The sequence below is a fragment of the Lactuca saligna genome, chromosome 7, assembly GCF_052625555.1.
Source record: "Lactuca saligna cultivar CGN05327 chromosome 7, ASM5262555v1, whole genome shotgun sequence".
Lineage (NCBI taxonomy): Eukaryota > Viridiplantae > Streptophyta > Magnoliopsida > Asterales > Asteraceae > Lactuca > Lactuca saligna.
The window spans coordinates 9,109,748-9,181,836 of NC_136423.1; the positions used below are offsets into that span (position 1 = coordinate 9,109,748).

The 72,089-nt window shown below is 34.3% G+C and overlaps 6 protein-coding genes across 9 annotated transcripts; 3 read left to right on the forward strand and 3 right to left on the reverse strand.

Annotated features, from left to right (window-relative positions):
* Positions 1-8,177: 8,177 nt before the first annotated feature.
* On the forward strand, positions 8,178-10,776 carry LOC145006366 (uncharacterized). 2 transcript variants are annotated; one of them, XM_078965454.1, is made up of 10 exons: positions 8,275-8,292; positions 8,426-8,641; positions 8,975-9,105; positions 9,212-9,297; positions 9,378-9,472; positions 9,552-9,648; positions 9,735-9,852; positions 9,918-10,072; positions 10,145-10,270; positions 10,350-10,776. In XM_078965454.1, exons 2-10 carry the CDS (start codon positions 8,460-8,462, stop codon positions 10,545-10,547), a joined length of 1,188 nt encoding a protein of 395 aa, XP_078821580.1. In that variant the 5' UTR covers positions 8,275-8,292; positions 8,426-8,459; the 3' UTR covers positions 10,548-10,776. The 2 variants fall into 2 exon arrangements, with proteins under 2 accessions (XP_078821579.1, XP_078821580.1); XM_078965453.1 differs by having other exon boundaries at positions 8,178-8,641.
* Positions 10,777-12,990: 2,214 nt separating this feature from the next.
* EMB2766 (structural constituent of nuclear pore) lies at positions 12,991-17,055 on the reverse strand. Its single transcript, XM_078964161.1, has 10 exons — positions 16,916-17,055; positions 15,253-16,690; positions 14,607-14,694; positions 14,385-14,463; positions 14,085-14,207; positions 13,907-13,984; positions 13,705-13,808; positions 13,532-13,619; positions 13,337-13,441; positions 12,991-13,233 (listed from the first exon to the last, which is right to left on the reverse strand). Exons 2-10 carry the CDS (start codon positions 16,505-16,507, stop codon positions 13,138-13,140), a joined length of 2,016 nt encoding a protein of 671 aa, XP_078820287.1. The 5' UTR covers positions 16,508-16,690; positions 16,916-17,055; the 3' UTR covers positions 12,991-13,137.
* An 8,237-nt stretch (positions 17,056-25,292) lies between these two features.
* Positions 25,293-31,078, forward strand: ASG3 (SNF2 domain-containing protein / helicase domain-containing protein). 3 transcript variants are annotated; one of them, XM_078964649.1, is made up of 16 exons: positions 25,293-25,610; positions 26,602-26,609; positions 27,060-27,138; positions 27,222-27,382; positions 27,455-27,586; positions 27,669-27,973; positions 28,108-28,225; positions 28,513-28,602; positions 28,689-28,796; positions 28,908-29,111; positions 29,200-29,325; positions 29,418-30,064; positions 30,139-30,284; positions 30,370-30,537; positions 30,621-30,735; positions 30,854-31,078. In XM_078964649.1, exons 1-16 carry the CDS (start codon positions 25,424-25,426, stop codon positions 30,879-30,881), a joined length of 2,622 nt encoding a protein of 873 aa, XP_078820775.1. In that variant the 5' UTR covers positions 25,293-25,423; the 3' UTR covers positions 30,882-31,078. The 3 variants fall into 3 exon arrangements, with proteins under 3 accessions (XP_078820775.1, XP_078820774.1, XP_078820773.1); XM_078964648.1 differs by lacking the exon at positions 26,602-26,609 and having other exon boundaries at positions 25,507-25,610; positions 29,418-29,926; XM_078964647.1 differs by lacking the exon at positions 26,602-26,609 and having other exon boundaries at positions 25,507-25,610; positions 30,854-31,077.
* Positions 31,079-42,689: 11,611 nt separating this feature from the next.
* On the reverse strand, positions 42,690-43,313 carry LOC145006644 (germin-like protein 9-3). Its single transcript, XM_078965725.1, has one exon. It carries the CDS (start codon positions 43,308-43,310, stop codon positions 42,690-42,692), a length of 621 nt encoding a protein of 206 aa, XP_078821851.1. The 5' UTR covers positions 43,311-43,313.
* A 681-nt stretch (positions 43,314-43,994) lies between these two features.
* On the forward strand, positions 43,995-44,618 carry LOC145005848 (putative germin-like protein 9-2). The gene has a single exon (XM_078964965.1). It carries the CDS (start codon positions 43,995-43,997, stop codon positions 44,616-44,618), a length of 624 nt encoding a protein of 207 aa, XP_078821091.1.
* Positions 44,619-70,101: 25,483 nt separating this feature from the next.
* LOC145006497 (putative 2-oxoglutarate-dependent dioxygenase AOP1) lies at positions 70,102-71,299 on the reverse strand. The gene is made up of 3 exons (XM_078965588.1): positions 70,923-71,299; positions 70,429-70,750; positions 70,102-70,347 (listed from the first exon to the last, which is right to left on the reverse strand). The coding sequence occupies exons 1-3, from the start codon at positions 71,297-71,299 to the stop codon at positions 70,102-70,104; spliced, it is 945 nt and encodes a 314-aa protein (XP_078821714.1).
* Positions 71,300-72,089: the final 790 nt, after the last annotated feature.

Genomic DNA, 72,089 nt, shown 5'->3' on the forward strand with positions numbered 1-72,089 from the left:
ACGAACTTTTCTAAAAAGAACCTACAACTTACTTTTCATCACTTAAATACTTATGAACTCATCAGCTTAAATGCTTATCTTTTCTTTCAAAATAATTTGTATTCTCAGTAAACTAGTAGACAAGTATGCCCACTGGGATTCAAAAGATGGAGTATAGTAGGTTCATGTCTTGTTTTGTGATTTACTTTTGGAGTCTATCTTTTGTGAATCACATATATTTTAAACACTTTAATAATAATGAAATGGATGTTTGTTACTTTGATTACTATGATGCACATGTTGTGATACTACATATAACGTCATCCGCCCCCGAACGTTTCCGCCGTTATGGTCTGGTGGTGTGATAGATTGGTACCAGAGCATTGTTTATAGTATATCAACCTATAAAAGATATACAACTATAAATGCAATGGGGCCAAAGTGATCTAACTAAAAGTATATTTTAAAATATAACAATATTTTATAAAAGTATGCATACCTGAATACATATATACATATTAGAAAGAGTATCACAAGAACATAACATAAGTATTTAAAGGTTGGACACTACGGTCAAACCTGGACAATTATGTAATCATATACAGGATCAATATAGCCCAATCAACTATATTCATTTGAGATGTGACCAACATGTGTTTGGGAGTGATGTGGTGTTGCAACAGTCTTAAAACTTACCTAACTCTATTCAAGGGAATTCTAAATCAGAAGAATAAGTTAAAATACTACAGGAGTATTTTATGATACTATAAGACAACAATAAGTTTAAAACATGCCAAGTTCATTACATTAAAATACTATAGGAGTATTTTAGGCACTATAAATAACTTATGTGAAAATTTAAAAGACCCTTCTGGTAGGTCTATAATTCCGGAATGTATACTCCCAAGGTTTTATATAATTGAGATTTTATAGACTTAGAAATTGTAATTTACGCTCTACTTCTTGTTCCTTGTTTGGTTGTGGTTTTAGAGTGGGATCACTTATTCGAAGTTCTATTTAATCTTAAATTATACACAACTTGTATACATTACGCAATCATAGGAGGACCTGGTAAGGATCACCCCATAATGTTTCACTTAATCTCATAGATTCTTTAGACACTTTTGTTCTCGCACAACAAATCCAGATAGATGCAACCACTCCATCATAGCAGTCAGCAGAGGAGTCGAGGAGGAACAAAAAGAGATTCAAGAGGAGTTTTCAAATGAGGGATCAACCGAAGAAACAAACGTCCTATGTGTGACACTAATAAATAATAACCTTAATTGACTTAGTGAGCTTGTGAATACACTACTCACACTATGTGTTAGGATCATTTCTTTTTGATGCAACTAGTAACGAATATTCAATTCATAGAGATTCATTCGAGGATAGCCACTTCTGATTCATAAAGTTTATTTTATATAGACTCCCTTTATGAATTGTTTCCAGAACCCTATGAAAGTCAGAACTAGATACACTCAGAACTAGGATAACTTAGTCGTTCAACTTTCGACTTATAACCACTGTTATAGACTTATTTTTGTCTCATCTTTGTATTCGTTTTAGCAAAAGATGCCTTGCGGTAGACCTTTAAGGCACGTGGCCAATAGCACAATAGAGAATCCACCACCACAATTCGATCTTGCTGCTCTCCAAGCAGCGATAACAGCCGCAGTAACAACTGCTATAACTCACATTCGCGCAAGTAGTACCGGTGCATCTGGTAGCGGTACCCACTTAACTAACCCCGGAGTTACCCACAGGAGTGTTCGTATAAGGACTTTATGAACTGCAAACACAAATCCTTTAATGTAAATGGGGGATTCATTACTCTGATGTGAAGGTTCGAGAAAAGAGATTCGGTCTTCGAAATCTGTTTGTGCCCAGAAGGGAGCAAAGTGAAGTTTGTTGCCTGCACCTTCTCCGACAGATCCCTAACATGGTGGAATAGCCATGTTACATCACTAACCCTATAAGTGGCTAACTCGATAAGTTGTGAGAACCTAAAAGAGATGATGTTGGAAGAATATTGCCCAAGGAGCGAATTTCAAAAGATGGAACAAGAGATATGGGAGCATACCATGTTCAGCTCAGACATAACGACATACACTAACAAGTATAACGACCTGGCAACACTATGCCCCAGGATGGTTTGCCCGGATAATACGAAGATAGAAAAGTACATCTAGGGGTTATCTACCCCGATTAAGGGGGATGCACTGTATTCTAACCCAACAACCTCTGATAGCGCGAAACGTTTGGCCCAGCGAATCATTGACCATGGAGTCCACCATGGTGTGGTGGTCCCCATTCTCGAGCCATCAAAGGGAGGAGACTATAAACGAAAGTTGGGGAAAAAGAGGAAGGAGCGAACAACACATGAACCCCCGCAGGAGCAACAAATGGTTATTGTATACGCCGCCATAACACCTGCCACTCCAGCATATGTCAGTCGATATGTTGGAACTCTGGTGAGTGTAACTACCACCATACCAGAGTATGTCGGGAAATGCAGTGCTTGAATTGCTCCAGGAAAGGGCACACTGCCCGTTTCTGCAGGGCGCCGACACAACCGATCTCCCAAGTCCCTAGAGTATAAATAAACCAGGCCTGTTATGATTGTGGTGAGATAGGGCACTACAAGAGGGGGTGCTCAATAACAAATAAATTAGGTGCAGATGGACGAATTATGATGATCACCGCAGGAGAAACTACCTCGGAGCCAACAGCTAGGAGATATTATCCCCGACCATGCTCAAGGAGATACGGGCCTCGCCCACACCTGGCTAATAGGCCCCACCCTATACAATCCAGGCCCCGCCTACGCTTAGTGAGATACAGGCCTCGCCTACACTCAGCTATCTAGGAGATACGGACCTCGCCCATACTCGACTAACTAGGAGATTCGAGCCCCGCCCATACTCAGCTAACTAAGAAACACATACAAGTATCACACATACAACAAGTATAACCAAATTTACCAATCCATTCACATCCATACTCAAATAATGCTAAGATACGGGCCTTGCCCACACTTAGCTACTAATCAACACACATAGCATACACGAGCCGAAATTGGTGCCTTCGACCCGTTCAATCCAGGAGGAAACTCACCTCACAAAGTTGAATGTAAAATCTCACAGTAAGAGATCTCTAGTGGCTGCTCTGACGACTCCCCGGGCTATTAGTACAAAATAACACTTAGTCAAAACCCAATAATCCTTCTTAGGGTAAAATAACCATTTTACCCATGATCTAATCTAGTCCATGACCTAGGCCCAAATCCTTAACATGAAAGGCCCAGTTCCATGATTATGTCTCGGATCCTTAAGCTCAAGCTACACAGATTCTTCTTTACCAACTTCCACTTTCTCCTTCCAAGCTCCAAGCTACTAAAATGGACTTTACAAGATCAAGATCACACAAAGATGATGAAAGTTAGGTTTCCAGGGTTTCTGAGTTAAGGAAGCTAGTAAGGAGGTTGGGGGTTGGGACATACTAATGCATATATATGGCTTAAACCCTAAAAATTAGGGTTTTGAGTCAGCTCGCGTACGTTGCGTACGTGCTTAATCCCACGTATACAATGCTCCCACTACGTCCTGCGTACGCTAAGCTTACGCTCAGTGTACGGCTTCAGTCAGCCCAACATAATAAAGGCCCAACTCAATGATCCAACATTAATCTCATAGTCCAATAATTAATTACAAGATTAAATAATTTAGCATTACCTCAAGTCACGGATGTTACAAGGTCAATTTTGAGTTGCCCTCAAAACTAAAAATTAACATAATGACTTTTGGAAATAAAGGTTGGTTTATTGGTTTATTATATGATTAATAAATATAAATAAATAATTTATTAATATATTATGAAATTAATATAGTAATTAGAAATAGTATTATTTAATTAGTAATTAGCCAAAAATTAATTAGAATTAATTAAAATTGCAATGACTGAAGTTGTAATTGTTTAATAGTTGAACAAGAGAGGAATTCTAGAAGATTCTTAGGGTTGAACGAATTTTGGAGCCTCTTAGGGTTTCTAGATTATTTCATATGAATAACTAGTTTATAAATCGTGAGAACCACGATTATAAAATTAATTAAACTTTTATAGTAAAAATTAAAATTATTAATAATTATTTCAAATAAATTATTTTATATAAATTATTAATTAAAATATTTTTTTTAGTTATATAAATTTATAATCGTTGATTTAAATAAATACATGAAATTATATTACCTTATAATATATATTTATTTATTTTATTTTTTAATTCTAATGGTATTAATTTAATGTAATTAGAGTGTGATATTTAAAATTTAAAATTTGAAATGAATAATCAATTATTAATTTAATGTAATTAGAGTGAGAAACTTAAAAATTTAAAATTTAAAATGAAAAATTAATAGGTTGACATATGATATATAATATTAATGATGATTTCTAATATTGTGACACTTATCAATAGGAGAATAAATTTTTTTATTTATTAGACTAGGAAGATATGGATAATTAGGAAACTAGATAATTCTATATTTGAAATAATATTGTTTTATTTTAAATTAGGATTTCTAGGTTTTCTATTAGTTATAAATAGAGTCTTTTGGCATCATATATTTTTGGCCATTCATACTCCTTCAAGGACAACTAAATTTCCCATCCTCTCTCATCTCAAGTGTTCTATTGATAGGGTTTGGGTACAAACCATCATATGCATGAGATTTTTGGTGCTAGCTTTCCAAGAAGAATTAAAAGGAAGGAATTATGTGATTATTTACTACAATAATTAAAAGGTATGTAAACCCTAATCCCTTGTAATTTTGATTATAGTAGGGTCTCCTTAGGATTCTTGATGTTCAATTGTTTGTTGTTGTCAACATATAAAACTTAGAACCAAATAGGTCACATCTTAACTTAAGGGTTAAGTTTTTCTTCCACATGATTCAATTATAACCTATAAAATTCATCACTTTATGCATCTAGGTCTTTTCAAAGTACGAAGCGAAGCGTTGCCAAAATCGTCAGTCACTTTTATCTAGTGAGTGCATAGTTACCACCAACTTACACATAGATATCAAATATTTAATTTGCCTGAATGCTATATGTGCTAATTATCTGAGATCCTAATCTTTGTGTTACATGAGATAATGATTTTTCCTAAAATATTATATATATATATATATATATATATATATATATATATATATATATATATACATGTGTATTTTACCGTACTCATAATATATGGGGTAGGATGGGTAGAAAGTTATAAGAGAAATGAGATGATAGTTAGAGACTATAGGAAAAGATGTAATGGTAAGAAACCATACAAGAGATAAAATAACGATGAGAAACCATACCAAGAGATAGAATAATGGTGAGAAATCATACCAAAGATAGAATAAAGTGAGAAGCCATACCGAGATAAAATAATTGTGAGAAACCATGAGATAGAATAATGGTGAGAAACATGCCAGAGATAGGGCAAGAGACTAGGCCCAACAGAGACCAATCATCAAGCAGAGTATTGATGATGACCACGAACTATTCTAGACAGTCCAGTGGAATACTAGCAGACTTGCAATTTGTAGGTGTTAATGAATCACACAAACTGAGAATATGGATTATAGGTTCATTTGAGTACTCTATTTTCCCATGGTCACCTTACCGACACGTAATGCTAAGAAATTCCTTAAGCAATACTTTTATACTCGTTGCTTACAACAATCCTTAGTATATAACCCTTGAGATATATTCTATCGGATTTGATATATATATATATATATATATATATATATATATATATATATATATATATAGAGAGAGAGAGAGAGAGAGAGAGAAAGAGAGAGAGAGAGAGTAACGAGAATGTGTAGTCGGGTTAATTGTTTGGAGTGAATTATATATTTTGAAATTATTATCATGGGTTGAAAACCCTATGTACTCACCAGGTTTCCTAACCTGACTCACTCAGTTTCTTTGTATCACAGGTAACGATATAAAGATAAAAGATACATGTACAATGAGAGATTCAAGATGTATACTGTTAGTATATTGAGACATTGTAAGTCTTCATTCATGCTTATGTTATATATATATATATATATATATATATATATATATATATATATATATATATATATATATATATATATATATCAGTTATGACATCCCGAGTTTTAAAATATAAACAAAACATATTTCTTTGAAAACTCGTCGCCTTCTTCTCTTTTTTTGCAACCATCAACAAGCACTCGCCTACAACTTCTCCATTGCATCTCGTCAAACTTCGCAAGACAACCGGCACTGGCCGTCACACACCGCCATCGTCACACACCACTACATCATGCTCTCCAGCTTCGCATCTCCGGACGTCGCCCCATCTTCAGGTATGTTCTTTAGTTTTTCCACTTTACTAGGTTTTTTCTTAAATTGATGATGAAGTCGTAATGTCCTCCCTCAAATATGATGAAATCGATGATTTCTTGTTGATATCGATAATGAAGTCGAAATATTATTTACTATCTAATGAAATTGGTGATTTGTTGTTAACAAATTTACTTGTGTAACATAATCCAAATCAATTATAGAAAAACTGTAATATGTCTTTTCTAGAATTGGTATTTTAGGAAGAAAAAACCCTTGACTGAACTAGATAATGTCAAATATCATTTGGTAAAAGAATACATTATATTAGATTATTAAATATATAGTAAATATAATGAAATAATATAAATAATAAAATTTATTATGGGCCAATAACAAATCTTTAGTTTACGAGGGCCTGAAGCAACAATTGAAAAAGGTTTTGGATGGTTGTTTTTGTGCAAAATAGGACCCAAGAGTTTCTAGGAAAATAGAGTCTAAAACTTTACGAACAAATGTTAAGTGTTTGTAAAATGTTATCGATAAGATCTCTTTTATCCCTAATAAATAAAGATTTTTTTTTGTGATATGTCATATTCTTATTCATTTTGCTACATGTAATTTTTTAGTTATTTTAAATTAATTTTTATTTCATATTTCATTTTATGGTTTTTTCTATTTTATTAAATTCCACATATTATTTAAATCTAATCATAAATACATATCAATTTCATTAATGAACTTTTCTTCTAATTTTAAAATTATCAAATTAAAGTTTCATTAATTTCGTTTATTTATTTATCTAAATTATTTGTGTGAATTGAAAAGAGAAAAATAAAAACTTTAATTTTTATAATTCAACATTTTTCTTATTTTTCTTATAAATTCAAACTTCTCAAATATTTTGAATTTTATATTTAAATTTTATTTTAAATAATATATGAATCTCACATCTAATATTTTTAATATTTTAATAAGTGAATAAGTTTATTCTCCTTTTGACAAGTGTTACAATATTAGAAATCCTCATTAATATTAAATGTCACATGTCAACCTATTAATTCTCCATTTTAAATTTCTCATGCTAATTATAATAAATTAATAATTGATAATTGATTCATTATTTCAAATTTCACACTCTAATTAAATAAAATTAATAACATTAACATAAAATTAATATATATTATAAGGTGATATAATTTCTTATATCTATTTAAATTAACGATTATAAATTTATATAATTAAAAAATATCTTTTAATTAGTAATTTACCAGTTTATAACCCGTGGGCACCACAGATTATAAAGGTAAAAATAATTTTAATTAACTTATAAGGTAAATATAGAGCAATGATAAAAAAAATTAATAATTTAATAAATTAGGCAATAGATATTACAAATAAATTTTTTATTGATGTGTTTGATATGTGTAAAATAAAGAAGTGAATTAGTGGAAATTTAATTAATGGGGAAAAACCTTAAAATGATAAGTGACAAATAATTAATGTGAAGCTCTAATTGATTGACATGTGGTAAATGTACTACTCTTTTATTAGGTAGAGAGAAGAGAAGAGATTTAAAATAATTTATTTGAAATAGTTGATTAACGGTTTTAAGTTTTACTTAATTTTATAACCTTGTAATTGTAATGGTTATAAACTAGTTTGTCAAATAAAGCTTGGATTTTACTGTAACGGTGTCATTTACCTCTCCACGTAAATTCTTTCCAAATCTTCTATTTAGTTCTTATTCACATTAATTTCATACAAGGTTTGGGTTTTTGAGTTTGTGATTTGTGGTGCCAAATCTTCTATTCGTCATCAACTTTGTCGGAATCTGAATCTGTTCATGTAATTGTATCCGCGTCTGTAACTGCTCATCCGCACTAGCTTCTCCAAGTGGAAAACAGAGTAGGGATCATGAAGATGTGGTTTATGAAAGTAATTATTTATTTTGAAAGATTTTTTTACGTGGTTGTCAGCGTTGAGGAAAGTCAAGTAGTCAAAGTTACCAATTGATACTGATATACTGTAGTTGTTCTCTGCACGACCCCCTTTTTCTACTGATATACAGTACATGGTGAGTTGTTTAGCGATGAGATAATGCCATGGAAGCAAAGCTGTCGTCGGTAGCTAAGACTCTAAAACCTTCCCCAATCCAACAACTATCTTATCTAGCTGAACGTAGCAACGCCATTAACCTCGCCGAAGGCTTCCCTGATTTCCCGGCACCTCCCAATATCAAGGCCGCCGCCGTCTCCGCTATCACCTCCGATTTTAACCAATACAGGTCTGTTAGCTTCCACTTGTTCCAGAATTGGATCCCTAATTTTATGCGTTTTTTGGCCGAATTCATCATTTTCTTAATCGGGAGTTTGTTTCAGTTTGATATCACAACGTTCAAAATAGTCCTAAAATTAGCGGATAGTGAAATAAACTATCTCATTAACTCGTTTTCTTCTGTCTTAAAATCACAACCACTTTTTACCCAACATTCCAAACAAGTTATTGCAACTCTTGTTTAAACGCAAATCCCAACACTTGTTTATACTGTAATTTCAGCTTTCATATATCTACACAGACTTATGAAGTGACATTTTGTTTTTGCAAACTGTAATTGAAGGCATGTTCAGGGAATATGTGATCTGGTTGCGGATAAAATGAAGCAAATGCATGGCTTAGATGTTGATCCCGTAACAGATATTGCCATTTGCTGTGGTCAGACCGAGGCTTTCGCTGCCACAATGTTTGCAAGCATGTCTACTCACAACTTTCCCAATAATCCCCTTATACTCATTCAGAAACACAAATAAAAAAAAAAGTTATATTTTTTTTTTGTATGTTATGTTTTGTTTTGCAGTACTTAACCCTGGGGATGAAGTAATACTTTTTGATCCCTGTTTTGAAACGTATGAAACATGTATTTTAATGGCTGGAGGAGTCCCTGTAAGTTCCCAGGTGCTATAATTTATTTGTGAATATGAAATATGATGAATGAATGAATCTTGAATCTTGAATCTTAACAGGTGTATGTAGCCCTGGAGCCACCTTATTGGAGAGTTGACGAGGTCAAACTTTCAGATGCTTTTACTGCAAAGACAAAAGCTCTGGTACTGAATAGGTACGTGTATTATATGTTTCTGAATTTGGAATTTTATATATATATTTTTATAGTTTTGAATTTGGAATTTTACACACAGTCCTCACAACCCAACTGGAAAAGTTTTTAACATGGAAGAGCTACAGATGATTGCTGGATATTGCATAACAAAGGATTGCATAGCCGTTACAGATGAAGTATGATATGATAACTTCATTAATTATATACATGAATGTGAATCCGTTTTATTTTTGCATTCAGAGTCTGAAAATGTTTTGTGCAGGTGTATGAACATATAACATATGAGAATGAAAAACCTCATATAAGCCTGGCCTCACTACCAGAAATGCAAACCAGAAGCATCATCACGTCTTCCTTGTCCAAAACATATAGTGTCACTGGTGGGTGGGTTTATCTTTTAATCATTTTGGGTGTTTGACTGAGTTTGACCAACTAACTACTACAGGGTGGAGGGTGGGGTGGGCCATAGGTCCATCCTGCATTGCGTTTGCAATCAGAAACATTCATGCGAAAATTACAGATTCAGCCCCTGCGCCATTTCAGGAAGCTGCGTTGACTGCATTAAAAAGTCCACCAGAGTACTATAAATCACTGAGAAAAGTAAGGATTCTTTTATATTTATTTTTATTTTCTAGTTTTTGACAATAATGTAGTTGGTGTGTTGGGAGTTAGGATTATGAAGGAAAAAGAGATTTTGTGTTGAAGTTGCTTGGAGATGTGGGGTTTCAGGTTGAATTTATGCCAATGGGTTCGTTTTTCATATTTGCAGCGCTTCCGGATACTTGCAAACTTATGGACGTATGTGAAATAATTAATTCTATTCTATTATATTGTTATTTTTATGTTTTGATTAATTATGATGGATGGACTTTTTCAGGTTGAATTTGTGGAGGAATTAATAAAAGAAGCTGGAGTTGTGGCTGTTCCTGGATGCGGGTTTTTCCATACAGGTTCAGAGAAGCATAATAATAGATATATCAGATTTGCTTTCTGTAAAGGTCATGCTACTTTGACTTCTGCTGCTCATAACATCCAACAGCTGGTTGATGCTTCAGGGCGCCTCAACCTTCTTTGAATTCATTATGGGGAATTTACTAATATAATACTCACTGTTTTTTTTTTTTTTTTTTTTTTGTCAGATTAATAGCTTGAATACAGAAAAATGCCTAAAAATGTGCTAGAGTTATTGAGTCTAGGTTACTATCATTGTTATAACACCACCTATATATCAGTGAAATGCCACTCTGCATCTTAATTGTCTAACTTTATGAATTAAGCTGGTCGATATCATTGATTTTGTATAATTTTGTAAATTCGATTACATAATTGATGTTGGTAGATATCATCATAAATTTATAATATTAACAAATAAACTGAAATACATTTAGTAAGTTGTACACATTCAAATAGATTTCAATCCTTTTAACTTACTTGCCTCACGCTACTGGAAAATTGGTAATATAGTACATCCACATCTAATATGGTTGTAATGAAAATTGTATTATAAAAGGGCTAAGTTAATATAATATGGTTAATACACACATCAGATGTGGTTAACTAGGCCTACTAGAAACTAAATCAAATACCTAAATAAAATACGCCAATTGTGTATCGAGTATGCCTCATTTTAAATCCATTTGCTCGTGTTTTGATCAAAAGTCTACAAAATACTAGAGACATTTTGTAAATGAAATGACATATACAGTGGGTGAAAATGTGTCACACCTCCCCCGGCTGTCGGCGGAAATGCCGAGGGTGACGATGATATTTAGATTATCCAAATCACAGACCACAAACTTTAAATACCTTTTATTAATAAAAGAAACTTATCTATTTTCAAACTATTTGTCATTCCTTACGTTAATCTCTACTCCATCCTAGGAATAGATATGGTTTTGAAAACATCAATTTGATGTTGATGAATTTTTGAAGTTTAAATTAACATTCAATAAACTCATTTGAAAACTTTTTAGGAATTTTTACAATGATTATGATCATTTTATTTATATTCCCTATTTTTTAAATTTTACTTTGTTGTATCTTCTAAAGTTCCTTGTATCTTGAATCTTTAGAGGTTTTTTGAATAGTGTCCTTCAAGGTTCTGTATCATTTTTCCTAATTTATAATACATTTTTAGGTTATTTTATTAATCTTATCTTACTATTTTTATAAGACATTTTATCAATCATATCTTAGTATCTTTATGAAATATTTTATCAATCATATCTTAATATCTTTATAAGATATTTTATCGATCCTGATCTATTATATTAACTACTCGAAGGTGTCCCTCTAGGTAGCTAAATCTCTAAGGCTTTCAGGATGTATTACCATTAGTCCCCGTAATCAACGTTGTAGAATATAATTTCCCCCGTACGATGCTTCATCGGACGTTATCATGTTGGGATTGTAGCTAGCAATCGCGTTGGGGGTGTCAAACTCCGTATAAATCTATACATATCTTTCTGACATTTGTAAGATTAACGATTGTAGGTTCGGAGTAGCCGAATTCAATCAAAACTAGTGGATGAATAATAACAACTCACTAACACAACATTGCCACGTGTCACGCTTCTGATGGTCCACGTCTCTCCAATCTCGACGAGTTCGGGTGTTAGACGTGTGCATCGAGCATGGCGTGCAACACTAAATTTTCTATAAAAGTTCATATATTCTTGATAGGCTGATATACATACTATTAGTTATTTGATAATATATTTTTAATAAATGTTATATGTTTTATTAAAACAATAAATATAGAAAAGTTAAAAACCCTAGTGTTTCATTACTAATGCTGCTCTTATCTCATTCTCTAAGCCTCTCACAGGCACGGTCACAAGTACATCATGAAAACATGAATCATATCCCAAAGTCAATAAATCGTCTAGTTGATCCGTAAATTAGACATAAGCAAGACAAAGGCTCATGAGTCTACACGCAAAGAAGATAACAACACACTGAATTTGTTCCATTTTATTTAGAATTGTTGTAAAATCAGTTTAAATCAAAACACATCAGCCCATGTGTTGAACCCAAAAACTAAAGAGACCAACCCATGAACCGAAAAATTGGACATGTTCAAAAACCAAACCCGATGGGTTTCAAAATAAAAAACCGAAAAAATTAACGGTTTGGGTTTGGTTTCACTCCAAAACCGACCACGCCTACGTATTGGTGTCATGATTTGAGATTGTTCCTTGAAATATTCCAATAATCTAGATATTGATGTCAATTCACCATATTTGAAAATGTTCACACAATCTTTCAGATTTTGAAAATGTTAGCAAAAGTTTTGAAAACACAAGGAGAGGTTTTTAAACCACGGGTACTAAACTTCAGATTTTAGGTAACCACAAGGATCATTTATGATATTTTTTCCCTAACATATAATTGACACATGACCTATTTTCTAAACAAAAAACGGATCACCATTTAACATGTTAAAGATGAACAAACTATGACTCAAATCCATTCGAGATAAAACATTAAGGAATGAATGAATATAAAAACTAGTGAAGTTGATGATGTAAAAAGTAATATTAGCAATAGCATGTTCACAATAATCGGGTTATTGTTTTCACACATCCAAATTTCTTAATAGGAGTAATAAATTTTTTTTACTGTTAAGCAAGGAGCAGAGAGAAAGAACAAGAACAGTAAGAGATTCAGCGAGACAGCCAAAATTTTGGGGCCATGAGTTCCCGGTCAGCAGCAGATCCTTGCTTGGCCAGCTTTTGAATACGCGAAGAGAATTCTTCAGCCTGTTTATATTATTTATAAAATAATTTTAGTTATGTTATTTTTCTGATTTTCAAAATAAGTTGTTATTTTTGTAAATTACAAAATGAAAAATATAAATACAACCTTTTCGTCGATCCACATTAATGAACTTAGTTGATTGTTAAGGATCCGAACCACCACATCCAGCGGGGCCATACCCATACCATCACTTGCTTCAACTTCTCCCGCCTATTAAACATATTCAAATTAATCTTTTTTTTTTTTTTTTTACTTTTCAAAGCTGCTTTTTGCATTGCCAAATAAAAAAATAAAAATAACCTGATTGGCATTAAGAGTCTGAATAACCGACTTTATTTGTTCAGTCATCTGTTCCATTTCTCTCTCTATGAATTCAGCCTGCTCATACCTGAAATTTACCAGATGAGACTATTAACAAGCGCCTTGTTTGTAATGTGCAAAAGACGTAAATGCCCTCGACTCCAGAAACTTACATTGCATCTCTGGTTGAAGCTGCTTCATCATCAAGAAGTAGGCCGTGTTCATCTTTGTATATTCGCTCAGCTTCTTCTTCCACACTTTGTAATGACTTGTCAACCTAACAACAACAATTTATTTAATTAGTATTATTATTATTAAAATACCAACTTACAACTACTACCCCTCCCTCACTCGGTATCATAATATTCAAAATACCTCTTGCTGATGAGTCTCGATAAGTTCCAGCTGGCGCTCAAGGTTTGATTGGGTCTCAACAACTTTAGCGACTTCTGCCTGTTTGTTTTGTTTATAAACAAAATCAAAAAATAAATAAAATAAGTGCTATTTTTTTCATTTCCACTCTTGAGTTTAAGTTTAAGAATAAAAAAGTGACCTCAAGTTTAAGAAGAACATCCCGGTTGTGCAAGATTCTCCTGTCCCAGTCAGCAATTGCATTAGCTTGCTTCCGGAACTTTCCGGTTCTTTCCTGGAGCTCCACATTCCACTCCTTGATGATCTTCAAACAAAACAAGAAACCCAACCCAAAATAAATGTCATGATACAGCAACCTATTACTTACATCTTTCTAACATTAATATTATAGGCTGTTTATCTACCATTATATTTATAATTATAGAAGTTTGTTTTTTAGCCAGAATAGCAATCAAGGAAATTAAGATAAAGAAATTTGTACCTCCTCAACAGTCTTTCCAGTAATTTCAGATGGTAACTTTGGTGCAGGGACAACAGCTGTGCTCACACTCGAACTTGTCCTGCAGACAATCACATTTATTTATTTATTTATTTATTTTTAAAATCTTATTTTTCTAGGATAGTATGATAAAGATGAACTTTATGGTCTTGAATAAAAAAAATTATATATTTTGAGATACTGTGGTGATGAGTGACGACTGACCCGCTACTGGAAGCTACAACAAGTGAGGATGATGTTTGAGCAGTAGTGGTTGTAATGGTTGAAGTGGTTGTTGTGGCTGCAGGAATACCTTCAGACACAAACAACAAAAGAGTTAATACAATACAGAATATATATATATATATATATATATATATATATATATATATATATATATATATATATATATATTATGGCCTAAAAATAAAATCATTCAATTTTTTTAAGGAGAGACACACCTATCAAATGTGGAAATAAACAAGTTAGATTCAATTTGTTCATCAATGCTACTATGAGCTCGACACTATCTAAAGGGATGTCTATAGAGTAACAATAACCAGTTTTGAAGGTTTCTTATAACTTAGAATCAAAATGATCAGACTTGGTTAAGCACATAAAATGGGTAACAAGTTGACAAATACTAAATACCTAAATTATCCTTAAGCAAGCACCTGATTATCTCAGTGGCTACTTCTGATTGTTCAAATCACAATAACCACTATGGAAAAAAAAAAAAAAAAAACAACAACAAAACAATGGCTAAAGATATAACGTACAAATCGTTATTATATGAACTCACATGCAACGATTCAATACTGTCCATTAACTTCAAACCAGAAACTAAAGATAATTATACTAACAAACTCACTAAACAAAGATGAAGCAGCTGTAGATTGCGGTTGGGAAGATGGGGTAGTAGCAGCTGTAGTCTTGGAGGAAGTTTGAAATCCCAAAAAAGAGCTTGAAGTTCCGGAAGAAGAAGCACCAATGGCAGGGCTTGCGAAACTGGGAACAGATCCAGTAGCTGGTGTAGCACTAGATGAAGATGTAACAAATGAAGGGAACGACAGAGCGCTACTGGCAGATGTGGAAGCACTAGAAGTAGTCGTTGTAGCTACTGTCGTAGAAGCAGTTTTTGTATTTAAAGCCAGCCCCGAAGATGATTGAGCCGCAGAAGAGGCTGTTACATTCGCAAAAGAGAAGCTAGAGGTGGGGCTTGACGATGAACCAGCAGAAGAAGTGGTATTAGATGGCGCGGCTGAACTGGAGGCAAACGAAAACGAGGGTGCAGAGGTGGTTGCACTTGGGAATGAGAAACCTGGAGCAGAAGCAGCGGAAGAAGTGACTGAGCTGGAGCTCGAAGCGTTGAGGAACGAAAACCCTGGTGCTGCAGATGAAGCCGGTGGTGTTGTAATTGAACTTGACATTGAGCTGCTAGATGGTGATGCACCAAAATTAGAAAAAGAAGGGGCTGCTGATGAAGAAGCTGAGCCAAATAAATTAGGTAAAGATGGGGCTGATGATGATGATGCAGCCCCAGATGACGCTGAAGAAAACGTTGGAGTTGATGTTCCAGAGGTAGATGATGATCCAAATAAGCCTGTAGAAAAAGGCGAACTAACCGCAGTAGGTGTAGTTGTGCTCGAAGCTGAAGCTGAAGAAGCCCCAAATATGCTACCGGATCCAAAAGTAGAAGTAGAACCGAACAAACTTGTAGCGGTGGTGGTAGTGCCACTAGAACTAGAGCTTAATCCAAACAAACCAGATCCACCAAACGGTGATGCCCCGGCAGGAGACGATGTACCGAACAGTGTAGAGCCGGTAGCAGCAGCAGAGGAAGCCCCGAAACCAAAAGTTGGTGATGGGGCGGAGGCGGAGGGTGCAGCGGAAGACGGCGTAGAAGATGACGAAGATGCAAACGAAAACCCAAACGAAGGAGTTGACGATGAAGGCGCTCCGAATGTCGGATTAGAGGATGTAGATGAACCAAATAGCGAAGGGGATGAGGCAGGGTTTGAGAATGAGAACGGAGATGGAGATGAAGACGATGCAAATGAAAACGGTGATGGGGATGAAGATGATGAGGAGGTTGATAAACTGGTAGAGAAGGAGAAGCCCGACATTGTTGATCCTTCTCTCTTCCTATAAATCAAATTGAAATTTCGAATGAAAAATGGGAGGGACGATGAGGGTTTATGGCTTTATAGCGCGTGCCTGATCAAAGGTTTTCGTTTTGGGTTGGATATTAGATCCGGATTCTACAGTGGGCCGGGCCGAGATCAATTATCCCTTCAATGACTCCCAAGCTGAACAAAGAAACACAACATATACATCAGTATACTACAAAGAGGGAAAAAAAACGCAAACAATGACTTTGCCTCCAATCTTTTAATTATAGATCGGTAGACAGACAGGAACTCTAACTGCACAGATTCTATCATTCTAAGTTGCAATGGTATAAAGGGAGTTACTCCACAAACATTCAATGAATCCATCTAATACAAACAATATCATTTGAAATCGGAACTTACATTTAACAGAGTAACAGGTTGAGAAGTGAATGTTCAGAATCAGAGATGTGATAGCCGGAGTCGGGGTTTGTGACAGCCGAAGACGGAGACGTCTGCGTTGTAGCCGGAGAGGTGTCGCAAACTCGTAGCCGGAAATGCTGTCGCAGACTCGCTGCCGGAAATGGTGTGGTGGTCGTCGTCTCGCCGGTCGGAGTTGGATGCTGGATGCTTTCAGGTGAGCGTTTAGCAGAGGCAGAGCGTGAGGGAGGCTAGGGCAAAAGGGCAAAAGGGCAAAAACGATAGAAAACACTCAATTGAGAAGTCCCGCTCACTTCTAAGACTCACTTTTTAGTTCTTTTTTATTTTATTTTTTAATATTTAATATGTTAATAATTAATTAAAAAATTATATATCCTATGTCTTAATGATAAGCGGGATTAGATACTAATCCAATTATTCCAAATACAATTTTATGTGAACTCAGTTTTAGTCATAACAATCCTAATCATAAGTTATTAAGATTAGAAAATATTGACAAATTTGATATGTATCGTTTTCTTTTTAATGTTGTATTTTATTAATATTTTAATATATAATAAATTATTTGATAAAATAATGAGTTTGTATGATGAAATAGACATTTAAATATAATGAAAACATAAAAAACATTAAAACTCTAAAAAGTGTATAGTGAAAAAGGCAAAACAACATTAAAGTTTTTAAAAATATATATAATATTAAGCATATATTTGTTGTTAGTTATTTTCATAAGATAATTCAAAATAACATTATAAGTACATTATAAGTACATTGTAGCCGAAAAATCAAGATTATACTATTTATTTAATAGTATGATACTTAAGTTTAGTCTTCAAATGTAATTGATAATATTTGTCATTTTTCAAGTAACCACTATCATTTTTGTTAGGAAAAATATAACCTTAGACCTGCCAAAAGCACAAACAATAATTTGTTATTAGGCCATGTGTTTGACACGGTTTCTTTAAAACAAATTAGTTTGATATGTGTGTATTTGTTTCCCATGATACAACGGTGGAAAGTAATTCTTCTAGACTATAGCAAATGATGGAAAAAGGAGGAGAAGCGTAAGAGAGAAAGCGAGAAAGCGGATATTGTTTTTTATTAATTCGATGTAATCTAAACTGTGAATGATATGCTCTATTTATACTGTAAATCATATTTGATGCCATTAAATACCAAATTGTAACAGTAAATTAAATGACATAATTACAGAGTATGTAGATGCAGACTCCGAATTGGACGGAATTCGCACAATGTACGTAAATGCTAAAACTATATATTATTTTTTGATCATTTGCAATGTTATTTCAGCCATTCGAGATTTGTAGGGGGTAAACATCGTATTTTTCAATTTAGGGTGGCGTGTGAACTTTTCGAGTAGATTGATGCAGTCTCCAAATTGGACGAAATTCGCACCGTGTATGTAAATGCTAAAGCTATATATCACTTCAAGTTCACCTGCTAAACTTTGAAAAATCGTAATTTCTTTATATGAAGTCATATTTAAGTGTTATTTATAAACACATGCTCGTCGTTATGGTTTCTACTACTTTCGTTTAGAGTATTTATCCTAAATAATATTTTATTTTTAATATAATTTTATCGCTTAACGGTAATTTTTATATTAAAATTTTCTAAAAATATTATATACTCCTAATATTTGTCTACATTATTGAATTAATTGTCTAAGCTCATAACTATAATTTTTATATTAAGATTATTGACCGTGTTGATGGTAGGATTGGAGTGTGTCATCGGGACATTTAGCCTCAAAATTTATTGCATCATATATACCAAAGTGATCTATACAGTAATAGTAACTAACAATCTTAATAACCATTTTACAATGAAATACCATCCAACCCCGTAAAAATAGGTGATTCCCTAGTTATCATATAATGTCATCTGCTTGGTACGTGTAAGGCCACACGGAGTCGTTTCAAAATTTAGAAATGGGTTAGGGCGGTACTGCCAGTACCGCCGACAAACAACTTCCTTTTAATTAGGTTTAGCGGGTTGGATGAGTTGTTTGTTTCTATAGGGTTCACCAACATGTGAGTTAATGCATTCAATTTTCCTTGACCATTCAACTATTCTTTGACTATTCATGCATGCATGCAATCACTGTATGGAAAGATTCTTGTCAAAACTTTAATTTATTTTTATTGCATGTGAGTATTTTTGAACAATATTCACCAACCACCCGTGAGTATTTATTTTATTTATTTATCTATTTTTTTGCTTTCTTTTTATAAGTTTACGATGAATGCAAAATTTACTTGTTTGTAGTGTTATTTGTAGTGTGATTTGTTTGGAAATATTTTACAAGTTTGTTCAATTCATGTAGTAACCTTCAATGGATTCCCGAGGCAAAGGTAAACAAACCGGTTTTAACCAAAGACGCAAATCCACGCAAGACGGTTCAAGTCAAAATATTCAATTTTCTTCTCCAACCTTTCATAACCCAAATCCAAACTATCAACAATACCAAATTTACCAACAAAACCAAAACTACCAACAAAACCAAAGCTATCCACAACAATATTACCCGGTGCAACAATCTTACAACACATTTACGCTTTCAGAGGAAAACCTGAGTTATTATCCATGTAATCAGTTTTCTCAAAGGGTTTCAGAAACTCAATTCCAATCTTCCCAACCCGAGCATTTCTAGTTCCAGGATTCTCAGAACGTAGAATTTGAGAGTTCTAGTGACGATCCGGTTCCCGAAAGAAATGAAGAAGAAACTAGTGAGGAGTTGCGACTTGTTGTTGAGAAAAAACGCACCTTTGCAAACCGTCAGAAGTCAAAGAAATGGGTGGAATGCGAAGAGTTGGCTTTGGCTAGGGCATATGTCGATTGTTCTCAAAATAAACAACGTGGAAACCAACAACAGTTCAATGCATTTTGGGATCGGGTTCTAGAGCATTTTAATGTTTAGATTGGAGGTTCGGATCGGACACGACACCAAGTAAACTCAAAATGGAAAGACCTGCAAAAGAAATGTAACGCTTTCAACTGCATCTATGAGCGTAGGATGAACAGTGTGGCTAGCGGGAGATTTGAGGATGATGTTTTAAAAACCTCACTAAGCGAGTATCGGAGTATTATTATTCAAAAATCCTTTCCGCATCAAAAAGCTTGGGAGTGGTTGAAAGACCATGCGAAATGGGCGTTGGTTACAAAAGCTGGTGAAGACTCCCCGCCTCCTTCTTCAAAACGAACTAAAACATCTTCATCTAACGCCCATACAACATCTTCCGATGCACGGTATCCTCCCAAATTCCCCTAACAACAACAACCTTTTAATGTTGAAGGCTCACCGCCTCAGAGAAAAAGAAAAGGAAAAAAGCGGCATTAGTATCGTCAACACAAATGAAATGTTTGATCTTGTCAACCATATTGCCTGCATCAACACTACAACCAACACAGAGGCGGGACAAAGACAACGGTACCGGGAACAAAAATTACGCATTTTCGAAGCTAATGAAGCACTGAAAGCTCAATTGTTGGAGCGAGAGATAAAGAACCAAAATATGGAGTATTTTATACGACCGTATGATCATTTGATTGGAGCTATTTTGAGCACGGTTCTTGAAAGGAGATGAGAAATTGCAACTAGATATGGTTGGGAGTTGTAGAACCCGTGAAGTTCGGAATGTCGACATCATTTGACTGAGAATCTTTTTCTTTTTTATGATTATTTTTCTTTTTCTTTTCCTGTTTTCTTTTTATTAAGATTCTCTTGTTTCACTATATATATATATATATATATATATATATATATATATATATATATATATATATATATATATATATATATATATATATATATATATATATATATATATATATATATATATATATATGATTGTTTCATTATCTCTCTATACATGTTTGTTTCATTTTCTCTCTATCATTTCTCTCTCTTTCAAAATGAATCCAAACATTCGCAAAATAGTAATGGATGGTAACAACGATAGTTCATCTTATGAGGATGAACTTATCAACAATAATTTGTTACCTGCATTATCTCGTACGGCACAACTTCTTCTCTAGAATAATGTTAGCTCAAGTAACAATCAAAGGAGAAACACAATCCAAATAGATCGTTTAGAGGCTGAACAACTACTGATCCGACATTAATTTGCGGATGATTCAACATATGGTCATGATCTATTCCGCAGAAGGTTTCGTATGAGCAAAGGTTTGTTTATGCAACTTGTTGGTGACCTAGATATGAATTATCCATATTTTCAAACAACATGGGATGTAACAAACCAGAGAAGTTCCAGTGGGCTAAAAAAATGCACCTCAACAATACATCAATTAGCGAAGGGTTATAACCCAGACTCATTAGATGAGTATTTAAATATATAAGAAAGAACTTCTCGTGAAGCTCTATAAAACTTTTGTTATGGTATTGTCCAAATGTATAAGGCTGAATGTTTACGCTGTCCAACATCCACTGACATTCAAAAATTGTATGAAGGACATGAAGCTAGACATGGATTCCCTGAAATGTTTGGTAGCATTTACTGCACACATTGGAATTGGAGGAATTGTCCAACTAAACTAAGAGGCCAATACATGAGGGGTGACCATCAGTATCCAACAATGATACTAGAAACAGTGACATCACAAGATTTATGGTTTTGACATGCATTCTATGGTGTAGCTGGTTCGAACAATGATTTGAACGTCCTCTATCAATCACCATTGTTCGATGAGAAATATCATGGAACAGGACCCGATTGCTCATTTGATATGAATGGTGAACACTACAAGCATGTTTACTATCTTGCCGATGGAATATATCCAACATGGGATGTATTCGTGAAGGCATATCCACATCCAATAACGTACAAAAAGAAACGGTTCAAGGCGGCACAAGAATCAGCAAGAAAGGACGTAGAACGTGCGTTTGGGGTCCTTAAAGGACGTTAGGACATATTAAAGATGCCGGCACGAGCTATGACGGTGAAGAAAACACAAAACATAATGTATGCTTGTATTATACTGCACAATATGATACTGAAAACCGAGGGTGCTGCGATATCTCCTGTTCATCAGCTCGACTCCCCAATGACGAAGTCGAAGACCCAGAAATTATACATGAATTGCACAATGATGAAACCCACCACCGATTTCGATCTAATTTTATCGATCACATTGAACATGTCTACATTTCAAATTTGGATAACTAGTTAATTTTAATTATCGTTTTAGGATCTTAATTATTTTGTTTTTTTGAAGTATTTTTTAATTATCGTGTATTTTTTTTCTATTTGTAGTGTGGTTTTTTAATTAATATTGTTTTTAATATTATTTTAGATTTTTTTGTTTCTAAATTAGCAAATATTTATTTTTAAATAAAAAAATGCTATATTTTATTTATTTATTTATTTATTTTTTTAATTTAATTAAATGATGTGGAAAGTGGGTTGAATGGATCACAAACAATATATTAATAAAGGTAATCCAATACCAGTTGATTCAAATAAATAATATATTAATAAAGGTAATCTTATTCAATTGTATGCGAGTAGGGCTGTAAACGAACTGAACGTTCGACGGGAAGTTTGTTTATTTAATAAATGAACGAACATGAACAAAAATTATCGTTCGTTTAGTTAAATAAACGAACATGAACAATGGTCTCGTTCGTTCGTTTATGTTCGTGAACGTTCGTTTATGATGTTTATTTACGTTCGTTTATGTTCGTTTGTTTAAGTTTATTTATATTCATCTATATTCAATTATTTTTTATTATATTGCTATATTATATGTTCGTTTGTGTTCATATGTGTTTAATTGTGTTTTTTTGGTCTTTGTTCGTTTATGTTTGTTCATTTATGTTCGTTTAGCATGTTCACGAACATAAATGAACGAACATGAACAAAGTAATTTGTTAAACGAACGAACATGAACAAGAAAATCTCGTTCGTTTATCCGTTCGTGTTCGTTTGTTGTTCGGCTAACTTAAACGAACGAACATGAACAAGACCTTGTTCGTGTTCGTTTGGTTCGTTTACAGCCCTATATGCGAGGATCAAATTTGATTCAATGGTTTGTTATAACATATATAATCAAGATATTTGGTCTCAAATTCGGTCAAATTTATACGAGTTATTAGCGTATAAATATATCAAATGATTTTTGAGAATGATTTCACCAGCTTAAATTGCTAGTTGAATTTATGAAAAAGTAAAAGATATACTTTGTAATTAACTAGATTATACCCCGCGTTAAACGCGAGAAACGCATAAAAAACATATAATCGTTTATAAATATTGTATAATGATTATAAAAAATATATATGGTTATTGGTATTATTGAAATATGTAGAAAATACATTGAAAACGATAAATATATATAATCATTGAAAGATCTATTTATAGACATCATTTTTTGTTTTATTAGTTGAACGATTTTCCTCGTCTTATATAGTTATGATATTTATATAATTATAAACATTTTAATTAGACGTTCATTGCATAATAATGTTACCTAAATTAAACATATATTGACAATCAATATACCGTTTTTCTATTACATTAAATATTAAAAACTATTTCATTTATTCAAATAAAGTTATGTAATATAATTTATAAAATGTTAAATGTTATATAGATTTAATTTTAGTATATCATCAATGGAGATTCTTTTCTAAATCATGATTGGTATATTTTAAATTGATTATAAATATAAATGCTAGCTTTTATGTTTGTTCTTATTTATTTAGTGTTCGCAAAAATTTTGCATTAGTTTTGGCACAACTTTGAATAATTTTAGTATATCAATTTAATTTGATATATCTGTCAATTATATGAAATATCAAATAATGACATTTCATTACTATTGTGATAATTTAGTTTATATATTGTATTTTCACTAATCTTAACGGTCTTATTTTTTCTAATAACCGTAACGCTTTTACTAAATGTACTTTTTACAAATCCCTTAATATCTTATAATTTTAATCTTACTTTATAATTTTTCATAAATATGTTATTTTCAAGATTGATTGCTTTAATAGTGTTTTTTTTTTTTTTTTTTTTTTTTTTTTTTTTTTTCCAGTCTATTCAATTTTATATTTCATTGTACAACATTATCGTTTGTATGTATTCTGAAATTTCACTTTAAAAATGTTTAATGTTTACACCTTGATATTAATTTTTTTAATAAACTCATGTAATAATTATAAAATATATATCTCATTTTAATTAACATTCACTTCCTTTATTATATCAAATTCCTCATTAAACGGATATACTTTTGGAAAATAATAATTATAATAGCGCAGTATTATCCAAAACGTAAATGTTTGATATACTTTTGGAGAAAAAAAATCAGGATCATTAAAAAAAATTTATATAAAGAAAATACAAATTTAAATTTGTTGAAATTATGGATGAAATTACCGACGAAAATTTATTTTGGAAGAAGTTGTATTTTGTAAGGTATAATAATATTACAAAATTTGAAATATCTATATTTGTTGTGTAAATTAATAAATTTTATTGTTACTATACGAAGATAAAAAAGTAGGTTGATATGATATATAAAAACATAATAATTTCAATGATATTTTAAAATCATACCAAAATTAACCGGATTCTTATGACATAAAAATTAAAAAAAAATCATAATCATTTCTAATATATAAATATAACATTTTCGTAATTAATGTCAGTTTCCAGGATAGTTAATTTTTGTTTTGTTAAAGGTACATAATACATTTTCATGTTTATTTGAAAAGTTTCAGAAAAGTAGTTAACTGATTTCATGTAATTTGTGACAAAGAAAATCGAAATATATGAATACATACATTTGATATAGGAACAAAAAATGATCGAAAAAATATAAAAAGCGAAAGAAGGTACTGACCTTCTAGCACAAGAAAAGCTTAGCCAAACACTCCATTAATATGATATGATAATGCTCTTGAAAAATAGATATCATTTAATTTTCATTTCTCGAAGTGAACGCAAAATGATTTTAATTCTAAAGAGATCAAATTATTCGCCGTCCGCCGTTTTGCGCGGGTAGACGACTAGTATATATATATATATATATATATATATATATATATATATATATATATATAAAAGGGACTATAAATGTAAAAAGTCTTTTATATCATGGTTTGGTTATATTTAAAATATAAAAAAGTAAAATTGAAAAGAATATATAATATAGGGGACTATAAATGTAAAAGTTTTTTTATATTATAGTTTGGTCCTAATGAAATAATGACGAGGCGCACGACAAATAAAGGTGGTTTTGACTTGGTGAAAATGGTTTTGACAACACCCCCCACACATACGCCACGTTTCCAAGTACTGCCACGATACAAGTGCAAATTTACCGAAACAACCTTCTCAATTCCTCCATTCTTGTTATGTAAGTTTGACGATTTGGTATTTTTGGAATATATTTTCACCAAAATTCAAACTCATTAGCATTTGCGCCAAACCAAAGAAAATGAACTACGAACAGAGATTAATCGCCGCCGCCAAGTGCGTATTCGAAGGAGATGCCCGCGCCGCTACCGCGGAGGCGCAAGTCAACTGTTCCGACTATGGTGTAACGGCGACTCTTAAGCCTCACCAAATTGAAGGACTCTCATGGCTCATACGGCGATACCTTATCGGTGTCAACGTTATTCTCGGTACGCAATTCGTTTCAGTTTTGTAATCTAAGATTCTGTTGCAAGTTTTGAATTTGTCCTCATTTTTTGGGAAATAATCTGTTCGTTGACATTTACTCAAATGTCTTAGTTTGGGCAAATTTTGAGTTCATCAATCCCTGCCACTTATGCTTGCGAACCGTCTCTCAGTATGTTTTCTTGTCATGTTGTATGCGTACATTTAGAGAATCGCAAAACGTTAAGATGATTAGCCTATGGCACTTTATTTAGAAATTAGAATAACGACCTAATCCCAAATTGGAACCCTTTACTTTTGTGTGGTTTCACCCATAACGAGCCTTTTTTGCGCATTTTCACAATCCAACTTTCATCAAAGCAAGTGAGTGTCTCCTCAGTTATCTAATTATCTTCCTAATTGAGAATGATGGAAATGCTGTTTTTGCTTATATGAACTGTTAAATGTAGACATGAGGAGACGACATTGATAAAAGTAACACCTCAGTTTCATCAAGGTTAGCTTCATCCCGTGATTTCAATTTAACAAAAATACCTTTTCTTGTATCGGTTGGGATCTCATAAAGAGCCAAATTTGAGATTAGGGGATGCAAGATGCTTTGTTGGAGTGACAGAGTTTATGATCTCACTACTTGAATCAAGCTGATGATCACTATTCGATTGAGAGTAATAAACTTGAAACTCAACTTGCAGATGAAACTAAAATTGAAAAACTTAAACTTGAACGGTTGAACCATGATTAAACTTGAATCAGCCCTTGACCATGAACTCTACCCTTGAACTACCCTTGAGTAATCATTTCTTCACTGAAAATGTAAAAAGCTCACAACTGGTTCAGTTTATCTGTGAAGTAGCCTTGGTTAATTGAATTTGAATTCATGCTATTATGATGGTCACTTAATATCTTTTTGCTAGCATTTTGTTTCATTGTAGTAAGACTATCTACTCAAGAATATGAATTGTGGTGACTGGGTGGTTTTGTTTCGTGTGTTTGCAGGAGATGAGGTATACTTGCATTTCTACATCGAAACTGGAAGCTTGCAAAGTTTATTGAAATCTCTTACTTACATTCTAATTGTTGAATTGGCAACTAAAACATTAATGAAAATAATGCAAAAGTTAAACCTTTTCATCCACTTTATTTAAGAAAACAATGTGCACAGTAAAGAAGCCAAGATAAGTCCCTAAAAAACTGAAACCAAAAACTACAACTGGAAAATCCCATATCAATTTTTGGAGAAATCATGTAATAAAATCATGAAATTATGCCACTTTAATTCTAGAATTCCATGGTTAACATAAAGGGTATTCAATATGAGTATGGTTGTTGGGATTTAGTTCCACATAGATAGAAAATAATTAAATTATTCACTTCTTTTCCATCTATATGGGACTAAATCCCCACATTTTTTTAATTCAAATTCTTGTACTCATCCTTTAATTGGTTACTAACAGATGGGGCTTGGAAAGACATTACAAGCCATCTCATTCCTAAGTTATTTAAAGTTTTCTCGTGGATTACACAGACCCTTTTGTAAGTAATCAAAAACTAGTTTGCTATTTGTAACATAACATGTTTTGATTATTTATTAATTCTTTAATACATGTTTTGTACAGTGATACTCTGTCCTCTCAGTGTAACTGATGGATGGGTATCAGAAGTCAACCAATTCGCCCCAAAGTTGACCATTCTTCGTTATGTTGGAGACAAACAACACAGACGTACTTTGAGAAGAGAAATGTTTGAACATGTGCAAAAACAATCATCACCACCCAATGTAAGTAATAAGTAGTCCAACAAGTTCTTGCTGACGTGGATATGCATGCTGATGTGGCGTTGAGTTTTTCAGGTGCAGGCGTTACCTTTTGATGTGCTCCTTACAACATATGATATAGCTTTAATCGATCAAGACTTTCTTTCTCAAATTCCATGGAATTATGTTGTTATTGATGAGGCTCAAAGACTTAAAAATCCTTCCAGTGTAGGTTTTAACTTTTTAAGACTAGTTTATTAGTTTCTTTAAAGTGTGTTTCAGGTTTACTGATTGTTTGATTGTTTTTCAGGTTTTGTATAATGTTCTCAGAGAGAGTTATATGATGCCTAGGTGTCTACTCATGACTGGAACACCTATTCAGAATAGTCTTACTGAACTTTGGGCACTTTTGCATTTCTGTATGCCTTCAATCTTTGGGACATTGGAGCAATTCTGCTCAAAATTTAAAGAAGGTAAAGGTAAAGGTGCATCAGTAGATAAGGAGAAGTTCAAAAGCTTAAGATATATTTTGGGGGCATTCATGCTTCGAAGAACAAAGTCAAGGCTTATTCAAAGTGGGACCCTTTCTTTGCCACCTCTTACTGAAATCACAGTGTAAGTTTCTTATTATGGGGCGTGTTTGTTTCGTTGTCAATTCCATTCTTCCTTTTTATTAAAAGACCAAAATACCCTTATCATTACTTTAGATACCAATTTCGTTAACAGATTCCATTTTAAAAAAAAATCAGGATGGCTCCATTGGTGACCTTGCAGAAGAAGGTGTATATGTCAATACTAAGAAGAGAGCTTCCTAAGCTTCTAGCTTTGTCTTCTGGAACTACTAGTCATCAATCCTTGCAGAATATTGTAAGCCAACATGTCTCCTTCTAGGCTTACTATCATGAACATTTAAAACAAAAATAAGACGAGGGCAAGTCAGTCATTTTTCATAAATTTAATGATTGGGCTGTTACCTACTTAACTTAGATGACTTGAGGACAGAAAGTGTTGAAAATCATTGCATTAGGGAAGGAAGATGCAAAAAAGGATTCCTTTTGGACCGTATTCAAAGAACACAATATAGTACAGGGACAGAAAATGTAAATTACTTTTGAGAACTAATGTTTGATGGCTTGTGTTGATACTTTAATCAGGTAATACAACTACGTAAAGCATGTAGTCATCCTTACCTCTTTGCTGGTATAGAGCCAGAACCATATGAAGAGGGTGAGCACTTGGTTCAGGTATAAAAACATATCATATCTCTATTTATTTATAAAATCATACAAAATGTTAGTAATAAATTAAAAATCTTTATGATTTCTTTCAGGCAAGTGGCAAACTGGTAGTCCTAGACCAGCTACTTCAGAAGCTACATGCTTCTGGACACCGTGTTCTTCTGTTTGCACAGATGACACACACACTTGATGTATTACAGGTTTACTTCCTTATCTTTTCATAAAAAAAACTGCCACCTGTCAGCTGTGCTTATGTATATCCATCTGTGATTATTTAAACTTAAACATTTTTGGAAAATCTTGAAATACAGGATTATATGGAATTGAGAAAATACCCTTATGAGCGGCTTGATGGATCCATTAGGGCTGAAGAGCGTTTTGCTGCAATAAGAAGTTTTAGCCGAAAGTCCGGAATTGGAAATTCCAATTCCGAAGCTGATTCCGACTCTGCATTTGTCTTCATGATTTCCACCAGAGCAGGGGGAGTTGGGTTGAATCTTGTAGCTGCTGACACTGTGAGCTTTGCAATACTACCATCCCTTTTTCTCTCTTCTTTGACTTGGTCCCATTGTTTGACTGAGTATTGTACAAAAATAAATGCAGGTTATATTTTATGAGCAAGATTGGAATCCACAGGTGGATAAGCAGGCGTTACAGAGGGCCCACAGGATTGGTCAAATGAACCATGTCATGTCCATCAATTTAGTCACTGAACGCACAGTGGAGGAGGTGAGTTAAAATTTAATTATGTTGTTAAAAGCAGTAAGTAGGCTGGTTGGTATTTTAAACCTTTGAATTGAATGAATACCCCTCTCTTGTAGGTTATCATGCAGAGAGCAGAGAGGAAGTTGCAACTGAGTCATGATGTGATAGGTGAAGATGATAATATAGACAAGGAAAAGGAATGCAAAGACATGGTAGGAGTTGCTCCAACTGATCTTCGATCTGTTATACTGAGTCTACGTATTCTCGATCCCAAACAGAATTCAGATCATCAATTAGACATGTCAAAATTGAATGATATAATCGATAAGGTGATCGCCTTCCGACATGGCGGAAATGATCCAACGGTTAAGATCGATTCAAATGATGTATTGCAATTAGGTGGACATGGAAGACATGATGTTGACTTTGACCCTGGTGTTGATGAAGTTTCGTATCTTTCGTGGGTTGAGAAGATCAAGGAGACATCGGAGAAATGTGATGAGTCAGCATTGGAGGAGGAGAGAAATAAGAGAAGTTTACTGGTAATGGAGGAGAAGAGAGTGAAAGCAGAGTCTGTTAGGAAGAAGGCCGAAGAGAAGAAATTGGCGAAATGGGAAGCTCAAGGGTATGAGTCGTTGAATGTGAAGGATGTTGTGGGCCCTACCAATAACATGCTTTTGGATTCTGGTTTGGTGAATTTTGTCTATGGAGATTGTACACAGCCTTCTAAAGTTTCTCCTTCTGACTCCTCTATAATATTCAGGCGATTACTCTTCTTGTTTCTACGTATAGCGTCTTACTTCCGTTTTTTATTTTAATTTATTTTATTTTTTACAGCTGTGTTGATGATTCGGGGAAGTGGGGACATGGTGGTATGTTTGATGCATTAGCTAAGCTTTCCCCTCAAATCCCATCTGCGTATGAACGAGCTTCTGAATTTGGGGACCTTCATCTTGGTGACCTCCATCTTATACAAGTGACAGGTCAGCATCTTAATATCTTAACTAATACAATTCATTTTTTTAGTTGTTGTAGAAAGTTCTAGAAAGTGTTAGGAACATTGTGCAGGTGGTGACGTGGACAGTAACAATAACAATAATAAAGGACGTGAGTGGGTGGGCCTAGCTGTTGTCCAATCATATAATCCCAGACGGAAAGTGCCACGGAGCAGTATCTCTATTTCTGATCTGGAACAGTGCCTCTCTAGAGCTTCATTTTCAGCTGCTAAAAATTCTGGTATTTTTTTAAATTATTATTAATATTTGTATAATTATTGTTAATTATTATTATTAATTTATTATTGTGAATAAAATAAATAGCTTCCATCCACATGCCACGAATCGGGTACCAAGATGGGGCAGACCGGTCAGAGTGGTACTCAGTTGAACGTCTGCTTCGAAAGTATGCTGCTTTATATGGCATAAAGATATACGTGTAAGTCCACCTCCATTATTTTAGTAAAAAACTTATGCAAAAAAAAAAAAAAAAAGAAATTGTAAAAAATAATCAAAAGTTGGTGTAATTTAGAAGAATTGTATTTATGATTTTTCAGGTACTATTTTCGGCGAGGTTCGTCTTGAGAGTGGAGGCAAGTGAGTTCTTCATATCTACTTTAACTTCATATAGCTTTATACTATTGTATCTTATTCAGTGTAGTAACTTTTTATGTTATGTTGTATAATTGTTTAATGTTATAATTTACGTAGTTATTGTAATATAAAATGTATAAATTGAATTACTAACAAAACAAACTAGCAAACAAAAAAGACACTATTGGGAATTTATATATGAAAAGAAAGTGTATATTCATAAGAGAGAATAGATGTAACGTATTGAAGATAAATACTCTTTAGAAATGAATGATTGTGAAAGAGAAGTAAGCCAACTAGCCAAGTATATATGAAAAGAAAGTGTATATTCACTTAAGAGCATTTTCAATGGAAGGTTTATTATTATGTATTTAAAAAAAATGACCGCTTAACAAACTTAACAATATTGAAGAGGATAGCTTTTTTTTTTTTTTTTTTTTTTTTTTGTTTTTTTGTTTTTTGTTTTTTTTTTTTTTTTTAAATTTTAGTTTTTGCAACTTGTACATGTATCACCTTTTATTTTAACCATATATCAATTTACATCTTCAATTATAACTTAGTTTTAGATAATTTTATTTATGTATTTATTAATTACTCTATATAAGTATTTAATAACATTTTCGTTCTAAAATACAATTGTTAAGACAGTAATATAATATTTGTAATGATTTCATTTTATTTTTATAACTATATCATAATATTTTTTTTGTATTTTAAATGAACTGATATATTTGTATTAAATAATTATTTTTGTTTAAAAGTAAACTATTTAAACGAGAAAGTTTTATAAAACATTTTTAAAAAGATGAGATAAATTAATTAAATTTAGAAAAAAAACTATTCAAATAAGCTTAACCATTAGAGCAATTATTTATTTATGTAGATGTTAAAATTAATGAAATGATAATGTGAAACTTATTTTAAGTCTTAACAAGATGATCTAAGTATATAATGATATTACCATTGAAGATGCTCTAAATATATCATGCTAGGGAATAATTGAGTTTTGCTATTATATTTGACAGAAAAAAAACTAATATAAAAAGCTCTCTCTCTCTCCCTCTCCCTCTCCCTCTCCCTCTCCCTCTCCCTCCCTCCCTTAGTGCATTAGGCGGCCATGTTGGCGTGTGCTAACAAGTTTGGCGAGTGGGCTTGGTGCATCCACTTTCTCTAGCCTCATGTAGATTAGGTAGTTTTATCAAAATAGTATAGTTATAATTGTCAATATTTTAATTTTTAAAAATATTGTAAAAATTATACTCCATTAAACCATAATTCTTTTAATAAAGAGAATGACAAGAAACAAAATGTTTACATATTTGTGTTTTTAGTTGGTAAAAAAAATCATTACCGACAATGATAGACTTAAAAGGTCTAAGGTTTTAAAAATGACTTTATATAATTTATTATCTTATAATATTCTTATTATATTTTCTTTATTTTAGCAAAATAATCTCATTGTAGTATTACTATTGTATTTTTTTAACTCATCCAAATATGTTCGATCACATAAAGTATTATCTTCCTGTAATATTAGTATATATTAATATCTTTTTTCGTTGCATTAGATGGTGCATTATCTTATTATAATATAAATTTTGTTTGATTGTCAAGGCAACATATAAAAAATATATAAACTTTGCTATGTGCACAAAAGAGCCGTATAGTGAAAGTAGGGTTCATGTCCTCATGGATACATTAGTATAAAACTATATGAAGTTGATGTAGATAAGAATTGAATAGTCAACGGTAAAAATATCCAATTTCAAGTCTATTTCATCTATTGTTGTGTGTTAAACTTCGACTAAAGGAGTAATGTTGGTTTAGTGGTAGGGGATACATCATCCCTTCATCAGATTGATGATTCAAGTTTATGAGACATATGCAGAAGTCAAGAGTAGTATAATAATAGATTAAGAACCATCTGATTGTAAATATTTTTAATTCCTAAAACAATTAAACATTTAAAAATAAAATAAGGTTGTAAGAATTGGTCTAATCTAAAACGAACTACATAAATCAAACAAAAAATTACGAATTTAATTCAAAACCAAACATGCGTCGCTAAACTCAAACCCTTTCCAAAATCAATTCAATGACTATGATGAACTAAGACATGAAATCGGAAATCAAGATTTTTAGTTTATCGTGGCTAAAATGAATTAATAGATCGAACATAAATCAATATTTTGCAAACATGGGAATAATCGTTTCCAAATGCTTTTAAAACTCTTCGGAAAAGCATCCACATAACCCTTTTTTGCCAAGTAGAAAGGCCAATCAAATAGTCCGTGTGAAATGAACTATAAACTCACGAGTCACGACCCATGTGAACATAAAAGTACAATGCCTTTCCTGACTTCTTGCATTTCTATCTCCATATGTCCACGTAAATAACAATGAAAAACACACACCGATATCAATCCAAAAGTTCATTGAAATTCTAGAGCAATTTCAAATGATGTGTGAACTTCTTTCAAATCGGCAAATTTTTTTCCAATTCCACAAAAAAAAAAAAAAAAAAAAAAAAAAAACTGCCCCAAGATGATAAAATGATGCAAAGATGTAAATAAACATGCTAAAATATGCATAAAATGCATCTAAATTTCTATTTGCGTGACAATGTATTACTTTAATATAATCTTATTGTATTCTCTCTGTCTGACAAAATATATTATATCTGATTGTAATCTTTCTATCTAACATAATATCTAATAGAGGGTACATTCCTATAGCTAATACCCACTATTAACAGATAATTTCTTACTTAAAGATAATACACTCTATCATACAAATATCATGCTAAGATAATACCTTTTTTGAGATAGAGTGAATATATTAAATAATATCATCAATGAGATAGAGAAAAATACAATAAAGTTATAGTAATACGATACATTTTGTTATAATAAGATTACAATAAAATAATACATTTTGTTATAATCGACAAAAAAAAAAATGATATTACAACATTATTTTTCCTAAACAAAAAATATAATAAAATAAAATCATAATGATATATAAAAATGCACCTTTTTTTTTGAAAAAACTATAATTTTGTTATTTTTTTGAAAACCCTATAATTTTGTTTTTTTTAAAGCCATGGTTCTTGTATTTTTCTTTTTTGTTTAAAAGAATTAAGCCATAACTTAGCTATAAATGAGCTTAAAATGTAACGGCTTTTTTTAACAATAACCGAAACTATAAATATAAAAAATTATTGAATATATATATATATATATATATATATATATATATATATATATATATATATATATATGGAAAAATAAATATACGTCGTTTTGTTTAATATATTTATTATAATGTGTGTAAACTTCAACTCTTAACTTGATAAACTTTCAAGATTTTCGAAATTTCACTAATATTTTTCTCTTATATCACATTTTTTTGCCGAACACTTATTAGGCTATATATATTGTAGTTGAAAATGAAAATTACGTAAAAGGAAGATTTATGTGAAATTTATAATAATGTTGGAATTAATCAAGTTTGAAGTTAAATTATAAGAACATTAAACAATTAGAATGTATTATATGATACAAAACGACGTAGTATGATGAATTTGGGTACCTAAGCTTATATACCCTTAAGGGTATATTCACTTTTCCCTATATATATATATATATATATATATATATATATATATATATATATATATATATATATATATATATATATATATATATATATATATATATATATATATACTAGTTTATAACCGTGAGAATCACGGTTATAAAACTAATTAAACTAATTGAAGCTAAAGCTGAAGCTGAAGAAGCTCTAAAAAGGCTACCGGTTCGAGATGAAGGTGACGTAGCAAAAAACGAATCTAAACGAAGAAGTTGATGTTGCAAATGATGCAGGTGCTCCGAATTTAAGCTTAGAGGTTGTAGATGAATTACCATATGGTAAAGTGGATAATGCGGAGTTTGAGGGTGAAATGGAGATCGAGATGAATGTGACGTAGCAAAACACGATGATGAGTATGAAGAATTAGAAAATGAGGAGAAGCTTGACATTGTTTGATGTTTTTATTTTCAGTCTTCACTCTTTCATTCCGCTGAGTAAATATAATATCAAATAATAATTAATTGGCATTGTTAATCATATCCTTATAATTAGGGTGTTAGTTTAGAAACTTATAAAATTTTCTTATCATATTTTAATAAAGTGATAGTTATCCAACCATTTTGAAATAGGTGGTACTCTATGTACTCATATCTCATATAAATTGTCAAACCATAGGGTACAAACTCATTCACTCATACAAAAAAGGTACACACAAAGTAATGAATGTACGAATAAAATAAGATTTTTCAAAATTCCCACGGTATTTTGAAATAGTGTCAAATCACAGGGTACACACCCGCCCATATAAATTGTCAAATCATAAGGTCCACACTTACCCACCCATACAAAGAAATATACAACCAAAACATTGAATGTACCTTTTGAAAATTCCCACAATATTTTGAAACAATGTCAATTTTCCCACCTTAATACACTTGTCACTACGCCTGTTCAACTTTTTCCCTCCTCGACTCCTCTTTCCAATTTCTTTATTGATGGAAATTTAGGAAAAAACAAATCCGGAAGCATAGATGTCAACATGTCATGTTTGATGGCCATGGCGTGGATTGTAGTGATTGTGCAGGTGGTCCACTTAAAGGAAATACATGGATCAATGACCAGAAAAATAAGATGTAAAAGACTCTAAAACAATTCAATTAAATTAGCCCATTCCAAGAAACAACTGAAAATCTAAGACTACATCACCACAACCCCAATTTGAGAAATTATTTGGTGTTGATTTTTAAATATTGGGTATTTGACTTAAGTTGGAGGATGGAATTAGGCCGATTATCCGATTTAGAGCAAGACCTACCGGTAATGGTTAAAAATATGTGGTTATGTAAGGCCCGGTTTTGGTCCAAGAAAGCATGACCGGTTATCCAAACTTGAAGCATATCCACTTAAAAAAACCCAAGCCCAAAAATTTCATGAAAAACCCACCCTAGAGAATGTGAGAATTAGGGATTAGAGAAAAAGATTTGATACCATTTTAGATTATGATTTTTAGGCTTGTACAAGATTGCAAAGGAATTATAGGCTTATACGAAATGGTCCAAAGTAGGCCTAACAATCACCAATCTATACAATGATGGGCTCGTTACCAAAATAAGTTATGTACTTAACTCAGTTAATAACAAATTGTTCTAAAGAATTTCCTAATATCTATCAATGAATAAACAAACCATCGACTTTGATCAATAAGAGTGGTTTTTCCAATATGATTATGCAATGCCACAAACAAAACACTATTTGAAATAAGAGTATCTTCAATGCATATACATTCAAACTTACATATACATCCAAGCTTGAATAAGAGCATCTCCGATGCATATACATCTAAACTTACATGTACTTCCAAATTTTAATTGTGACGTCAAAATTTCATTTTTATACAACCTTCTTTTTAAACCTTTCAAATTCATATACCACAAAGTTCAATAGATTTCACATCAGCATCTTAGTTATATGATGATAGATGTAAAATATTTATGTATTTTACGATTTGATCTCGTGATATGTTGAACAGATCAAAATGGGCTAAAGTGAAGAAATTAGTCCCTATCTTTGAGTTTTTCTATTAAAAAAATGGGTTTAGTAGTTAATTTTCTAAGAATACTGAGATTTTTTTTAGAGATTTTTGTGTTTAATAAGGTAATTTTTCCCAATTTTTGTTGGGTAGATTACTGTTTACATTTTTTCTTTAGAATATGAAAGATATTTAACTCGGGAGCAAGGCACATATTTCGAATTTATAATTAGACACTTGTTAGTTTTATTTTGTGATATTTAATCGAAAGATAGTCATTTTGTGACAAGATCACCCATGGCTCATATGTTGTTTAGGGATGAGCATTAGAATCGCCGGAACCGGAACCGGAACCGGAATTGTAATTAGGTCCGGTTACCGGTTCTTCATTTTTATGAAAACCGGTCCCGATCTAAAAACCGGAACCTGTTTAACATTTTTTCCGTTTTTTAAAATGCGTATAACTCACTCATATGAAATCGGAATTAGTTGATTTTTTTCCAACATGTAATTTGGAGTTTGTAATTCATTTTTGACTATACACACATATGTTTTGGTTAGATATTGAATCGGATACAAACCCCGAAAGAAAGAATACTGATGCTGCGTTTTTTCTATTTCAACATTTTTTTTTGTTTTTTTTAATCTGTCCCATTTTATTAAATGAGCATAACTCATTCATATGACATCGAAATTACTTATTTTTTTTTCTAGCATGTACTTTGATGTTTGTAGTTCATTTTAGACTATAAAAACACTTAATTTGGTTAGATATTGAATCAGTTATAGACCCCGGAAGACAACATATCAATGCTGCGTATTTTCTGTTGAAACATTTTTTTGGAATCTGTGCGGCTTTTAAAATGCGTATAACTCACTCATATGAAGTCGGAATTACTTGATTCTTTTTTCATCGTGTAATTTAGTGTTTGTACTTCAATTTAGAATATAAAAAGTCTTAATTTTGTTAAGTATTGAATCATTTACAAGCTCTGGAAGATAGCATATCATCTATACTATTTCAACCGGTTCTAATTTGAAAAATAACCGAAAAACCGGGACCGACGGTCCGGTTCCCGGTTCTTATAATATGGGAAAACCGGTTCCGGTTCCGAACCGGTCCGATTCTAAATCTCATCCCTAATATTGTTCATTTTGGTCTTTATTACCCTTATCTAATCAACCATAACTCATTTGGAATGTTCTTTTTTTCTTGCATTACAATCGTTGGCTTTACATATTTATATGTATTTTTCTTTTTAAGTTTTTTTTTTTTTTTTTTTTTTTTTTTTTGCAATTAATCATATGTAATCCAATACTAATCTTGTTGCCAACTATATATATATATATATATATATATATATATATATATATATATATATATATATATATATATATATATATATATATATATATATATATATATATAAGTTATATTGAAGACTAGACGACAGGTTTATGTAAAAATCATCATTGAACAAAATCATATAAAATGTGAAATAGAACAAACTTCTATGGGATTTATTAATTATGATTAAAGATTTTATTCCAAAAGTTCTTTAACAAAAAAAAATTAATAAAGATATTCGTAAATTTTGTTCATCTACAAACTAAATTCAAAAATAAAAAAGAAGAAATAACGTTGATTGTTAAGGATGGTCTTCGAAAAAAACATTTTAAAAAACTCTAGTGTTTGTTTTCTTCGTTTACAAGATCTAATAGTTAGCTTACAATGAAAATTAAAATAAAAAATACATAAATACGTAAAAAAACCAAAATACATAAAGATATATAAAAAATACGTTTATATACTTTAAATACATAAAAGTAAGTAAAAACTATATAAAAAACTTAAAAAGTACATAAATATGTGAAATATACCAAAATACATAAAAATACATAAACATACTTACATAAAAAAATATGTTTATATATTGAAAATACATAAAAAATGTAAAAAAAACTATATAAATAATCTTAAAAAATACATAAATACATAAAAGATATATAAACATGCTTAAGAATACTTAAAAATATGCTTATACATTATATATAAATTTTGATAAATCTACTAGTATGTCCCATTATTTTTGTAAAATTATCCATTAGGTCCATTATTTTTCTAAAATTATTATTTTGTCCCATGACATGTTGCACATGACAAAGGGGATTAGAATGAAGAAATTAGAATTTTTATATTTAATTCTTATTTTTGGGACTTGCGATCATTAATTCTTCCAACATAAAATGTTTGTTTTGAAAATTTCCATGTTTTTTTGAAAATTTTCCATATTATATATGTTTTTTTGAACGGCAAGCAAAATTTCCGTATTAAATATTATTAAATATGTATTGAAGAATCAAAATAAGTGGCATTCTAGAACTAAATCATGAAAAAAAAAGACTTCCCCAGAATAGAAAATCATAAATTACGAATAAGGGTCAAAATCCAAAACACCATAATTATCATTTCATTATATATTTATAAATGAATCATTTTTCCTTTCACCACATTATTTGAAACTTATATTCATTTTTCCTTTTATCATATTCATTTGAAACACGTATGATTTTTCAATTTTTTTCTAATAATGATTATAAGTTGTTAATATGGTTAAATAAATATAAAACCTAAAGTGTAATTATATATAAACTAAATTTCAATATTAAAAGGATATATTTTCTTCTACTTATAAAATTATATTTTTAACTTTTAACATATTATACTTAATTTATTAGGTCTAATATATTGTTTTATGCAAACCATTATCATTTTAAAGCTAGAACTTTTGAACAATTTGTTTAAAATACTTAAATTGTTAATTTAAATATAACTTTATAGGTCAACTAAAATATAAATTTTAGTTCAATTTAAAAACCAAAGAATATTTTGTAAATAGTTAAAAATGATAAATTATAGTGTCTTTCTAATAATGATTATAAGTTGATATATATATATATATATATATATATATATATATATATATATATATATTACCAAAAATTATTATTTATGATATCTAACTTTTATGATAAAAATATACTCTATAATAATAATAATAAAAATAGTGGTCTTAGGATGTAAAGTTTTGAAAACATTAGTTTTTTATTCTTAAAAAAAATAAAACCGACATTTACAGGTCATAGTGGTCGATAAATTATTTTAACAAGAAGTAAATTTAGATGTTTAAATAAAAATAATAAAAAGGTATAATACTTTATATAAAATTAGCATAGTATGTACTCATAAAGGTTATAAGTTAAGCCTACTCCTAAGTACAAAATAGGGATGAATTATAAAACTGGAAAATCAGATCGAAACTAGAATTAGATTGGAATTGGAACCAGTATAACCGGAAAATGCATAAACGGTCTGAATATTGGGTCTAAAAATAGTTTTATCCGGGTTCCCGGTATTCTTGGTATTGGTTATTTCGGTTTTATAATCGAATTTGTAAAAAAATCAGAACCAAGTTTAACTGATTGAAACCGGTTTAACAGGTCAATAAACTAGAAATTGTAGGGTTATGAAAAAATACGCTTACTGATTCAGTCTAAATAATTTCTTATTCTATTACATAATTGTTTTTTTTTGTTTTCTATTTTGTTGCTGAGTTTTTAGTTAGTTTTAAACTGACATATCTGTTTCATTATAAGTTTTGTTCGGACTGATTTTTTTTATTTAAATAGACAATAGTTATAGACTCCAAAAATACCTTATTTACATGTGTATTGAATCACTTACAAACCCTAAAAAACGAGATATCAGTTTTGTTTTGTTTCTGTTACAACATTGTTGTTGAATTTTTACTTTAAACTGTCATATATGTTTCGTTATAAGTCCATTCGGGCCGATTTAAAAAAAATTATAGTTCACTGTTTGGTAATAGTTATAGTCTTTTGAAACACTCTATATACATACATATTGAATCACTTACAACTTTAAAAAAATGATATATATCAATTCTTTTATGACATTCTTTTGATAGATCGTTCATTTGCACGAGATGTGGTAACCCTCCTGAGTGAAAATTTTGTAACTTGTCGAACAATGATCTCCTTTCTTGTTATTAACAAGTATTATTCCAGGTTACATCATATTTTTTTTTTCTTTTGTTCCATAATTCTAGGTTTTCAGTTCTATTTTCGGGTTTTTAGTTATTTCTGGGTCTAATACACGAATCTAATTCCAGTTATCCATTTTTAGTTCCAATCGGTTCCATACTCACTATACCTGGTTTGATACCCGGAACCGGTTATTGTATATCGATCCGATTCTCGGTTCTTATAATCCATCAATTCCGGGTTTCAGGTTCGAGTAAACCGATCCGAATTTAGACCTACTTTCATCCCTAGTACAAAATATCAGTTTGCAATGTCCATTGTAGCTTGCTTTGTTATTTTCAACCGATTATATATATATCTTTAATTTTAATTTTATTTTTACTTTTGTATTTTCCTTTGCTATTTTTAGCCCTTTGTTTTCTTTTTTTCTTTTCATTTTTTACCTTTGTTATTTCCAGCCCTTTAATTTTTTTTTTTTTTTTTTACCATTGTACTTTATTTTGCTATTTTCATTTTTATCCTAAAAAAACAATATTTTTATAAATACACGCTGTATAATAGGGATGTTATTCGGGCCAGAACCGAACCGAACCGACCCGAACTCGAATAACCCGAGAACCGAATAAGGGTATTTGTATGAACCGAAAACCGAACCAAATAAGCAATGCGAGTTCGGTTCGGTTCGGTTCCGGCTCGAATAACCCAAATAACATGTAAAATAACCTATTATTATTATATAACCCGAATAACCCAAATAACATTTACAATGTGATTATAACTATTGTATTTTGTATGACTTTTGTATTTTATGATTTCATAACAAATCTTTTAAAGAAACAAATTTGTTAATAAAAAATAATACAAAGTATATATAATTGTTCCAAAGGTGCAAAAAGAGTTAGAATTTGTGAACTAAGAATATAAAAACGGATAACATGGATTAACTATTCTTGATTAAAATGTAAAATACAAACACCAAAATCAAGATATAGTTATGAAACAACATATTAAACACTAAACATTAAACACCAAAACATCCAAAAATCTATATATAAGTATATAAGTACAAGACCAAATAAGCTATCGATCAAGGGAAAAAATGTGAGTTATGTGACTTCTCTAATTCGGTTCGGTCCATTTGGCCCGAATAAACCCTTATTCGGGTAACCTGAACCGAATAACCCGAAACCCGAATAAGCCAGATACAGATACTCGAAAACCGAATCGAATTGCGTATTCGGACCTAATTCGGTTCGGTTCGGTTCGGGTTTTCGGGCCAAAAATTCTCATCCCTACTATATAATACTATGAATACAATTATTAAAATTCAATTTATAAAACAAAATAGGTCACCACAACAAACGATGCACAAACAAAATAGTTAGATGTACAACCCATCACCACAATTTCGGTTTGAGAAACTATCTCTCTTGTTGGGCTTAATTTTTAAATATTAGGTATTTGACTTAAGTTAGAGGTTGGATGCGGGCCAATTAAGCTATTTAGGACGAGACCTACCCTCTCCCTAAAGCTGCACGTTAACGGTCATGGACCGATCTCAGGTCGGTCCTGAAATGGTCCGGTCTTTTTTTAGATCGGTCCTGAGCGGTCTCGGACCTGTCTTTTTCATATCTAGTTTTTTTTTTTGGACCGGTCTTTTTCGGTCTGGTCTCGCAATCTTGCCCTCTACCCATACATAATGGTTAAAACTTAAAAAGGGTATGGTTATGCAAGGCCCGATGGATTTCTCCATAATTTTTGATGAAATTATGTATGAATTCTTACATAATTTGAATTTTGAAAGATGACTAGGGGATATACTGTTGGACTCTAATTTCTGATAATCATCTATAAACAATAACAATTACAAATCAATAAAAATAAAACTAAAAATGAACAAATTAGTTAAGATAACTTTATTATTACAATATAACAAACAATTTTAAATGGTCATCCATGTGCAATTAATGATACTCATAACTCATGCAGCTTTCTTGATACACATCGCCATTCTTTTATTAAGGAAAATCCCATCCTTCATGTCTTACAGTAAACACCATGATCATCAACATTCAACAAGCAAACACATACGGAAAACGATGATCAATCTTCTACTTTTTAAGTCCTAGCTCGATTTTCTGAACAGTAGGAACGTCTGTTTTGAACGACATAGCAAGCACATTATCATCAATACCGGTAGTGAAAACAGACTTTGGCACCGAAAGCAGGCCACCATTCGCACTTCCAAATGCAGAAATCGCTATCGCCGATTGGTTGTGGTTCCTGTTGTACTGAAAATGAACAAGTCCCTTTGGAAACACAAACATGTCGCCTGTTTGAAGAGTTTGATTATACAAAACGTTCTTGGTGTCGACAAATCCAACTTCAAGGGTACCCAACATCACCAACAACAGTTCAGCTGAACGAGGGTGAGTGTGAGGTGGGTTCACGGCAGCTGCTGGGAACTGGAGCACCGCATAGGATACACTTTGGCCGTTTAGAGCCGGAAATTCGTTCATCGTAGCTTTAAGGACTGTGAAATTTTTAGGGTTTGGGTTGTAATACGCACTGAGTCCACTGAAGGTGAAGAAACTGGCATCAACAGAGCTCGAATTTGGGGTGAGGAAGTCGGTTAAGATATCAGGGTCATTAGCTTGTGTTGTTCTTGAAATGGCTAGAATCAAGGCTAGTCCAAGTAAGAGAATAATAGGCATTCTAGATGAGGTAGCCATGGTTGAAACTGAGATAGCAAACAAACTGTTTATGTTCTATGGCTAGCTATATAGTGTTGGTGTTTGAGTCTGTATATAGGTGTTACGTACGACTACAATGACGATGATATTTATGTTTAAGTTGTATCACGTCCTTAATTGCCGGAGAACAAGAAAAAGCATATACGACTACATTGTAGGATTTAGGAATTATTGTTCATGTCGTTTGCAACTTTAATTAATATAGATATTGACCAAAGAACAGCATATCGTCTGACATTTCGATAATTCGAATGAATGGCACGCAAACAACCAGACTAATGAAAAGTGTTTAGCCTGTAGCCTCGTTTTAATCAAACAGCTGTAGAATTTTGTGACGGAACCAAAGCTTATTTGTTTCGTTTTCGTAAAATTAATATCCTTTAACTCAACAAGAAATCATGTATTAATTTCTTGATTGATGTTACATGAAATGTTTGGTAAAATATCACAAGCATATATAAGGCATATTCTTTGGTTACCTTATATTAACTGAGTTTTTATCTGTATATATATATATATATATATATATATATATATATATATATATATATATATATATATATATATATATATATATATATATATATATATATATATATATATATATACATTGACATCTCTGCAACTGAAGAACAAGACATTGATTGTTTTCCAGCTTCAAAGATGGCATCAAAGATTCAGCTGCTTTTCTTGCTACTTTTAGTTTCATGCGCCACTTATCTGCAGGTATCCATGGCTGGAGATCCAGACATTCTCACTGACTTCATCACACCACCAAATGTAGGACTCCCACTGGATGGAAACTTCTTTACATTCACTGGGATGAGAGCACTAGTGGGTGCACCATTTCCAACAGCTTTTAAGGTTCTGAAAGCAAGCATGGCTGAATTTCCAGCTCTTAATGGTCAAAGCGTTTCTTATGCCATACTCCAGTTCCCTAATGGCACAGTCAACCCACCACACACCCATCCACGAGCTTCGGAGCTGTTGTTTGTACTCATGGGTTCTTTAGAAGTTGGGTTTGTCGACACTACTAATAAGCTGTTTAGTCAGACTCTACAACAAGGTGACATCTTTGTGTTCCCGAAGGGACTTGTCCACTTCCAGTTTAACAGTGATTCTAAGAATCCAGCTTTAGCACTCTCTGCATTTGGTAGTGCAAGCGCAGGGACTGTATCTGTTCCAAATTCAGTTTTCAATTCGACCATCGATGATCAGATATTGGCCATGTCATTCAAGACCGACGTTGCTACCATTCAAAAGATAAAATCTGGGTTTTCAGGCTAATTGTACTTGCCGGTTTGTGTGTATTTCTTGTTTAGGCCAATAACTATGTTCTTAAATCGTGAATAAAGTTTGGAATTTGATTTAAGACACAATTTTAATTTTGTTCTATGTTGTGATGTTATGATTGATAATCACAAAATTAGAATCACAGGAGATAAAAAGGATATTAGCAAACTTCATGTTCGGAGACATGACTATATTGCATCTCATATGAATAACAACGTCGCACAATCTCTAGGTCCCAAAGCTATGACACTTTATTTTTGTTAGAAAAAAGGGATCAGTTTGTATGATTCTTGAGGTACAGTGGGCAAAAAGGGGAAATGGTGAATAGAGAAGTCGGACAATAGAAGATTCTTTTTATAAGAGAGAGACAATTACAAAGGGGAAAATAGATACTTGGGTGCGGTTTTTATAGCTTCTATTCTTCTTCAAAATGACTGAAACAACTAGCATATAAAGGCTAAAAGACAATCATTACAAATCCAAAGCGATACCCTTAAATCTAGAAGAGGTATGTGATGTTTTCCCATAAAAATACGAAGTATGGTATTTAGTTTAGCTAAATGATAGAATAAAATTGTAATTTACATGTCCTAATTCACACTAGTAGAAACATGGGTTTTAGAGACGGACGAATACGTCGCTATTCTGTCGCTAAAGAATGTTTGTGACGGATCAACTACAAAGTTACTCCATAGCCAATTAAAGTGTAGCTAATGACTTAACGAGGGTTTTAGCGGCTGATCAAAATTTTCTCGACGACCTTAGCGACAAAATATCCATCGCAAATTGCTCACTTGATACGGTTATTTAGGACATTAGCGACAAAACTTAATACAATATGTCCGTCGCTAATCTCTTGCAAAACTCTATCTTACTTTTTATTTCCGTCGCTAATCCCTCACAAATTTAAAATGTGATTTTTTTTCTTTCCGTAGTTAACCCCTCACCAAAAACATCCATTAAAGTTTAACATTGATTACAAAAAACATCAAATAATTATACAATATCAAACCAAACATTAACATTTAAATACCAAACATATCAAATAATTATACAATCCAAACACTAACATTAAAATACCAAAAACATCCATTAAAGTTTAACATTGATTAATATTTGTTTTCAAAGTATAATCTACCATAATTCTCAATTTAATCTCATATTTTACATTTATGTATAGATCTTTTCCATTGCTTGATATCTTCCATCCGAAAGAAGGATCAGAATGGAATTGGATTCCGATTCCCGATTAGTCACATGGAATTAGGCAGACCAAATGCCACATACTTTTTCCTTTAATGGAAAGAGACTTGGTTGCTTGATGTCAACGTGCTTTTTGTTAGATTAGGATCTTTGTTGGAAGCAAAACTTTTATGTTGAAACCAAATGGATGACTGAAATGGGAACTGAATTCTAATTTTGACCAAAAAGTAAATGATAATACCGTGTTTGCAGATTGGTCTTCATAAATTGTTTCTCTTATGAGATTTGATGCTTTGAAAATCTGTGTTGAATATTACGGACCATCTATGACACCAAAATTAAAAGAATATTTAACATTTATATAAAAAGGATGCAATATTTTTAATTAGAAAGGAAATTACATAACTAACCTTCATTTTCTTTAAAAGTTGATTGCTTTTCTGATTGGTCAGGCCATGTGCCCTTTTCTGATTGCAAACTCTGAAAGTTGATTGCTCACAAAATAGGAAAAAAAAGTATGCGCATATTATTTAAAGTTTATATCTATGAAAGATTATTTTATAAAACTAAAAAAGTACCCGGCATCAATCATTTCGAGGATTTGGTTTAGTTTTTTCTATCTAAAACATTCATGTAAATAGAGTCATCGACTAGTCAACTTTTACCATTTTTTTTACAAAATTGGAGTTCTCTTTTAATTCAAAAAATGGGAAAGAACTTACTGAGTCTTGCCAGTTGTGGGGTTGGAGTCATTGTGGTTATCTTCTTCTTCTTTTGGTTTGTGTGTAAATGAGTGAGATTGATTGTATTGAGGTGACTCAGGTTGAGGAAAATCTTCTTGTATGAAAATGTACTTTTAGTAACTAGATCCCTTATATGATCATTAGCTAAATGCAAGAAATAGCAATGTGTTTACATATAGTTGTTTCTTGCATTTAATCATTTAATTATAACATAGGCTCTTATACATTGTTTCTGAAAGTGAAAGTACTTTGACATCATAAAAAGTTTTTTTTTTTTTTGCATCTTTTTTTAAAAAACAATATTACCCATTTTTTTGCAATCTATCAATTATAAACTTATAACATAAACAAACATAGAAAGCTTCATTCATTTTGATTTTTTTCATGAGGAAGAACATTACCTATTTAGGTAATCTCTCATCATCATCTGATTCTTCCTTATGAGTATGTGAAGTTCTCTCAAATTTACAAACACATAGGTCGATTCACTATATGAAAAATGGAAGTGAAATCAAAATTAAAATAAACATAAAGTGGTATCCAAAATTTCCTATCAATGGAAAACATGTGTCTTACAACTGATTGCCTATGTTGATTTGTTGGAGAGTTCACATACCCTCCACCTGTAAAAGAAGTACAAGATTATGTGCAACATTACAATAATATCCTTCAAAGTTATAATTATCACCAATGTTTCTGTAGATGAAATAATCCATCATAACTTACATTTAACACAATCTCTCATAAAGCATTTTTGAGAGCGACATTTATTGTGTAGTATAAGATGATCGATAAAGAATTACTTGATGGGTTTTAGCCATAAGAACTTTCCTATGTGCGCATGCAAAACCCTAATGCTTGGATCTAGGTTTTCTAATAAACATGCTTTTGAATCCAAGACTTCTAATGGCTAATTAGGTTAAACAACAATATTGAAACAGATCTAGAATCATACCTTTGAATTCCTTGTTGATCTTGTTTGTCTTGGAGCTTCTAGAGTCACAATTGTCACTCCTCTAATGGCTTACAAACACCAATAGCAAGCAAGATGATTTAGGAGAGAGGAGAGGGGAGGAATTTGGCCAGAGGTTCCTTGCTTAAGGTTGTGTGTCGAATTCCCTCACCCATAGGGTCTATTTATACTTGTAGACTCCTTAAGGGTTTCACCCTAAACCCTAATTGGATAATCTTCTCTTAAGACTATCCAAATCCATTCCATAGATAACCCTATGGACGATTTGAGCTATCCTAAAGCTCTTAGAATCCGTCCAAGGTATATCCTAATGGATTTACAGTCTAAAGTCTAACTATCAAACAATTGACAGTTTATACCCTCTTATTTAATTAATCTCTTTAAGTCACCAAATTAATACCAATTAATTTATGACTTATATTAATCAAATAGCCAAATATTATTCCTTATAATATTTACTCTCTCTTAATAAATCATCCTTCAAGTTGCTATGGTGAAGGCAACCCAAAAGGACCATGCACAACCGAATATAGTTATAGCCTTAGACACTATTCCAATAGTCTCCCACTTGGATAAGTCTAGTAACTATACAAGTACAATACGGTTTGCAATCGTAGCTCTCAAAGACGCTGTCAACTCTGATCTAATCAATCTTGTCCTTTAGATAAGGGATCGTACAGTCCTCTGTTAGATATCATGCTGACAATCCTATGGAATGGTTAGTCTAGCATTTAGATTTCTCGATCTCCGATTTATTTGACATAGAACTTAATCGAACACATCAATTCAGTTCTGACCGGGCCCGGCACATAAGTCAAATCAAATCATCGAGTGGCCAAGATATCTCTTCTATCCTCTTAGGATAAAATTTACAGATAAACTTCGACTTATATGCATTTACTTATTCATTAACCAACTATACACAACAATGCGTTTTATAACATCAAGTTACTGATGCGTTTTCGCATTATCATTGCACAATCAATTAACAAATAATAAACCATATATCTAGGTTTTAAGACCATATGATATTATCGTCTTGCGATCACCTTTTATATCGTATTCCATAAAGTGATTACAGCAAGCGCGGGTTTATTCCAATGCTCAAAACCAGTTCATAAGCACTCATGAATGTTGCAGCAACCCTTGCTATGTCTAACACCATTTAGACACTCTACACACCAATTCATGACAATCTTCATTCATATATACTCCCAACATATGAACGATTGTGGACCATTTGGATAATTCGATTATTCCTAATAAACTCAATTATTCTGGAAGTCAAAACATGCAAAGTGAAACAATAGTTAAACAACTAACATGTGACAGTAACTTTACTCATAAATAACACTCCTTTATTTAATCATCAAATGTTAATTACATTTATCTATTATGCGTTTCTAATACTATCTAATCTATGCTAATATCATCCTTCAGCCCAATACTCCTAGCATGCTGCAAGTGCTTAACCCTACTCAGTCCCTTCATAAGCGGATCTGCTGGGTTATCTTCTGATGATATCCTCTTCACTACGAGTTGTCCTTCTTCTACACGATGTCTAATGAAGTGATATTTTCTATCGATATGTCGAGATCTACCATGATCCCTCGGTTCCTTGGTCAAGGCAACCGCACCTTCGTTATCACAGAAAATCTCCATGGGATCCTTTATGGCCGGCACAACTCCAAGATCACCGATGAAGTTCTTCAGCCATATTGCCTCCTTCGACGCTTCGCTCGCTGCGATGTACTTTGATTCGCACGTTGAATCAGCTACGGTTTCCTGCTTGGAACTTTTCCATGTCACTGCTCCTCCATTTAGGGTAAAGACCCAGCCCGACTGCGAACGGTAGTTGTCCCTGTCGGTCTGAAAGCTGGCGTCACTATACCCTCGCACCTTCAAGTCATCACTCCCTCCAAGGACTAAGAACCATTCTTTCATCCTCCAAAGGTACTTAAGGATGTTCTTCACCGCAATCCAATGTGCTTTGCCCGGGTTCCCTTGATATCTGCTAACCATGCTCAAAGCGAAGGCTACATCAGGGCGAGTACAAGTCATAGCGTACATGATTGAGCCAACTGCGGAAGCGTATGGTACTCGGCTCATTTCTGCTATCTCAGCTTCGGTACTCGAACTTTGAGTCTTACTCAACTTGGCATTTCCTTGTATCGGTAGTTCTCCCTTCTTTGAGTTTTCCATACTAAAACGTTTTAGTACCTTCTCCAAGTAAGTATTCTGACTAAGTCCAATTAGTCTCTTACTTCTTTCTCTTACTATCCTTATTCCCAAAATGTAAGAAGCCTCTCCGAGGTCCTTCATAGCGAAGCACTTCCCGAGCCAGGACTTAACCTCCTGCAGAGTCGGGATGTCGTTTCCTATGAGTAATATGTCATCGACATATAGAACGAGGAAGCTTACTATACTCCCACTGGCTTTGACATATACACAAGATTCGTCTTCGCTTCGTACAAATCCAAACTCTTTGACTTTCTCATCGAAGCAAAGATTCCATCTGCGAGACGCTTGCTTAAGTCCATAAATGGACTTCTCAAGCTTACACACTCTATTCGGATGCTTCGGATCCACAAACCCCTCTGGCTGAGCCATGTAAACATCCTCAGCCAACTTTCCGTTAAGGAAAGCGGTCTTGACATCCATTTGCCAAATCTCATAATCATGAAATGCGGCAATTGCTAGCATCACTCTAATAGATTTAATATTCGCAACTGGTGAGAAGGTCTCATCATAGTCAACTCCGGGAGTTTGAGTAAAGCCCTTCGCAACCAATCGCGCTTTATATGTGTGTACGTTCCCATCCACGTCGGTCTTCTTCTTGAAGATCCACTTGCACCCTACGGTCTTACGTTCGGGCACGTAATCAACCAAATTCCAAACTTGGTTATCGTACATGGATTGGATCTCGCTATCCATCGCCTCTTTCCATTTCGCAGACTCCGGGCCTGCCATGGCTTCCTTATAGCTATTAGGTTCATCAAGATTTACTAGTGTACCATCACTAATATATGTGTCCCCTTCGGTGGTAATATGAAAACCATAAAACTAGGGTTGAACTCTAACTCTATCGGAACGTCTAAGAGGTAAGGATTCGTCAATCGGTTCAACCGGAGTTTCCTCCTCGGGTTGAATGCCAGCGGTAGAGGTTCCTTCATCTATCGATTCTTGAATCTCTTCAAGTTCGATTTGCCTCCCACTGTCTCCTTGGCTTATGAGTTCTCGCTCTCGGAAAACTCCTCTCCTCGCAACAAAGATAACATTATCTTTCGGTCTATAGAAGAGATATCCAAAGGAAGTTTGCGGGTAGCCGATGAAAATACATCGCTCACTTCGAGGTTCAAGCGTGTCGTGAGTATCTCGTCTTACGAAAGCCTCGCAACCCCAAACCTTGATATGTGCCAACGAGGGAGCTTTCCCCGTCCACATCTCGTGAGGTGTTTTGGCAACCTTCTTAGTAGGGACTCGGTTAAGGATATGGGCGGCAGTCTCTAAGGCATACCCCCAAAAGAAGATAGGTAGTGAAGCACGAATCATCATAGAGCGAACCATATCCAATAAGGTTCGATTACGCCTTTCTGCCACACCATTCAACTGCGGTGTCCTAGGAGGCGTCAATTGCGAAACTATTCCACTCCTTGAGATAATCGTGGAATTCAAGACTTAGGTACTCTCCTCCTCGATCGGATCGAAGCATCTTGATTTTTCTGCCCAATTGATTCTCCACTTCATTCTTGAACTCTTTGAACTTTTCAAAGGATTCTGACTTTTGCTTGATTAAATAGATATACCCATGTCTACTATAATCATCGGTAAAAGTCACATAGAAGCGGTTCCCATCCTTCGTGGTTGATCTAAAGGGTCCACATACATCGGTATGTATTAGGTCCAATAGCCCCTCACCCCTTTCACAAGTACTCGTGAAGGGTGACTTAGTCATCTTTCCAAGTAAACAAGACTCGCATGTGTCATCTTCCCTAAGGTCGAATGACTCCAACACTCCATCCTTTTGGAGTTGTGCTATGCGTTTCTTGTTGACATATCCAAGACGACAATGCCACAAGGATGCTTTATCCATACTAGTGGGAAAATCAATATTCAAAACATCATTTCCTAAGTTATCGACAATCATAACAGTTTCATATATTCCATTACATGGTATAGCTTCAAAGTAAAAGACACCATTTAGATAAGCCAAAATAGAACCATTCTCATTATTAAAAGAAAATCTAAAACCTTGTCTATACAAACCATGAAATGAAATGATGTTTCTAGCCATTTCTGGCGAATAACAACAATTGTTCAAATCCAAAACTAAACTATTCTTAAGCACTAAAGAATACACTCCAATCTTGGTCACAGGCGACGATCTTCTGTTCCCCATGATTAGATTGATCCTTCCTTGCTCCACATCCCTACTTCTTCTTAGTCCCTGCACATTAGAACAAATGTGATAACCACAACCGGTGTCAAGAACCCAAGAAATAGCATGATTAGAATCGTTAGATTTGATTGCATATATACCTGCGAAAGATGGCTTGATCTTTCCTTCCTTGATGGCTTGCAGGTAATCCGGGCAGCTTCTCTTCCAATGTCCTATCTTGTGACAGTGGTGACACTCTGCCTCCTTCGGGTTAGAGCAGGGCTTAGAGGGATCAAGTTTGGTCCCTGATATGTGCATATTTAGTGTGTATTAAGTGTAGTTTATTATTCATATATTAGCTAAATTGTTGCATATTATGGACAAAAGGTACTTAAAAGTGTTAAATTATGTTTTTCAGTCCAAAGATGAAGCTCGGAAGCGAAAGGAAGCAAGAGAAGCGGTTAAGAGCTCAAGAGTGGAAAGAAGAAAGAAAACAACCAAAAAAGGCTTCTACTCGTCGAGTTGCCTCTTGACTCGACGAGTCCGGTCGCGGATTCAGAAAGATAAGCATTCGGAAGTCAAGACAGTTATCAGGTTACGACTAATGTGAGAGGGACTCGACGAGTCATCATATGACTCGACGAGTCGGTATGCATATATAAAGATAACTCTATAATGCGAAAAGGAGAGAATTCTGGGAAGTTTCAGAAGTGCTAAGCTGCGAATAAGAAGCCAGAAGAACCCTAGAAGTCGACCAAAGAAGCTAGAATCCAATTCCGGGAGTAATTGAGGCGTAATTTCATCATTCTACTTAATTCTTTTGTTTTGTCAATATGATTAAGCAACTTGAACTTATTTGTTTGCTGTTATTCACCTTAGTTATGAACTAATTTCTTTATACTTCTGTTCGGGGATACAAAGTTGACAATATGGTTTGATTGATTGGTAAGATTAATTCTAAGTTGGTGATTAATTGTTATTTTAGCTTGCTAAAGAACCTTGTGTATGAATGATAATTTATTTTCTGTTAATAGGAAGATAGTTAATTAGCATGAACATCTATTAATTATCAACCTCATATGATAAGTGACCACTATATCATATGTCTAGGATTAATGAATATGAAACTAGGATTAATAAGAAAATTGAGTAAATTCATGTGCAAGCTTGTAAGATGACTATTGAACAAGAGGTTAATTAAAAATAACAATTTAATTAGCTATTGCAAGTCTAACTTAACCCGAATAATTAATCTAGTAAATATAATTAAGTTAAGCAATTGGCCACTGTTTGAATTAGTTTATTTGCTAAGGATTAGGGTAGTGAACACAACTTAATCACTTGAATCGGTAACCAACGAAAGAATTAATCCATTGCACTATTACCTTAAAAGCAACCATAAAGTTAACCGAGTTGAACTAAACAGAAGTTTCTTTCCCATTATTGAATCTAGTTAATTTGTTCTTTTCTAGCCTTGCATTAGTTTTGTTTAATAAGTTTCTAGTCTTGCAAAACTAGAGAAAAACCCTTATTTGCTAAAGTAATTTAGATAGAATTAGTTTTTAATTTAATTTGCCGTTCCCTGTGTTCGATACCCTGCTTATTTAGCTATACCACAATTGATAGGTTCACTGCCTTTTGTGTGTTATTTGATAATTAAAGTAGGATTAAAACTAAGTGAGTTTTACACACATCAAGTTTTTGGCGCCGTTGCCGGGGAACGGTTCTAAAATTAGCATTAAATTCTAATTCAATCGATCATTTGTGTAAGATTCATCTTACGTAAAGTTAATTTCTGTTTCAATTTTTTTTAAGTTTTAAATAAAAAAAAAAAAAAAAAAAAAAAAAAAAAAAAAAAAAAAAAAAAAAAACACTGATTTTAACGTGAACTCGTCGAGTGCATTCGCTCCGACTCGGCGAGTCTGACGCTGAATCAGATTAAATTTTTGTTCTTTTTTACGCGTTCTGTTTTGTTTTAAGTTGCAGTTAGTTCATGACCCGAGGATCTGCTACGCCTCTAATTCCTCCTCTTGAAGATCCGGAAACCGCATTAAGAAGAAACAAGGGCAAAACCGTTGGAGAAACCGCTTCTTCAAAGAACTCACCACTCAAAAACTTCAAATCCGTTTTTGGCAAGAAGAGGAGCAGCAAAGCAGGAGCATCCAGTGCGTCGTTGTCAACCGAAGATCTGATCCCGAAAGACACCGAATACGAGACCGAAGAAGAAAGTGAGCACACATCCGAGTTTGAAGAAGACTTAGCCACCGCAATGGCTAATATTGACGAGATCCCCATGGGGGAGTGGAAGAAAAGGATGCGTGATGACACCGGCCCGGGACTTGTGCAACCCGCAATCCCCGCTACCGCGACGTTTGAACTAAAGGGCCATATTCTCGCTCAACTCAAGGAGATACCATTTCACGGGAGAGATCATGAAGACGCCTATAAGCACTTAGATGAAGTAAATGACGTGGCAGATTACTTCAATGTACCTAATGTGCCCCGCGAGGTCCAGCTGCTACGCATGCTTCCTGTCACGTTCAAAGGAGCTGCAAAGGATTGGTTGAAGTCACTCCCTCCCGGATCAGTTACTACATGGGCCAAAATGAAAGAAGAGTTCATAGATCACTTCTGCCCACCTTCCAAGATAGCCAAGCTAAAGAAATCCATTGCCAACTTCGAGCAACAACCCGGCGAATCCCTATATGAAGCTTGGGAAAGATACAAGAGCCTACTTCGAAATTGCCCTCACCACGATCTCAATAGCCAACAAGAGGTCTCTATCTTTTATGATGGAGTGAATGTCACCACGAGGCAACTACTCGATTCACAAGGCCCACTCACTCGAAAGACACCTCGAGAAATAAAGGAGTTAATTGAAGAATTCTCTAGGAACTCTAGAGAATACCACAACCCGAGGAATGAAGTGAGTAGCGGAGCAGTAAATTCGGTAAACGATGGTATGGCGGCGGTGATAGCGAAGCTCGATAGCCTAGACCGAAGAATGACAAAAATGGATCAAACGATCCTTGCTATTAGAGTTGGATGTGAAAATTGTGGCGGTCCCCATCTTACCAAGGAATGTGATCGAGACGAGAATGGTAATAAAAAGGCTCAAGTATGCTACTCCAGCGGCGATAGATATGATGAAGACTGGAGGAAACCGAAGAAGGAGTGGCTCCCATACGAAGAGTACAGAAAGGCTAAGGAAGAAAAATATAAGCAGAGGGAGAGGGGTTATTATCAAAAGGAAGAACCGGTGACGGACAAGAAGACGAACTTAGAAGACATACTTACAAAATTCATAAGCGCGTCCGAGAAAAGGCATAATGATCATGATGTGGCAATGCAAGAAACCAGAAACATGTTGAAGAATCAGCAAGCCTCTATTCTCAACATAGAGAAACAGCTGGGCCAACTTGCACATCAAGTAAACGAAAGAAGACCGGGCCAACTTCCGAGCGACACCCAACCCAATCCAAGGAACGAGAACGTGAGCGTTATAACCTCCAGCGGTGAAGAACAATTGGCAGAAACACTAAGGGTTTCCAAAGGGAAGGCAGAAAAGGAAGAAGAACCAGAACGAGAAGAACTCGATCCGACTCGCCGAGTCACCAAAATGGACTCGACGAGTCCAGTCGGGAATGATAAAAAAGCCAGTTTTCTGAAGACATACAATCCTCCTTTGCCATACCCATCCAGAGCCATTCCTTCAGAAAAAGTTCAAGCCTATAGAACCTTCATGGAGCATGTCAAAGCTTTACAAGTCAATATGCCATTCGTGGACACAATGCTCCAAACTCCCAAATACTTTAACTTGCTTAAAGGTTTGTTTGCTGCCAGGAAAGATCTTGCTGAAGTCGCGGAGATATTGATGAGTGAGCTACCTGAGAAGAAGGGTGATCCGGGTAATATAGTAATTCCGTGCCAATTTGGCAATAATGTTTCTACACGAGCTTTGGCTGATTCAGGGGCAAGCATTAATTTGATGCCCTATTCATTCTTTAAGAAGCTAAATTTACCAACACCAAAGCCGGTAAATATGAGAATCCATTTGGCAAATAAAACAATTATTCATCCACAAGGCATATGTGAAAATCTCCTTATCAAAGTAGACAAGTTTATCTTCCCAGTAGACTTCGTGGTGGTGGAGATGAAAGAAGACCCCGAAATACCAATTATTTTGGGAAGAACATTCTTAAACACCGCATGTGCCCTAATTGACATATCCGAGTCTACTTTGACATTAAGAGTGGGTGATGAGTCGGTGATGTTTAAAGCTAATCCAGAGATCAAGCAAGAAGAAGAAAAGCGAGAAGAAATCTCATTTATCCAATTAGGTGATGAGGTATTGCAAAGAGAGCTTGACATTTTATTAAAGGAAGACCCAAGTAAGTTCACGCGACACTCAGAAGAAGTTGCAGATGCTGACAAAGACTTGGAGGAGCTAGAAAAGCTACTGGAAGGAGCCGACTCAGACAACGATCCAGAATTGATGGAACCCGACCCAACTCGCCGAGTCAGCATAATGGACTCGACGAGTCCAGTCGATGATGAGGAGGATGAGGATTAATTTTTTGTGTTTTTGTGTTTAAACCATTTGCATTTTTATTTTGTTTTATTTTTGGTGTGTATGCTTTAAGATATTATTTTGTTTAATAGTTGTTTGCTTTAGTTATTTTTAGGATTGCATTTTGATTGCTTAGGATGAGGTAAAGCATGGTTGTTTTTACGTGTGAGAGCAAGTCAAGGAAGCGAGTTTTTAACGTCAAAGTGTCAAGTCCGGTCTTAGGAGTGTGAGCGATTGAGTCTGCATGTGAGGAAGCGTTAATGAAGTTGTTAGGGACTCAAACAGTTGCCACATACTTAGATTTTACATTCAGGTGCCAACTCGTCGAGTGCACTAAGCTGACTCGATGAGTCTCTTTGTATTTCCAGATATTTTAAGAATGCGCGCTACTACTCGGCGAGTCCATCATCAGACTCGACGAGTCGATCATTTTTTGAGCCGAACGACTGCTGCCTTGATGCTACTACTTATACCACTTGCATCCTTCCACTTCCATATCCATTCTTGAAGATCTTATGCCGATTATCGCATATTTAGAGCGACCCACACGATACATGGATGAGATTGTTCCCATGTATGAAGTTTATTGAAGTTGGAGCTTAAATGAGAGTGATCAACCTATCCACTGCTATCCCAGGGGAGTTTGTTCCAATTCCCTCTTTATTTTTATGTTTTTATGCATAGTATGCAATGAGGGCATTGCATCACATAAGTGTGGGGTAGGGGGTTGGTTACATAATAGTCAATTTTAAAAAATTTTGCATACCAAAAGGATTATTTAGGATCTAATTTAGGAAATTTTGGTAAAAAATTAGGATTCCATGTTAGAATTGTGTTAATAATTGCATGAAAACCCAAATGTTTAGTTGAGCCTATATACGTTCTAGTGCATTTGTGGCTTCCTTATTTCAGTGAAATCATGAGACAAAAACACGACCTTGCTCAGCCTGAGGGATGCAATATGTTTAGCAGCCTAAACCTGAAATGTATCCAGGAAGATTTTTATCATTAGCCAATAAAGGTTGAGATTGAGCGCCCCTGCTTAAGCATGTAGGGTTTTGAGTGGAAAAAGTGAGGTACATGTAAAAAAAGAGAGAGAGAATTACAAGAAAAAGTTTGAAGAGTTTTTGGAGCAATTAAAGTAAAGATTTGAAGATTGAAAATTCTGAAGAAATCCAAAAAGTTGAAGATACCAAAGAAATCAAACAAAGGTGGTGAATTCAAAGATATCCAAGATCAAATTATCAAGCAAGTGAAGAATTCCAAAGAGCTTCAAAGTGGTATCGAAAAGTTGTAATTCTAGATTATGTATGCTTGGGTTGCTCAATTAAAAATACCTTGAGGTTAAAGAGGTTTTCTGAGGATGGATTCGGAGGGTTGCATAAAATGAGCATAGTTCGGGGTGAGTGGGCGAATGTTTATGAGGATTGTGAGTATTTGAAGTATGGGGGGTTTTTAGGAATTTTAGACACAAATGCATGCGTTGCGGTCTTGGCATAATGGCTGGGTTGGATTGGAGTTATTATATGTGATTCTAATGTGTTAAAATTCAGTTTTGCTTGAGGGCAAGCAAAAGACAAGTGTGGGGTATTTTGATATGTGCATATTTAGTGTGTATTAAGTGTAGTTTATTATTCATATATTAGCTAAATTGTTGCATATTATGGACAAAAGGTACTTAAAAGTGTTAAATTATGTTTTTCAGTCCAAAGATGAAGCTCGGAAGCGAAAGGAAGCAAGAGAAGCGGTTAAGAGCTCAAGAGTGGAAAGAAGAAAGAAAACAACCAAAAAAGGCTTCTACTCGTCGAGTTGCCTCTTGACTCGACGAGTCCGGTCGCGGATTCAGAAAGATAAGCATTCGGAAGTCAAGACAGTTATCAGGTTACGACTAATGTGAGAGGGACTCGACGAGTCATCATATGACTCGACGAGTCGGTATGCATATATAAAGATAACTCTATAATGCGAAAAGGAGAGAATTCTGGGAAGTTTCAGAAGTGCTAAGCTGCGAATAAGAAGCCAGAAGAACCCTAGAAGTCGACCAAAGAAGCTAGAATCCAATTCCGGGAGTAATTGAGGCGTAATTTCATCATTCTACTTAATTCTTTTGTTTTGTCAATATGATTAAGCAACTTGAACTTATTTGTTTGCTGTTATTCACCTTAGTTATGAACTAATTTCTTTATACTTCTGTTCGGGGATACAAAGTTGACAATATGGTTTGATTGATTGGTAGGATTAATTCTAAGTTGGTGATTAATTATTATTTTAGCTTGCTAAAGAACCTTGTGTATGAATGATAATTTATTTTCTGTTAATAGGAAGATAGTTAATTAGCATGAACATCTATTAATTATCAACCTCATATGATAAGTGACCACTATATCATATGTCTAGGATTAATGAATATGAAACTAGGATTAATAAGAAAATTGAGTAAATTCATGTGCAAGCTTGTAAGATGACTATTGAACAAGAGGTTAATTAAAAATAACAATTTAATTAGCTATTGCAAGTCTAACTTAACCCGAATAATTAATCTAGTAAATATAATTAAGTTAAGCAATTGGCCACTGTTTGAATTAGTTTATTTGCTAAGGATTAGGGTAGTGAACACAACTTAATCACTTGAATCGGTAACCAACGAAAGAATTAATCCATTGCACTATTACCTTAAAAGCAACCATAAAGTTAACCGAGTTGAACTAAACAGAAGTTTCTTTCCCATTATTGAATCTAGTTAATTTGTTCTTTTCTAGCCTTGCATTAGTTTTGTTTAATAAGTTTCTAGTCTTGCAAAACTAGAGAAAAACCCTTATTTGCTAAAGTAATTTAGATAGAATTAGTTTTTAATTTAATTTGCCGTTCCCTGTGTTCGATACCCTGCTTATTTAGCTATACCACAATTGATAGGTTCACTGCCTTTTGTGTGTTATTTGATAATTAAAGTAGGATTAAAACTAAGTGAGTTTTACACACATCAGTCCCACTAGAAGAGGAACCATCTCGGGCTTTCACCTTGCGATAGTTGTTCGAAGAAGCTTTCCTCTTCTTTCCCTTCCCTTGACCAATAGCCAAGACAGGAGCAACGGATGGATTGGGAGTTGGTGCAACAGACTTGTCCTTGAAATTGCTCTCAGCAACCCTCAAGAGACCTTGGAGTTTACTTAGAGTGACCTCCTCTTTGTTCATGTGGTAGGTCATCCTAAATTGATTGTACATCGGAGGCAAAGAGTGAAGCACCATGTCGATCGCCAAGTCTTTGCCGAAGTCAACATTTAACTTGCGAAGGTGGTCGACATACCTTTGCATCTTTTGCATGTGCACGGTAAGAGATTCTCCATGACCCATCTTAGCGGAAATCATGTTAGTGAAAATCTCGTAACGCTCTTGTCTCGCGTTTTGGTGGTACCTCTCCAACAAGTCTTGATGCATCTCGTATGGATACATGTCCTCGTAGGACTTTTGGAATTCGGAGTTCATGGTGGCGATCATGATGCAATGTACCTTCGTTGCATCTCGCTCATGAGTTTCAAAGGCGGTGATTTCTTCGGGAGTAGCAACTTCGGGGTTGATTTTCTCGAGCTTCTCATCGAGGACATACTCTTTATCCTCATAGCGAGCAATGGTGCGAATGTATCTTATCCATTCGCTAAAGTTCGTTCCATCGAAGGTGACCTTTTGGCAAAGGCTCATCAACGTGAAAGAACTAGCAGCAGCGTTGTTTGCGTTTGACATCTGTAGAAAGGACAAAGATAGATTAGAATAAGAATCCCTAATTATCACCCAATAAGAAAATTAGGGCTAGGATCCAACAATAACATTTACATACTAGAAAAGGGATGCCGTAATCTAACATGCAAATAAATTGAAGGTAAGTGAATGACGATTCACTAATTCTCCATCACAAAACTTAAACTATTAGTCCTAAGTGTTTTTTGAGAATTCCTAGGTTCGGATGAGATTCATTGAACTATTCAATGGCATGTTTAAATCTCGATATGCCCCTCTTGTTTGTGACTGGGATGCCGAGGATCACAAAGCGGGTGTGAATTACCATGCAAATTCACATGGTGCCTTCATTGTAACGATCACCTATTCAATGTGCCGGTAAACCACACATGCTCCATCGAACTATGATGAACAATGAATCACCCTTTGCCACCTTCGCTTAGAACCAATTAGTGTGCCGGTAAACCACACACGCTCCACTAACATCTTAGCAAGGTGCAAAGTGTAATTTCATGGGATTGCATTAATTCACTTTTCCTAAAGTAACTAAGATTGGGAAATTTAAAAAAAGTTTAGTTACTTCGTATTTCTTATTATACTTTTAATGAGAGGATGAGGTTGCCCTATCCTACCCGTTCGGCTAACGACCCTCCACCAATCAAGCAAGCGGTGGGTGTGAGTGTGCACCCATTAAGCGCCATTTTATAGGCCGCAACCTTATACCCACCTTATAGATCGGCTTCGTGAATGAGGCCTACTAGCGGTAAGACTAGCATTTAGTTATACATATATATATTATTCTAGTAATATCATATAAGTATAGGGTTGCATTTTAAACTTTTCAAAATCTAGGGTTTGAAATTTAAGTTGTCTAAATTAAAACTTTTAATCACAAATATAAATTTCAAAACTTTAGGGTAGGTTTTAAACATTTAAAAACATAGAGGATCAAATAACAAATAATTCCAATTAACAATTAATATTCTAATTATCTTTATTTGATTTATCTTGATTTCTTTGAAGATAATTACCAAAATAATTAATCATTATCATATAAGGAAATTAAATATTTTATTAGATGATAAATATCTTTAATTAGATCAAGATAATAGTCATATTTATCAAAAAATCGGATTTATATTGATCTAATATGATTAAGGTAAGTTTCCATAAGATAATTATGAAAAAATCCCGAATCTGGCCCTTCCTGACGCCTGGACTCGCCGAGTGCACAAGGGGACTCGCCGAGTCAGGCCTACTCGACGAGTCCACCTTGGAACTCGACGAGTCAGTGACTCAAAACCCAAAAAATCGAATTTTGCAGGTTTGTTTCAGTTAATCAAGCAACAATTTAAAGACAACCAAGCTAGGCTCTGATACCACTGATGGGTTTTAGCCATAAGAACTTTCCTATGTGCGCATGCAAAACCCTAATGCTTGGATCTAGGCTTTCTAATAAACATGCTTTTGAATCCAAGACTTCTAATGGCTAATTAGGTTAAACAACAATATTGAAACAGATCTAGAATCATACCTTTGAATTCCTTGTTGATCTTGTTTGTCTTGGAGCTTCTAGAGTCACAATTGTCACTCCTCTAATGGCTTACAAACACCAATAGCAAGCAAGATGATTTAGGAGAGAGGAGAGGGGAGGAATTCGGCCAGAGGTTCCTTGCTTAAGGTTGTGTGTCGAATTCCCTCACCCATAGGGTCTATTTATACTTGTAGACTCCTTAAGGGTTTCACCCTAAACCCTAATTGGATAATCTTCTCTTAAGACTATCCAAATCCATTCCATAGATAACCCTATGGACGATTTGAGCTATCCTAAAGCTCTTAGAATCCGTCCAAGGTATATCCTAATGGATTTACAGTCTAAAGTCTAACTATCAAACAATTGACAGTTTATACCCTCTTATTTAATTAATCTCTTTAAGTCACCAAATTAATACCAATTAATTTATGACTTATATTAATCAAATAGCCAAATATTATTCCTTATAATATTTACTCTCTCTTAATAAATCATCCTTCAAGTTGCTATGGTGAAGGCAACCCAAAAGGACCATGCACAACCGAATATAGTTATAGCCTTAGACACTATTCCAACATTACTGTAACGATTTAATGGAGAAATTCTAACCGTGTCCCCTGTTCCTCACTCTTCTGGTAACGATGTAATAGTAAATATATTCATTTAATATCCTTGTAAAGTAGGGTTATTATATAATAATGATGTTATATGACCATAAACATTATTATGAGTGATTCATATTTCATACCAAGGAAACAAATCACTATCAATGTTTTAAATCACTACCCTTATGAAGAAAGAAGTCTCATTTGCAAGAATAAAAGAATTAACACTTTAAAGTGCTTAAAGAAATTACAATTAAAAAAAACTATATACTTGCTATGATCTTGAAGAACCAACAGACATAAGTATCTAGAAAATGATCTTTGGGGTTCTTTGCATCACATTAACAGATGCCAAAGCAGGATGGCTACCCACCCCTTTAGAACATAAAAAATAATAATTGTAACAACGTAAATTTTCAAACCAAAATTTTCAAAATTTAAAACATATTTTTCTCAATTCAAACATCTCAAAATTGTTATAGTATCAAATCATCCAACAAATATCCAAAAACTGAATATATAACAAATCCATGACCCTCTCATAACATGACTCAAATCTCTTACGTGTGTACGATCAAGCCGACATCTTCCCGTGATCTTGAGAAGTACCTAAAACACATAACACATAACACGATAAACACAAAGCTTAGTGAGTTCCCCAAAATACCACACATATCTCATTAGCCTCTTATGGCTATACTCAGATAAGACCCTCCGGTCAATGTGTCTCAGTGGGACCCTCTAGTCCCACAACTCAGTTGGATCCTTCGGTCCCTCAACTTGGCAAATCAATATAATACACAACATATATAACACAAAGACAACTAGCATGGCAGATTAATACATAGTATATGCACGTAAGACCCTCCGGTCATACATAGAATACCACTCAAGGTAAGTATAGTGAAAAGACTCACCTCATAGAACTCGGATAATCTCGAACTCGAATCACCGGCCTAGCCTCCGCCTAACACAACGATAATAATCCCTAATTAATAAGGCTCTCACTGAAGCTAACTAACCCTTCTACAAACTAACAAAAGGGAAAAAGACCATTTTATAGTCCACAAATTGACACAACACTAAAAGTCAACTGAAGGTCAACGGTAGGGAGTATGCTGCGTGTACCAACTCTCTACGCTGGGCGTACTCGACTGCCATGCAGGCATTAAGGATGCTCGACCTCTACGCTACGCGTACTGGGATTACGCCCAACGTACGTCCTAGTTTCACTCTCCTCATATTTTTGGTCTTAATCAGTTCAGACATTGACTTATATCACATATCTGGACTCCCTAATATCTATTAATCCATAAAGTCAGTGACTTTAATCCTTTGCATGGTTGGTTAGGTCACAAACACTCAAAACACCCATCCTCTTTCCTCATGAAGCTCATATCTCATGCATGGCTCCTAATGTGTAAGATTGGATTTTTATGACTCTACTCCACAAAATACACTAAAAGGGGATAAATCAAGGTCTCTGGAGCTTATTATCTCATAAAGTCTCCATCTTTTGGGACAAAACCCTAAAATACCCCATATAAATGCACAAATCAAAAGAGTGAGAAAGCTTGAAGCTTTATACCTCTAAGTGAAGCTTTCCACATAGCTAAGCTCATATCCACAAGCCTGGACTCTCACTCATTCTTCTCCAAAGCTTCTTCTCCACCTTAAGAACACAAGATTATACTCACAAGCTCTCAAATACACACACACAAGCTATAAGAACAAGGATTAAGGGTTAGGAGGGTTTGGTGTCTGGGAAAGGTGGCCATGAATGAGGCCATCATATCCATTATATTGTGTCTCACCCCAAATTAGGGTTTCTACTCTAGGCCTAGCACGTCCAGTGTACCCTACGGTACGCACATCGTACTAGGTGGCCTCCGCGTCAAATGCACACATATGAGTACGCTGAGCGTACACTCTAGTACGCCCCGCGCACTCATTTATCACCTTTTCTCTACAAAGGGACAAAATGGATAAATGCTCAATAGATCAAGGTTTACAAGGTATACTTGGACTTGGGATGTTACAATTCTCCCCTACTAGAATCTGACTTCGCCCTCGAAGTCATGCTCCGCAAGCAACTCTAGATGCTGCTCCCGCATCTCCGACTCTGGCTCCCAAGTCGACTCGGACCCCTTCCGATGCTGCCATTGGACCTGAACCAGGGGCACTTCCTTGTTTCTTAGGACCTTCACCTTTCGATCCAAAATCATAATCAGTCTCTCAATATAATTTAGGCTCGCATCCACCTGAATGTCTTCTAATGGCACCACTGACATCTCGTCGGCTACACACTTCCTCGATTGGGACACGTGGAAGGTGTTATGGATCTGAACTAACTCTGCAGGTGGCTCCAACCGGTAGGCTACTCTGCCTACCCTGGCGGTCACTCTAAAAGGACCGATGTATCGGGGCCCCAACTTGCCTCGTTTCCTGAATAGGATAACCCCTTTCCATGGGGATACCTTTAGGAGGACGAAATCTCCGACCTTGAATTCCAGCTCGGATCGTTGCCTATACGCATAACTTTTCTGGCGACTCTGGGCCGTCAACAATCTCTGTCTAACCTGCTGAATCTGCTCAATCGTCTTTAGTACTATCTCAGTGCCACCCATCACTCTCTGCCCCACCTCTCCCCAACAAATAGGAGTCCAACACCTCCTCCCATATAAAAGCTCAAAGGGAGGCATAACAATACTCGAATGATGGATGTTGTTGTAGGAAAACTCAGTCGGGGGTAGTATGTGTCCCAACTTCCTCCGAAGTCCATGACACAGGCATACAACATGTCCTCAAGCGTTTGAATCATCCGCTCACTCTGCCCGTCTGTCTGCAGGTGGTATGCAGTACTAAAATGCAGGCGTCTGCCCAACTCCTCATGAAATTTCTTCCAGAATCTGGAAGTAAAACTCACGTCTCAATCTGACACTATCGAGATCGGCATCCCATACCGAGATACCACCTCTCTCACATAAATCTCGGCCAATCTCTCTTCAGAAGAGCTCTCACTAATGAAAAGGAATTGAGCACTCTTCTTCAGTTGGTCCACAATCAACCAAATCGCGTCAACTTCACGCGCAGTTTTCGGTAACTTGGTGATAAAGTCCATAGAGATCTGTTCCCACTTCCACTGGGGAATCTCCAGAGGCTGCAATGGACCATGTGGGCGTTAGTGCTCTGCCTTGACCTGATGGCAGATCAAGCACCTCTCAACTACCCAAGCAACATACCGCTTCATACAAGGCCACCAATAATCTCTCTTCAGGTCCAAATACATCTTAGTAGCCCCGAGATAGATCGAGAATCTTGATCTATGCGCCTCCTCCATCAATATACGCCGAGCTCCGCCCAAAAAGGGCACCCAAATAAGCTCTCGGAAAGTCATAAGCCCACGATTATCCGTAACAAACTCGAAATCTGGCCAATCACACGTTCTCTCTTACAGTTCTCCGGTTTCACAGCCTCCACCTGAGACTCTCGGATGACATCTAAGACTGGATTCATCACCGTCATCCTCATACACACATCCAAGATCAGAGTGTTTTCGGCTCTGCGGCTTAAGGCGTCGGCTACCACATTAGCCTTGCCTGGGTGATATAAGATCTCACAGTCATAGTCCTTCACTACATCCAACTATCTCCTCTGCCGCATGTTCAGGTTGGGCTGATCCATCAAGTACTTTAGACTCTTATGGTCCGTGTATATGGTACACCGAACTCTGTACAAATAGTGGCGCTATATCTTGAGGGCGAACACCACCGCCCCCAACTCCAGATCGTGGGTAGGATATCTCGTCTCATGAGGCTTCAATTGCCTCGATGCGTATGCTATCACGTGCCCTCTCTACATCAGCACCGCACCCAACCCGAATATAGATGCATCACAGAAAACCACAAAATCTTTTATTCCCTCGGGAAGGGCTAACACCGGGGCTTCACACAATCTTTGGCGAAGAGTCTCAAATGAGGTCTGTTGCTTGGGACCCCAAGTAAAAGTAACGTCCTTCCGGGTCAACCTGGTGAGGGTGATGGCAATCTTGGAGAAATCTCTAATAAACGTCCGATAATAGCTAACCAATCCTAGAAAACTCCTGATCTCGGATGGGGATCTTGAAGAAAACTCTGATACCAACTTGTAACAACGTAATTTTTCAAACCAAAATTTTCAAATTTTAAAACACATTTTTCTCAATTCAAACATCTCAAAAGTGTTATAGTATCAAATCATCCAACACATATCCAAAAACTGAATATATAACAAATCTAGGCCCCTCTCATAACATTACTCAAATCTCTGACGTGTATACGATCAAGCCGACGCCTTCCTGTGATCCTGAGAAGTACCTGAAACACATACCACATAACACGGTAAGCACAAAGCTTAGTGAGTTCCCTAAAATACCACACATATCTCATTATCCTCTCATAGCTATACTTAGATAAGATCATCCGATCAATGTGTCTCAGTGGGACCCTCTGGTCCCACAACTCAGTTGGACCCTTCGGTCCCTCAACTCGGCAACTCAACATAATACACATCATATATAACACAAGGACAACTAGCATGGCAGATTAATACATAGTATATGCACGTAAGACCCTCCGGTCACACATAGAATACCACTTAAGGTAAGTATAGTGAGAAGACTCACCTCATAGAACTCGGATAATCTCGAACTCGAATCACCGGCCTAGCCTCCGCCTAACACAACGATAATAATGCCTAATTAATAAGGCTCTCACTAAAGCGAACTAACCCTTCTACAAACTCACTGAAGGGAAAATACCATTTTACCCCTCTATGGCCTTATAGTCTACAAATTGACACAACCCTAAAAGTCAACCGAAGGTCAACGGAAGGGAGTACGCTGCGCATACCAACTCTCTACGCTGGGCGTACTCGGTTGCCATGTAGGCATCGGGGATGCTCGACCCCTACGCTGCGCGTACTGGGATTACGCCCAGTGTACGTTGCAGTTTTACTCTCCTCATATTTTTGGTCTTAATCAGTTCAGACATTGACTTATATTACAGATTTGGACTCCCTAATATCTCTTAATCCATAAATTCATTGACTTTAAGCCTTTTCATGGCTGGTTAGGTCACAAACACTCAAAACACCCATCCTCTTTCCTCATGAAGCTCATATCTCATGCATGGCTCCTAACATGTAAGATTGGATTTTTATGACTCTACTCCACAAAATACACTAAAAGGGGATAGATCAAGGTCTCTGGAGCTTATTATCTCATAAAGTGTCCATCTTTTGGGATAAAACCCTAAAATACCCCATATAAATGCACAAATCAAAAGAGAGAGAAAGCTTGAAGCTTTATACCTCTAAGTGAAGCTTTCCACACAGCTAAGCTCAGATCGACAAGCCTGGACTCTCACTCCTTCTTCTCTAAAGCTTCTTCTCCACCTTAAGAACACAAGATTATACTCACAAGATCTCAAATACACACACAAGCTATAATAATGAGGATTTAGGGTTAGCAGGGTTTGGTGTCTGGGAATTGTGGCCAGGAATGAGGCCATCATATCCATTATATAAGGCCATATCCCAAATTAGGGTTTCTACTCTAGGCCTAGTACGTCCAGCGTACCCTCCGGTACGCCCAATGTACTAGGTGGCCTCTGCGTCAAATGCACGCATATGAGTACACTGAGCGTACACTCTAGTACGCCCCACGTACTCATTTATCACATTTTCTCTACAAAGGGTCAAAATAGACAAAGGGTCAAAATAGACAAATGCTCAATAGATCAAGGTTTACAAGGTATACCTGGACTAGGGATGTTACAATAACAAAAAAAAAACACACCTTTAACATGGAAGGGTAATATGAAAATGAACATGATATCAAGTTACCAACCTTATGATTATCTTCTTGATATCTTCCTTGTTTAAATGGCCTGATCTCTGAAGCAAGAAACATACTTTTAAGCATGTAATTTAGATTAATGTTTACATTGTGACAACCAAATACTGTCCCATATGATGGTTCGTATATGTCAGTTGTAGGATCCATGGTTAGTCTAAAAAGAGGATGTCATCAATTAATTACAATGTATGATTCAGAGAAACTAAATTTACTTTCATTAAGAGAAATATATGTGTACCTTCATGTGGGAATCATAGTTTGAAGTGTCATAAAGCACGAAAATAAAGAAAACATGGATTAGGCTTAATGATGCAGTTTGTAAGAAGTAACAAATTAAAGACACAACATCTTTTAGACCGTCGGATCAAGATGAATGCCAAAGAGGATGTGATTTATGAGGTTTTCCAATACTCTTCTAGCATACTTCAAAGATGGGCGATGCAGGTGGACGGTGGTGGAAGTGATTTTCAGGCGGAGGAGGGATTCGAATCGACAGAGGTTCAATTAGGGTTTTTGGAAGAAATGGTTTATAGCTCTGGGAAGAAATCAGAGAATGAAAATAAAACGGGGCATGAAAAAAAGGGGAATGAAAATAAAACGAGGGAATGTAAAAAGAAGGAAAAGTTAGGAATAAAAAAAATAGGAGACATCAATTTTTTTGCAAGCGATTGGCAAGTGCCATGAGGAAAAAGACATGTGATTTTAGTAATTCGTCGCTGTTACATCGCTAAGGGGTTTTAATTTGCGGCAGATTAGCGATTGAACATTTTTTTGTCGATAAATTCTTACCATTTCCATTTCACAGAAAAAAAAACTATTTTCACAGAAAAAAAAAACTTATTCGTTTACTTTTAGAAACGAGATAATATATAAATGCTATATTTTGAGGTTCGACTCTCCATAATTAATGTGATCTTGAGACTCTTGATACGTCATATTATAACTGATCGAAGTACGTACAAGATACTAGGGGTGTGCAATAAACCGCACAAACTGCCTGCACCACACCGCATAATGCGGTTTTGGACGGTCACAGTGCGGTTTATGGTTTGTGACTTTTCTAAACCGCACCATACGGTGGGTTTATGGTTTATATTTATAGAAGTGCGGTTCAAACCGCACCGCATTATATATATATATATATATATATATATATATATATATATATATATATATATATATATATATATATATATATATATATATATATATATATATATATATAATGACCTCATATATTAGTATAATTTTGACATACATTTTTATGACGTTGCACCTCATAACATTCATTCTTGAAAGTTAATATATAAAACTATTCATGAAAATATATAAACACTTTACTACTAAATTGTTTGTTAAACCCACAATTCAATTGATTCACTGTTAAATTTAGTTTAGAAAATTTGATGAAATACTTCTTTACGATTAATATATACACATAGATCTACATTTATTAGTTAATTGTACACTTCATGCATAACTATATTATAATTTTTAACTAATTTAAATTATCAACGTATCATGGTTGTAATTGTCCCTAAAAGAATAATTACACCGTACGATTTATGAAATAGAACAACCGTATAATATTGAAAAACTAATCAAACCGCATTTAAACCTTACAAACCGCCCGCACTAAACCGCACCGTACAACAACGTTTAAAGTTTCCATGGTGCGGTTTGCGGTTCCCAAAATTCTCAAACCGTATATGCAGTGCAGTTTGCGGTTTTAACTATAAACCGCACCGCGCAGACCCCTACAAGACACACATTCATGATCCACAACATATATCGTAAAAGACAAAGATAATTGACAAACTTGTTCAAAAGTAAAACCGATGTATCACACCCCACAATATGATTTAATGTGACAGTATTCTTGCTCAAACAATGGGTCGTTGTCGTAGAAGTCAAGATATCCAAAATGATCAAATGACTTGAACTTTCTCGAGTGCTCCTCATCAACTAACTCTTCTGGTACTGATATGATCCCTTTGTGGTATGTAAATAACCCTATTGAGTATCTATATGCATGCCCTTCCATGACTACTCGATGATAAGGAGAGTGCACTCTGTCATTACTCCATGCCTATGCATATAACACTTAATGTATCACCTATATGTACCTTCTAATTAAGAGAAGTGCTGGATTTCATAGGGATAATCTTACCTTGAATGCATCACCTGCCATGACCAAGAAAGATGAAGGAGGATACTCCACATGGATCCAGTTGTTGTCCTTGTATTTAATCTCTAATCCCTTCACTTGGTTTTGGTTGAGTATGGATATGAATGTCTTGTCCGTGTGAGATATGGAACCCATTTTTGTCTCGCCTCCATTCGGGGGTCTGTATTTCATTACTCTGAGAAGATATGTCACGGATTCATTGTAGGATTCATGGTACCTATGCACTCCATAGCTTTCAAACGCCATCTTCCTAACGCTTTGTTCAATTTCAGAAACTAGTTTTGCATATGACTGAATCATTCTACTGATCATACGAGAACCAAAAGAAAGGATTAGTACGTAACCCACCGCATGGAAAACCAAGGTTATTAATTTTTTCGTCAAAATAAAGTTTCTTCTTGTTGTCTTTTATTTAGATAACAATATGGATGCATGCATATATTTTTTATAGCATTAATTAACTACATAATAATTACCAGAAATTGTCGTTTCCAGAGGGCCACATAACATTTGTGAAGTTATTAACAGCATTAACACTAGTAGCATGCTCAATTCCCATGCTTTCTAACAGTGGAAGAAACGGGATTTGGCCTACATAGCCATGGTAAGCCTTATCGGAAGTGTTTTTTATTTTTGTTTCCAGCGGAAGATCAAATAGGGTTTCTAAGGCATCAAATACTTCCCTACGGGCTTCCTTAGTAACAGTGTCACAAACGACCAAAAAACAACCATATTCTTCAAGTGCATGCCTCACTTCACTGCATGCCGAAGACCAGCTGGAACTACTAGATGTGCTTTGTTTCATATCTACCATGTCAATCACAGGAATCTTGGGTTGTACAAGAAAGCCCATGAAGAGAGAGAGAGAGAGAGAGAGAGAGAGAGAGAGAGAGAGAGAGAGAGAGAGAGAGAGAGAGAGAGAGAGAGAGAGAGAGAATCTAATGGAAGACTTGTTTCAGGTAATACCTTAAGCCGTTATACTGATGAAGTGATCTATATATAAAGAAAGATGTGGTTAATGAGAGATGCTATATATATTCTTTAAGTCCCTGAAATTAAGCTTGACTTCGTTTTATTATTAATTATTATTTATTTCAAAGGATTCTTTATTATTGGATACAATGTTTCTTGTAGTGTCACACTTTTGCTGACGTATATATATGGTAGCTTTGTTTCAACTAACATTTCCATCGACCCGAAAATAAGGTATCGGTAATAAAACATTCTTAGAGATAGTCAACTTATAATCGATTACTTATTTAATTTTTTAATAAAAATATTTTAAAAATTAATTAAGATATTTATATGGTAAAATTAGGTATCTTTTTAGCCAACACACGAAAATATTACATTGAAGGAAATCATGGTTTTCCATAGAATTCAGAGAGACTTAATTGTCATGATGTTCTCTGTTATGAAATAAATAAGATGGAATCAAGGCCGTTTCAAATCTATTTTGGATCCACGATGAAAAAAAAAATCTCTTAAAATACATAAATTTTATTAATTATTTTATAATAACAAAATAATGGAAAGAATTTTATTTATATTAGTTTCTAAATATAATATTTTAGTTACAAAAATCCATATATTTAAAGAAAAGTATTTCTTTAGTTTTTTGACTTGCAAAATTAGTAATCATG

Bases quoted from the DNA above. Each gene is read 5' to 3' on its own strand.
- LOC145006366 (XM_078965453.1), top strand. From the start codon at position 8,460: ATGGAAGCAAAGCTGTCGTCGGTAGCTAAGACTCTAAAACCTTCCCCA. The intron at 9,106-9,211 runs GCATGTCTACTC...TTTGTTTTGCAG, and splicing joins CGCTGCCACAATGTTTGCAA to TACTTAACCCTGGGGATGAA. The intron at 9,649-9,734 runs GTATGATATGAT...TGTTTTGTGCAG, and splicing joins GCATAGCCGTTACAGATGAA to GTGTATGAACATATAACATA.
- EMB2766 (XM_078964161.1), bottom strand. From the start codon at position 16,507: ATGTCGGGCTTCTCCTTCTCTACCAGTTTATCAACCTCCTCATCATCT. The intron at 14,695-15,252 runs GTGAGTTTGTTA...TTGTGTCTGAAG, and splicing joins AGCTGCTTCATCTTTGTTTA to GTATTCCTGCAGCCACAACA. The intron at 13,985-14,084 runs GTCACTTTTTTA...CAAAACAAACAG, and splicing joins ATGTTCTTCTTAAACTTGAG to GCAGAAGTCGCTAAAGTTGT.
- ASG3 (XM_078964649.1), top strand. From the start codon at position 25,424: ATGAACTACGAACAGAGATTAATCGCCGCCGCCAAGTGCGTATTCGAA. The intron at 29,326-29,417 runs GTGAGTTAAAAT...CCTCTCTTGTAG, and splicing joins CTGAACGCACAGTGGAGGAG to GTTATCATGCAGAGAGCAGA. The intron at 30,538-30,620 runs GTATTTTTTTAA...TAAAATAAATAG, and splicing joins TTCAGCTGCTAAAAATTCTG to CTTCCATCCACATGCCACGA.
- LOC145006644 (XM_078965725.1), bottom strand. From the start codon at position 43,310: ATGGCTACCTCATCTAGAATGCCTATTATTCTCTTACTTGGACTAGCC.
- LOC145005848 (XM_078964965.1), top strand. From the start codon at position 43,995: ATGGCATCAAAGATTCAGCTGCTTTTCTTGCTACTTTTAGTTTCATGC.
- LOC145006497 (XM_078965588.1), bottom strand. From the start codon at position 71,299: ATGGGCTTTCTTGTACAACCCAAGATTCCTGTGATTGACATGGTAGAT. The intron at 70,751-70,922 runs GTAATTATTATG...TCGTATGATCAG, and splicing joins TCTGGAAACGACAATTTCTG to TAGAATGATTCAGTCATATG. The intron at 70,348-70,428 runs GTAAGATTATCC...TTATATGCATAG, and splicing joins TGGCAGGTGATGCATTCAAG to GCATGGAGTAATGACAGAGT.